Below are 61,981 nucleotides of genomic sequence, written 5' to 3'. Positions count from 1 at the left end.
AATCACCAGAGCAAGGTCTACGCTGCAATTAGGTCCATCAAAAGAAACACGGCAGCTGGAGAAGACAAAGTTAAGAACTCTCGCATCCGCAACCTGGGTAATGAGGCAATCGAGCAGCTCACTACCTACCTAAACAAGCAATGGGAGGCAGGACTGGTGCCCAAGGAATGGAAGCACTCTATGGTTGTAATGATTCCCAAGCCTGGGAGGAAATTACGCATAGAGAACCTGAGGCCCATCTCACTCACATCTTGCCTCGGCAAGCTCTACGAAAGAATTGTGACCAAAAGAATTCAAAACTATCTAGAGGATAACGAGCTGTATCCTCATAGCATGGTTGGGTTCAGGGCAAACCTGTCAACGCAGGACATCCTGCTACAACTCAAACACGAGGTCATTGCCAACGCCCCGCCACAAGGAGAAAATCTAATCATGGCACTCGACATCAAAGGGGCTTTCGACAATGTCAGCCATGCGGCTGTAATGGAAGGCATCAACAACACCAACTGCGGGAAGAGAGTCCACGACTACGTAAGATCTTTCTTGACAGGAAGAACGGCCACAGTGGGCTTGGGAGATATAAGAAGCGAGACCATAGACACTCCAAACAAAGGCACGCCGCAGGGCTCGGTCATATCGCCAATCCTTTTCAACCTAACCATGTTTGGCCTGGCAAAAAAATTGGAAAGCATCCCAGGCATAAGACATGCCATATATGTGGACGACATAACTGTATGGTAGAACCTGGGATCTCTGGGGAAGATAGAACAACAAATGCAAAAAGCAGCGACTTGTGTTGAGCAATATGTCAAGAAGAGGGGTTTAGCCTGCTCAACTGAAAAATTGGAAATCCTTAGGATAGGAAAGAAGCCGACGGATGCAAGAATAGAGATAAAGCTCGAGGGCAAGATCATCCCGGAAAGGCAGATCATTCGAGTTTTAGGCATGTGGCTACAAAGCAATGGCAAATGCAACCACACGATTGGCCTCCTTAAAAAGTCAACGGAACAAGTTTGCCGTATGATAACCAGAGTATCATCCAGAAGATATGGCATGAAGGAAGGCGACACACTAAAGCTGGTGAACAGCCTAGTCATCAGCAAAATAACTTGCTCACTTCCATATCACAGCATGCTGAAAAGTGAAGAAAATCAGGCAGAGGTCCTAATCAAAGGAGCCTACAAGACAGCTTTGGGCTTACCCAGAAACACGTCGAACGACAAGCTGGCAGAACTGGGGCTGCACAACACGTTCGACGAGTTAAGCAGGGCACAAGTCATGTCACAGATACAAAGGCTAAGGAACTCGGGAACAGGGAGGGCCCTCCTAAGAAGGCTGAACTATAAGGGGGTCCTGGACATAGAGGATAGATCGGCAAACATCCCAGACGAAATGCGTCGAACCTACCAGGTTAGCCCTATACCCAGGAATATGGATCCAAATCTAGACGCAGCCAGAAGACAGGCAAGGGCTGAATATGTAGAGGCGAAGATAGCCACACAAGATCAGATAGTCTACACGGACGCCACTCTGTACACGTGGACTCGTAGCCAAAGCATCAAGAAAACGGTATCGGTTGTCACAACGAAGGAGGGTGGCCTCATCAGTGGCGCATCCACGAGAGATGGGACGATAACTGAGGCAGAGGAGATCGCCGTAGCTCTAGCGGCAGCCGAGGGTTATCGCACCAACAAATCTCTGACAATCATAACAGATTCCCAAGAAGCGTGCAGACGCTACATGGTAGGAAGAATCAACAAGAAAGCACTAAGGATTCCCTTGCAAACGCAGCGAACCAACGAAAAGATCCAACATAGGATCTACTGGGTACCGGGACACGCCGGAGTCGAAGGCAATCTGAAGGCGGACAAGCTAGCTCACGAGCTTACTATCTGAGCTGGTGCGTCAAACGCCTCGGACGGCCCGGAGATAACGGTAGAGCTCACGTACGCAGCTATTCTCAACCTCATCAAAGGCAGAAGACGCAAATATCCCCAGCCACATCCTCTGCCAAAACAATATGAAGCGACTTGTTGGAGAACACTCCAAACAGGAGCCTTCCACAACCTTCACATTCTACATAAGATGTATCCGGAGCAGTATAGGGATACATGTCCGTGGTACGGGGCAACCCCCATGCTGTATCATATAACATGGGAATGCATACACACTGTAGCTTTCCGAGGTAACAAAGAGCCAAATGCAGAGCAGTGGGAGGACCGGCTAACCAGCAGCCAGCTCAAGGTCCAAAGAGACCTAGTGAGCGACGCATGCCGGATGGCCAGGGACAGTGGTGCCTTGGACTAGAGGCGCCAACCACGCTCAGCCTGGAAGACGTCGGCAATCTTCGGGCAAGCAGCAAGACTCCTTTATTAGAGCAATAAAGTTTATTCACTCACTTATAAGAGCTATCAGCAGCTTAATCTACTAAACTGTATTCATCACCTCCACCACCACTGCGGTCAAAACTAAATAACTGTGCCCAAGTGATCAAGCACCACTGGCCCAACATGAGAGGCTCATAATTGCGATATATATAAGTTGGAGCAGAAGTGTGTTCTCCGAGTTTACATATTGAGCTAATATATGCTACTAGAGTGTTTCGCATGTGTGACGTATGTGTCTCCTGGCCATGATTTCCATAAAAGTATGCTAATTTCAATTGTGCAGTAAAAATGTTGATTGCCACCAGACGCAGTGTCTCCCTGCAGTCCTCACAAATCAGTTTTCCTTTTGCACATTAATAATATGTGAAAAAATATTTCTTACGCTGCGTATTTTGCAAAACTTAATTGTGAGTCATATTTTGTGAATATTAACTGGGTGCAGTAACTGCCTGGCCTAATGGGTCCAATTGGTCGGGTGGCAAAAAACACACTGGAACCGATTGGAAGATTTAGTTGGAACCAGTTGGAATGTCCTCTTGGTTCCAATAGCCTTTTTTTTTTTGGGTGGGAAGCGCTTGAGTTCTTGCGGCCAGTCCCCGGCTCCCCATACAGAATGCAAAAAAAAAAATTGCACCGGCGCGTTTTCTATGAACGGCGCAAGTACTGGACTACTCCGTGGTTTGCCTGGTGTCGTTCTAACATTTCCATGCTTTTGTATCTTTTAATTGCCCGCGGTGACTAGATTCAATTGTTATAACCGATAATGTGCTATGACAGCATTGCTATAAGCGGCTTATTTTACCATAAAGTGCATGATGAAGCTGACGGTGCTGCGGTTGTTCATTGTTATATCCGATATAGTGTTCCAACTGGTATTGCTATAAGTGGGTTCGACTGTATATGTGACACCAATACAATTCTGTTAACACACAATTGTATAATTGGTTCCCACGATGTGACGACTCTTCTGTGGACCGAAAACCATGATGGCTTCGTCAGAAGCAGTGTCTACATCGTAGTGTGTAATGGGCAAAGTTGGCTCGCAATCCGGAAGGGCGTTTCATATGAATATGCGGGACCTAAGTGTGCTAATCAAGCTGTGTAGTTGTTTTCTGCTAGTGCACACAAAATATTAGAAATTCCAGGGGGCGGGGAGGGAGCCGCCTTTCCTTGCCCCTCCTTCCGGATGTCCATGCTAGTTAAATTGCAGACAGAGTTCGCACAAAACACAATACTGCAGAGAGGCCTGCTGCAAGTGGTGCATCGCCATTTGTAAATATGGTATCAGCAAGGTATCCTGCGTGCAACAGCTGGACACTGGTGCTTTTTTTTTTCCCAGTGATGGAGCCACCAGTTGCGGGGTGAGAAGGAACACGTTTTGCAGCACACACTGTACCGGCTGGCTTAGACCACCGCAGGCTTTACAGCGCTGCAAACGACTCGTGCGAAGGAGTTAATTAAATGGTTTTGTACCGGCAGTTCTCACCTCTGCTGGCGCCAGTGCTGAAGTGCACCTCGACATCACTGCCGACTGGCCAACGTGTACTACCACCTTCTTGACGACGTCAGCGTTGCTGGCAAGCACTGGTTCTCCCTGTGAACAACCAGTGCTTGCTAGTGATGAGCTCGGTGATGTCGCAATCACTGGGGCAAGTGCACCTTGACATGACTCGATGCGAGTGGAAATGCCGAGTGGCTTATCAGAGATCATTCAAAATCAAATTATATTATGTTCCATTCAGAAAGAATAAACCAGCCAAAAGACGCTCATCGGAAAGAACTAACCGTAACGACGCATGCCAGTACTGTAGGAGGGATCTTATGCCTCTTTAGACTAGGGAAAGGCCTTGCTTTTACTTATGAACTACTGGAGAATAATTGTTTGCTGTTTTTAGATATTAAAATGAAGTAATCAGGAGGCCATGCATATTAGACATATTTCCCCAGAGCAAAGGAACAACTGCTGCCTTATGGTTCGACACATTCCAAGACAGCCAAACAGGCCATCGCTTCTCTTTGTTTGGATTCTGCTCCGATTTCCTGTGCTCACATGGTTGAGGACAGTTGTAACAATCAGATCAACAGACTTAAAAAGGCGGGCTTCCCATGCTCTGTTGTGTCTGCAGTAGCAGAGACCCTATTACAAAAAATGAAAGGGAACAAAACTGCCAGAGCCAGGCCGTGACAAGGGAGACCACGATTGGTCCCTTATACGCACCGTGTGGCCCACAGCCTAAACAAGGTGGCTGTCAGGTATGACATGCCTGTTGTGTTCTCAGCCCTGAGAAAGCTGAGCAGTTTGTGCGCACGTACCGGGCAAACAAAAAAGCCCCACTGCATAAAGAGGCATGGCAATTCCTTTGCGGAATGTGCAGTGCAAATACTGAGAGAGAGAGAGAGAAGCTCTTCACTGAAAAAAACAGAATTTAGCCGGCATTGTATTAACGATAGAGCATGGGAGCGGGAGCTCTCTAAATCGCTAGAAAAGGGAAATCGGCCCCATTTGCCTCTTCATTGCAAGGAGAGCAAATGTGAGCTGGTGCTTCATGGTAGCATGATTCTTGGCAGGAGTCGCGATAAGACAGCGCAGGGAAGTTCTAGAGGCCTTTCTGATTACAAAGAAAGGAGAAGCATGCTGTAGTGATTGTTCTGTTGCCCTTCAGAGTAAGGAAATCGCCTTCATAGATTGCTTCATAGCCACCAGGCCATGACAGTGATTGTGCGCATTCTAAGGTTGAAATATTCAGTCCTGCGTGTTTTTTATTGTTGTTTGATACATACGCACTGAAAGCGTTCCATATTTTTTTCTCGTTTTATTGTGTATGACTGTTTTTTGCAATGGTTATTATGATGCTGTTTTTGCAAAGATGTTTTTGTACTTGAAGTAGGCAATGGCAACTGGGAGATCATTTGTGAGATAGAAGGTGTTGTGGTCACTATAAATTTTTTTGCTAAGATGAAAGGTAGATGTAGTAGCGATTGTGAGAGGGTGATATGACTGAGTGCTTTGTATATATTTGAGCTCCAGACTTTCGAATAAACAGTTGGTAGTGAAGCTTCTTTCCTAATTTCTGTTTTTCTATATGCGTATTTAGGCTGGTTTATTTTTTCTGTATACAATGCAACAACTAGCCCAACAACGTGTGTTACTGAATTATGTTCCACTTAACACCTGCAACTGAAACTTGCCAGAAGGCACCTCCATATGCCCATGAAAAAAATCATATTGTTAGGTTACATTAGCAAGGAAGAGAGCAGAGACAGTGAAGGAACAAATGCCAGTTAACGACATTCTAGTCGAAATCAAGAACAAATAATGGGCATGGACATCTAATGCGAAGGCAAGGTAACCACTGGTCGTTAAGGTAATGGACTGAATTCCAAGAGAGGGCAAGTGTAGCAACAGGTCTCAGAGTCCAGTTATAAGCTGCAAAAAGATACAGCAATCATGCTATAGTACGTAGAAGCATTTGAAGAGCAAAGTACCAGCCCGCAAAGTTGCTCTTCCTTCTTCCTGCATACCTGTCAGCTACACGGAATAAAAGTGTGAAGGACTTTGGTGACCACCTCATTATACTAAATATGTAATGTACATCCGTTCAGTGAAAACCCAGCATGCGATTGAAGACCAGTGAATGCAAATTCTCAATTTCTTCTCAATCAAAAAGCAATAGTTCTTGCACGGCCGAGTTTATTTCATTAAATTTCTTCCTGCGGGATGGTTCGTGTGCGTGTTGTTTTGCACGAAGACCAGGACACTTTCGGAACTTCGAGCTGCACATTTCCTTGGCGGTGACAATCTTTCGCTACAACCTTTCATTGAGCTTGGCCTTGACACAACGCGTGCGCCTCACTAAGAGACTGTGCGATGACATCATCTTTTTTGAACCATCTCTCAGCCTCAAGAATGATGGTCACAAATGGAATTTCGTCTAATGGGGCTAGTAATGCTTTTGCATTAATATCCGCTAAAACACGCAAGGCTACTGCTCAAATAAAACGGACGACATTCAATGTATAGGCACCGGCAATTTTTTTAATTCTCTCTCTTCCCAGCAGTCTGGTGGGCGCACCACAAGTGCCTTGATTTGCGCTGTGTCATTGCTGCTTCTCTGAAAACAAAGGAGAGAACTTCTCGGACCAAAATGCTCGCTCCACAGGTCTCTGGTCAATTCCTTCTCGCCTCTCCAATGATGCGCAGGATGTGCAGGAAGAGGTTGATGATGTCGAGGTACAGCTCGATGGTGGCCAGGATGTACTCCTCTGGCGACACGCGGTGCATCAGCATGTGGGTGTCGAAGATGATGAAGAACGAGAAGAGCACTGCTCCTCCAAGCGACAGCACAAACTCCAGGTGACTTGATGTGAGGAAGAACTGCAACAGGCTCCCCATCAATAAGACCATCAGGAAGGCGTACAACCTGCGCACAAAAAAGAATGCAAGGCGCACATTAAGGAAAGAGATCTTCAACTAAGTATTCTAAGACATTTTCAGCAATTCATCAAACAGCTGTGGGCCCAACATATACAGCTGCATTCACCAAATTAATATGCTGCCGATAGCAGTGTTCAAAAACATTTCCTGGTAACAACAGCTGCCTTTACATGACAACAAACCTGCTTACAAGGAGCCCATTCATGAGAGACGATGGACAATGCTGGAACACCACTCATTTTACACAGCTGATTTTAGAGAAAAATCGGTTGTGCTGTCTGTGTGAGTCACTTCGGTCAAGAATGCGTTCCCTATATGTTGTTTTTTTTTTCTGTCAAGCATGCACCAACTTTGCCCAACAAGCCATGCTGCTTCAATTTTGTGGCCACTGCTCGAAGCCATAACTGCTGTACAAACCCTCGCAATGTTACAGCACATTAACTGCTCCTGTAATGCATTCAAATGGATGAGCAATTGTTCCAAAAGTTGCTCGCCTGTGCGATTGCAACTTACTGCAGCCTTGCCTGTTGTGCTGGGGCACAACATAGCAAAAAATAAAACAGCACAACCAAGCCTGCTTCAATGGTGACATGGTCATTATTCACTGAGAGCTGTTCCAGAAATATTTTGAAGCAGCAACAGCTGCATCTGCTGCTCCAGTCAACCCATGCATGCTTTTGGTGGTTATCCCAAATGAAGAACTAAAGTAAAAATACAGGCCCTTCAGTGTTACCGCCTCTGTCTTATCACACCTCTCATTCTACTCCTGCCAACAGCCACTGCCCTCATCTGATATTGGACTTTAGTGCCAGAAAGTCATTGATAAAAGAAAAGAAGTCACTATTTACGCAACTAAGCTCCCTGTACTGTGCTTGACAGATATACAACATTGGTACTGTGTTCTTTTTCCTGCACAATGAACATCAAAGATGGCAATGAGGTAGTTGAATTTAAAGCAATTTTAAGATGTTAGCTTCTTTAGTTTTCTTTTTCTGTGGGAAAGGGCAGCGGATACTGAGAAAACATGAATGAACCATGCTATCGATTGAAAAGGTGTTCAGCAAGAGTCTTAGCTCAAAACGAGAAGCAACGAGAAGCTCAAGACAAGGAGGGTTAATCATAACATCCGAATTTTGCCCACTGCACACAATACACTTTGGCCAGTGGATTTTACAAATTTGTATCAACCAGGATCGTATCATCGAGATTTTACTGCAGTAATATTAGTGATGTGATCACGAAGAGCTAGAGCTGCCACACAAGAGGAGTTCACAAATGAAAAAAAAAAAATTGCACATAAACAAGGTGCCGGATGCAACAGCTGCAGATACAGACTCCCAACAACTGCCCATAGAAGCCGCTGTATTGTTCCAAGGCTGTCTTTATTGCCAACTTGTAGTATTCTTCCATGGACATGAAAAAAGCCCCCCCTCCCACCTATGCAGCCGTGTATGCAATATATACGCTATTCCATAGACCTCCTTCACTCCGCGACGTCACAAAGATGCAGTGGCCCTGATGTCAGCAGCGACATTCGCATGGTAGGCAAAACAGGTTCCGCCTGCCCGTGCCTACCGCAGCTGCCGCAGATACCGGCGGCTGCATCATGCCTGCGCACTGCAGAAGCAGCATGTACTGACCAGCTGCGTCACTGCTGGATGCGCGTAGTAGCATAAAAGTAAATTTGAATGAGCCTCGATAGGTTTCTCGCAGAAAAATACCGCATTATGAACCTGGACAGGGAATGGGCCGCGGTAGTAAAGCACAAAGTCTGGGAGTCGATCGGCACTGCGACTCAATGTACTTAATAGCATGCAAGTTACTGCGTACAATCATCTGAACATCAGAACCGCCGCTCGGCACTGCGACTCAATGTACTTAATAGCATGCAAGTTACTGCGTACATTCATCTGAACATCAGAACAGTCGATCGGCACTGCGACTCAATGTACTTAATAGCATGCAAGTTACTGCGTACATTCATCTGAACATCAGAACAGTCGATCGGCACTGAGACTCAATGTACTTAATAGCATGCAAGTTACAGCATACATTCATCTGAACATCAGAACAGTCGATCGGCACTGTGACTCAATGTACTTAATAGTATGCAAGTTACTGCGTACATTGATCTGAACATCAGAACAGTCGATCGGCACTGCGACTCAATGTACTTAATAGCATGCAAGTTACTGCATACATTGATCTGAACATCAGAACAGTCGATCGGCACTGCGACTCAATGTACTCAATAGCATGCAAGTTACTCCGTACATTGATCTGAACATCAGAACAGTCGATCGGCACTGCGACTCAATGTACTTAATAGCATGCAAGTTACTGCATACATTGATCTGAACATCAGAACAGTCGATCGGCACTGCGACTCAATGTACTTAATAGCATGCAAGTTACTGCATACATTGATCTGAACATCAGAACAGTCGATCGGCACTGTGACTCAATGTACTCAATAGCATGCAAGTTACTGCATACATTGATCTGAACATCAGAACAGTCAATCGGCACTGCAACTCAATGTACTTAATAGCATGCAAGTTACTGCATACATTGATCTGAACATCAGAACAGTCGATCGGCACTGCGACTCAATGTACTTAATAGCATGCAAGTTACTGCATACATTGATCTGAACATCAGAACAGTCGATCGGCACTGCGACTCAATGTACTCAATAGCATGCAAGTTACTCCGTACATTGATCTGAACATCAGAACAGTCGATCGGCAATGCGACTCAATGTACTTAACAGCATGCAAGTTACTGCGTACATTGATCTGAACATCAGAACAGTCGATCGGCACTGCGACTCAATGTACTTAATAGCATGCAAGTTACTGCGTACATTCATTTGAACATCAGAACAGTCGATCGGCACTGCGACTCAATGTACTTAATAGCATGCAAGTTACTGCGTACATTCATCTGAACATCAGAACAGTACGCTTATAACTGCGCAAGGAAAAGAAGCACATATGTAGCAAGCAGCACACATATTTATCACCTTGAGTAGCTATGCATGGGGCGCCGGCAGGTTCACTCGCCCCCAGGAATGCGTTCTTTTGTTGTAACAGCACAGCATGTTTTAATGGCTCATGTTATGGAATTTAATATTTACTTCAAACTGTTCCTTAATACGACCGACGTAACTATTTGATTCGAGTAGAAAGAAGTCTGGTAAGTTGTGTCCATCTTGCGTGGTCACGTTGGCGTGTTTAGAATAGCGTACCTTAAGTGTGCTAAAAGCCACCAGATTTTTCATTGCGACATGCATGTGTCATAAGCTGTTTCATGAGGTAGTACATGATCGCGCAGCTTGTTTGGAAAGAAGCAGCCGCAGCCGGGCTACTAACAGAGACACGTAGTGAGATTGAGAGGGAACGTGGCAAAGAAAAGTGTTTTCGTGCGATATGTAACTAAATTTGGTGCAAATATGAAATTGCTACGCTAGTTTAAGTAATGGGTTACATTTTTAGCTATACCTGGTGCCGTTCTTGGGTAATTATAATTAACACCCTCGTGAAGTCACCCCAAGGCCTTAATTACTATAATAGAAAGGGCGCAAATTTTTTTATGCAAGCATGTTCACAAAGCCCTGTCCCGTATGATGACTCTGTTAGTTCTTTTTTTAGATGATCAGTACTTATGCATCCATAATTATATGAAAACGTCTCGTACAAAAAAAAAAAAAAACTCACATAGTACTGCACGTGTAGGGAAAAAAACGAGAGATTTATTACACTCCTCAACGCCACAGGAATAGATTGCGACAAATAGAACCATTCTATTTTCATGCGTTACGAAATTACGAAGGTGTGCGTGATGCCAACCGCAGAAAATGTGAAAGGTCAGAAAACGAGCCTTAGGTTTATTCCCTCGTTTATCGGCTCGTCGCGTTCGCTTTGGTCAAAGAAATGCAGCACTGAAATCAAAGAAATCCTCAAATAAATCAAAGAAATTACCTCACAATTTTTGAGGATCACACATCTAAAAAGCGTAATTTATAAATTTCTACTGGACATTTTGCTATAATTTTTCGTCACGAAACAAGAGACCCCAGAGCTAGGAAAGAAAATAATTCCAGAAATCAAGTTTTTTCACCAAATTCCCCAGTTTAAGAAAGGCAGAAGTCGGCCCGGCTGGTGCGTAGTCACGCGGCTAAAAACAGCGCTTAAGCGAGACAGAGGAGATCAGGGACACGACGCTGTCGCCACTTGTCGCACAGTGCAACACGTGTGTCAACAGACGGTGAGCGCACGTCTGCTCTGCCGAAACAACGCCAGCACTTCCTCTCACTACTGTTCCGAAGTAAAATGATTCTGGCTAGAACAGAGCGTCAAAAACTTCCTATTTTATTCAATGCCTAGCGTAGAAATCAACGGCAGAAACGCTTTCTGTTTACTACTAACCATATACAATACACAGTGGCGAACTATGTCTCTGAATACGCTCCACGTGGCCAACGCAAGCGCGTGTACTTCGAGAAATTACTAAGTTGAAAGCATCAACCATTGCTGTGATTCACAGAAACTGAAAACGTGCCTACAAGCCTTGAAAACCAGCGCTCTACACCTCTCCGCGACGCCACTCCCTGGCCTTTTGCCTACCGCGAGCGACTGCAGCGCCACCTTGTTTGTTTGCGAACATGCAGGAGGTCTATAGGTGGCCATGTGCATATTCTATGGCTTAGGAAGTGGCCTCTGATGCTATCCAGATGAGCTTGGACCAAGACTAATGTCCGAGAGAGGCCTGATGTGTGGACGCATTTGTGTTTCAGTGAAGTGCAGATGCAAGAGTGGGTGAAAATCAGGTACACATGACAGCAGCGACCTTATGCCAGTTATCAGGGGGTGCTGAAACTTGAGAGGTTCAACATAAGAAAAGCACTAAACAGATAGCGGCGGTACACTGCCAATGAATGCCAACTTTAAGCGAGTCGAACTCACTGATGCTCGGCATCTATCCAGTAACAGCTATCAAAATGAGCTAATGCTTCTTACCGAATGAGAGAAATGAGTTAACTTTAATCTCTGAAACCTACTGGGCACCAGTCACATTGCTTCATTGAGGACTCGAGTTACCAACGACAGCAAACGTTTCTGGCCAGAGTGAAAGCTTTAGCTGAAATCTGCAGACTTGTTAGAGAATTTCAAAAAGTGTAAGAAGCAGGGCAGGAATGCATTCCGAAGTTAAAATTTCACCATAAAAACAGGCGTTGCACTTAATGACCGCAAATTCCAAGAACTGCGGTTTATTATAAAGAGCAAGGAGCAACGAAAAATTTATGTGCAAAAATCAACTGTCATGGCAGCTTCTTAACCTTCTGTAGGACACCAGGACACATGTGTCTGCTTCAAGTGTCAGCAAGCAGACAATGGTGCACCTACATTTCACATTTTTTCATGCTAAATACTACCAAATAATCAAACAAACCAATCAACATGGCTTGCTCTTTTATTAATAGGTGTCCTTGGTGTGCTGTGTGTTTTTACAAGTGTGGGTGTACAGTTTGACATTGCCCATATTTGCGGAAAAAACAAAATTAAAACAAAAACTGTCAAGCTTTTAAGCCTTTTTTGTCGGTCAGATGCCTCATGACGCTTTATGAAACAATTAAAAATTCTACCATGGATCATGTTTGAGGTTTTTTTACAAAGTCGTTGGTACAAACATGTACACCTTTTTTTCTACAAAATCAATGGCCGAAACGGCTTGAAAGTGACGTCAATCCGAGTGCAATTTTTCCATTTGTACGCATGTGAGACAGGCATACAGTTTGTGCCTTATAAAAATGGTTCACATTTAAGTTAACCCGATGTGAACCACTTGAGTTGTGAGCATCAAGCAGCGAGCTACGAGGGGGGGGGGGTCTGCCTTTTTCTTTGTTACTAAGAAACAACATAGCACGTGCCCAGGGATATACAGTCGCCGACCAATTTTTCGGACTTGAAGGGACCTGAAAAATGGTCCGAATAATCAAACGGTCCAAAAAATCTGTGAAGTACAAAAAAATTACTTTACTGAGATGAAATCTGCTTAAAAAAGTCACTGATTTTACGGTGACGATTTGCGCCTGTATTTTCGCCAAAGTTGTGCTTTCTCTGTACATGCTAGACAGCAAGGTCACGGCATTTAGTTGAATGCTTCCCACGCTCCTTTGACGGACCCGGCTGCACTGGCGGGGTCATGTTGTCCACAACCCGAGTGTGCACCACACCGCTCGTCAAACACACGCAAAGGCAAGGCACTTTTCGTTCAAAGCGGTGGAACCGCCGGACGCAATCACAAAACGGCGAACGGATGTAACTTCGTGAAGCCGGAGCGCCACGTAGGTTAAAACACGACTGAGGTTTCCAGAGTCCCAGAGGGCCAGTTATGCGAGACAGAGAGAGAAAAGAGAGAAACAGCTTTATTAAGGCGAAAGCCTTTAATGGCTCATCCTTGACCGTCCATTCGTCTGTCTGTGAAATCTGTCACACTATGACTCGCTATGATGCCTTCAATGGCATAACTGCTATAACCCATATACTCTTACCGCTGCGGTGGCTCAGTGGTTAGGGCGCTCAGCTACTGATCCGGAGTACCCGGGTTCGAACCAGACCGTGGCAGCCGCGTTTCGATGGAGGCGAAACGCAAATGCGCCCATGGGCTGTGCGATGTCAGTGCACGTAAAGATCTCCTGGTGCTCGAAATTATTCCAGAGCCCTCCACTACGGCACCTCTTTCTAACTTTCTCTCAGTCCCGCCTTTATCCCTTTCCTTAATGCACGGTTCAGGTGTTCGCCGAGCCCCAACAACCAATTTTCAACGTGTGAGAGAAGCGATAACTGCCCGCGATAACAGTGGCAACAAAAGCGAGTTGACGGCGATGACAATACGACTGCCGCCTCGAAGTGTCAGAGATCGCAGGGACCTCTACTGGCAAAAATGAGGTACCAAAAATATGTCAAGCCAATCGAACTGCAGAGTAAATCCACCTCAATCCAAGATGGCGTCTTTTGTGCTGGCGAAAAGACGATAAGATGGCCGATTTTGGCCCGCAGGCGACTGAATTTAGTCCGAAAAATCGAGCTTTGGAACTTTTAAAGTCCGAAATATCCGTCGCGAATATGTATGCGCTTCTATAGGGTGACTGACGGTGCCTCATCGAAGTCTGAAATATCCTACAAGTCCGAGTTATTGGAGCCCGAATTACCTGTCGTCTACTGTACCACTGCGGCCCAACTGTAGTGGAAAGGGTGTCTTGCATGCAGTCAATTTTTGCAGAAATGAAGTTTCAGAGTATCTTTCATGCATACAAGTGAGATTACACATCAGCACACTGGTCACAAACCAAGAATAGCATACCTTATAAACGTGTGTAAGGGCCACATCCATGTATGGGCCGCATACTGTTTTTCTGAAGGAAATATTTTAAAAAATAACCGCGTAAGGGCTGCACCCAAACTTTCCCTGACCTACGCAGAAATGGCCTTCGAAATGCCTGCGCCATGGCTTCCGTGATCAGCTCCGGCTGCGAGCATCGGTACACTTGATCACAGAGCACACACAGGCGATCACAGGAGATCACAGGTGACGCATGTGCACAGGAGCTTCCAGGTGCCGCCCACGGATGGCGCCCGAGGCCACGGCTCATCATCATCATCGTCAACTTTCTCCTCCGCCGCGAGCTCCCGCTATCCATACTGGCATCATTATCTCCACCTCAAGCCTTATGTGGCTGTCAAAGGCACAGGAGTTGTGGTAGCGTGTTAGACCAGCATAGTTGTGCCTTTTGCATGCTGCCACTAAGCATTGCAGTTTTGGCATGATGGGCAAGCACCTTAATAGCTGCACGGCTGGGAGTTTGCTGTCGAACACGGCAAGCATGCGGTGGGCAGGAAATTCGACGTGGCCGAGAAGTGCGTACGACAATGGTGCAACCAAAAGGATGCACTGAGGAACACAAGCTGCAAAAAGCACGCTTTCCGAGGCAAGCTGTTCCAAGTTTCCCGAAATGGAAGAAGAGCTGCTCTGCCAAGTGATGGAAGTGCGGAACAACTGCCACGCATTGGCAGCGGACATGCTGTGCTACATCTTGTGGGATGAGCGTGCAGCAGAGCACAGTGAAATACTCCGCGAGTGATGACTGAACGCTGAATAAATGCCACTCATTCCCTGATTGCTGTGTTTCTAGTTAAAAAAAAAATTTCGCACATCGCGTGGGTGGGCCGCACACCGAAAATTGGCCCTCAAATTTGAGAAAAAAATTGCGGCCCTTATACGCGTTTATACAGTAATTGCGGAATGTTTAGAGGCTGTAGCATATACCTTGTACACAAATAATGTGACAGTGACAAGCGTGCCCAGCTGATAGGGCTGGATAAAATATGTCCACCCTGTCTATAAGAATCATCCTTATAGTCTGATGGAAGTAGAGGAGAAGCCATAAGTGTAAGCAACTATTCGAGGCTATTCGAGCAGGAACTCTACCGCACTTGGTGCTTTCCACTGACTGCTCAGTTTTCGGCCAATTACAGAAATAAAGCAATATACCTCCAACAACCACGATGATTGCTTTTCATGCCTAACAATGGTCTGTTGCAAAAGCAAATTTTGTGTAGAAAATGTACCTGCAGGCATGACTACATTCTCCATTGCCTAGATGCAAGTGCCACTTGAGCGCCAAAAATTGCGAAAAGCATATAATATGACTGTGACATTCATAACCAAGAGAATAATGACTGAAATTAGCGGTACAGGCTGGTTAAAAGCAGCCAGGCCTTGACGTCAATGGGGTGAAAAGATTTGTAACAAGCAAAATGAAACCAGTCACAAAAACGAGAACACAAGAGGAGAAAGTATACAGGACAGCGCTGGCTTTCGTAATGTTTGATGCACACCACTAAGCCCACATGGTTGCCCTCTTGTAGCAAGACAGACTTGTGAACCATGAATGAAGAATGTGAGTTTTTTTTTTTTACATCCGACAAGACATTTCGTGGGGTATGCTGCATGCATACACCAGAAGCCTTCATTACAAGCAGAAAAACGAGAAAAATACTCACTCAGACAAACACCATCATTTGTATATGCCCTTTCGTGTCCACTGTCAGCAATAAGCGATAAATAAACACTAGCTGTTGAGCACAAGACAATGTGCAGTGACAGAATGCATCACTACATCATTTGCCATGCCAGCATAAAAGGCCCATAAATAAACTCCTTAGCCTAAGCATAGCCAGCGGGCCTTTGTATATGTGTGCGCTGCAGTCCGCATTGTGTATATGCTCAGTACAGCGAAAAATGCACAGGTGTCACACACTTATCTGCAGCTCATGGTTCCCAGCAACACTTTACTTGACAGCCTTCCAGCATGCAGCCCAATAGTTAGAAGACGATAACAGCTAAGATTTGACAATGTGTCATCTGGCCAGTCATTTATTAAATTCATGTCGAAAGAAAGGGAGATGCGAATACCTAACAAAGGTAAGGGTTAAAATACAAAACACGCTTTCAATCTTAAATAGGAGCCTTATTCACTAAAAGAGAAAATCCACCAAATAAAGCTGACATACACAATTCCAGGCGCTGTGTTAACACAGGCAGTGAAAAGTGCACGGAACGTAATACCGGCAAGACAGTTTAATTTCCACCTCATCTTTGCACTCAGGATAATGAAACATTGGCTGCATCAAAATCTCACTAAATGTTTTTAACAAACATATGCATTTGTTGCTTTAAATATCGAACACGGCAGGCCACAGAACGGATACATCGAACTACCTAGCACATAGTGGTGTCCGCTTGGATCACAGACGGCAGGCTCCACCGCACTACTAAGTGGCCGGTGGTGGTGCGGCAAGCGCTCATGCTTTTATCTCGCATTAGTGTTCTCATCTTGCACCTACACGCTTCTTGCACTCATTGACAGCACTCTAGAAACAGTGTTCTGGACAGTTGTAGCCTCGTAGTAGCCATCTTTTGCTCATGTCTGCTGTCAAAGAGGTGGTGAAAATGGCAATAGCTTTCGCTCTGATGTACCATTTTCCACGTGACATGGCTGTAATGCGGGCAAGCCACCTTAGCTTGTGTACCCTGCCACTGTTGCATGCTAGCAATGATGTGGGAAGCCAACGTAACTGGCGCTCGTTTCTTTACGGCCTCCAGAATTGCCGTGAGCACCTTCAAAAACGGCGCTAAATCTTCGGAAAAGGTCTCCCAATTTCTCTGGTGAGGGCGCTCGAGTTGTCCCTTCACCAATTAAAAAACTGTGCTGTTCTTGCGCACCTTTCGGTCAAAATTTTACACAACTGAATTTGGCTACATTAAACTAGTTTAGGAATTTTTACCTGCAGTCTATAATGAGGTTCAGTTGTATTAGCAGCCTAATTATAATTGTGCGCATTGTGCACTGCACCACTCAATCTCAGGCAATGTGGCCTGGAGACACAAAAAAAATTATTTCACGCATCGCAGCTGTGTTGCATAAACTTCTGACGACGTGTGTACAAGGTGGTCCACTATTGCGGTGAACACATGAGTGTACGGCCGTGCAATTTGAAGCACCCATGTGTTTGACAGGCCGCACATCGAAGCAAAGCAGCGCAGGAGCAGAGGGACCTGGAGGCGATGTTTTGCATTATCTGACACTGTGCATTGAAGCGCGGCTGTGGCGGTCGCACTGGTGCTCCGCGGCCACACGTTTGTGTGTTCACCACAAAAGTGGACCAGCCTGTACATTTCCAGGAGATTACCATCCCTGTAATCTAGATTTCAGTGTTTCACAGTCAGCAGACATGCAGCAAAAGCTGAAGAAAGAAAGGTTTCAGGTAGCCATCGGTAGCATTTGGCGGGGAGATTGTGATTATATTCTTATACGAGGTGATTAGTTTAACCTTTACAGAGTTTTATTTTAAGAAACTGGGAGGCCTTCTTGATCACATTAATAAAGAAAAAATATGATATGATGGCCTAAAATCAAAAATCAAAATAAAAATGAGTTTATTTGTTAATTTAGATAATTGTATAATTATTGATCCATATGAGGTACATAATGTTTGTCTTGCTGTGCAATCCAGCTCAACAGATGGCACTGATGTATCTCTCACAGTTGTAAAATAAAAACCTGTAAAGGTTAAAAAAAATCACCCTGCGAGTGAGAGCAGTGATTTCAGAATAGAACTGAAGCAATATAGGAACACTGCAAAAATGAAGCATGTCCCAAAGCACTTGTGAAGTACTGCATGGAATCCATGAAGCCCAAGTTAACATCCGTAAGTGTTAGAGAGTAGAATTCGCTGTCACGCCAATATCTCAAGCCCGGAAATGCAAACATGAAAAACACTAAACCATAGTGACAGCAATTGTCTGCCGACATACGCAAATGCCTAGGATGACTGCCAAGACAGTTCAGCTTTGTTTTTTTGAGCTTTCTCTTCAGTGAACAAGGTTTCTGTTTCAAAGCTCGAACATCAACTTTAGGTCAGCTTTCCAATTTTCCTTTCTGTTGACATGAAACAATGATGTTGACGATGATTATATCCATGATGCCATGTGACAATGGCTGCAGTCAATACTTGACGCAGTGTGTCATACACACACATGTGCCTCGCAGCACTCTGACGCCCTATGTGGAACCCAAGCCTATGACCTCATGAATGAGTCTCGGGGCTTTCCCCGATGAGCTAGACCCTCACAGATGACAAGCCCCAAAGGCTACCACACAAACCCCAGCTTATCAAGGGAGAGGGACAGCAGCACAACTCACCCTGCACCCCAAGTGGAAAAATCCCGCTTGCTCTGGAATGTGTAGAGCGTGAGGCCGCCAGTCACGCCCATCGTCAACAGGAAGGCCTGCAGCACGGCCATCTGGTCGTAGAAGGACACTGCACACAACACAATAGACACTTTCAGTTGGACGTACGCAGTGAGCTTGCGTACGCAACGACACTGCGGGCAACAAATGCGCATGCACAGAACGCAACGTATCTAGCCGCGCGTTGCGGACGCCCGCCCGCTATAAAGCATAGCGTAGCGTACGCAACGTGGGACGCTACGTGCTGCGTTGACAAGATGGCGGCGCCCAGCTCGCCCGCTTCGGAATAAATACATGTCGCCGCTGGATTCTCTTATGCAATAGCTCACTCAAATGGTAACGATTCGCTTTTATTTCGCCTACTCTTGCCCACACGCACCGGTATAACCTATAACTGGCCCCAGTTTTTCAGATAATTTGGCTATTTTCAAGCTCCTAGGCCTAACTAAATGCAGCGTGTTTTCCTCGTAGCAACGACACCTGGCGAAGCAGTTTTCTAGCTTTTAGTCAGTTCTTACATTTTCTTCGGTTTACATAGTTTTTCTTCTTGGAACAAAAAAAAAAAAGGCCCGCAGTGCACTCACCCTAGTTACCAGTAATCACGGATGAAAATTTCTTCAACCGAGCGTTGATGTGCTTTGACGTCTTGTGACTAGATGACGCTACTGTTTACGCGTGCGCAAGAGGGACGCTGCGGCATGGCCAACTAAAAGTGTCGTGTTTACACTGTTAACAGCGTCAAAAAGCTGTTTTTGGTACCCTGGCAAAAAATGTTGCCGTGCAATCAAATTGTACCACATTACACCGGATGTCAAACCGTCAATATAGCTCCTGTGGCTGCATTCCTCCACAGTGCTATTATATAAGGCATTCAGTGTCAAACACTGCAAGTCACCAGTTCAACGAGATAAGTTGGAATTGTCCTTGAAAGAAAGCATTAGAGAATGAAGAATGAAAAAATAAATAAGTAAAGACATTATAATTTGAGTCTTGCTGTGAAGTCCTCCTGCACTCCTCCAGGATTCGTCCCAAAGGAAGACCACTAGACTAACAACCCATTTACATTTCGTATAAGTCAAGTGCTGTTAATATTTGTCCAGCACAACATGTATTGATTCAATGACGCACAAGGGCACCTCCTGTACTGGCCAGTTTCATTTGTACTGGGCGTGTTTAAATTGTAACTGGGGTGTCTGAAAACAGCAACAAAGGCGGCAGTGATTGGTCCACTACTTGCAGGTCCTGTGACAGTCATGCTGTGTGCAAGATTAGAATGAACTGGTACTATTGGCTGCTTAAGCGGCAACTCAATGGATACTTAGTAGGCATATACTTATACATTTCATGCTTGCACCATTTAAGCTGCAGTTCAATGCCTTGCAGGTGTCATACCCTTTTCAGCACGTGGGCCCATTTGCATGTTCTTTTATAATGGTCTTGTGAACTGAACTGTTGTGTCAGAAGCCTTGAGCAGTTCAAAGAATTGCTAATAAATGCTGCCACAAAAAATTTTTTTACAATTTTTGTGCACTTGCTGATGTATTTATTTTCTTTCTAGGTCCTAGACTGCATATATGTTGCTGTTGCCCTTTTCTCTGACAGCAAGTAATAAGTGAATCAGATACTTTGTTTTTTACCTCAGCATTCTCAAGTGTTCATTTATGCTTTGTATTGTTCCTTGGTTCCGTCATTGATTTTCCCCTTCCTTATACACTAGAAAGTGCGTTGATGGATTTTTCATGCTCACCCCCCTTGTAATGACTCTTCCATGGTCCTTTAGGTATCCAAAATAAATATATGGTAAATAAATATATGTATAAATATGAGAATTCTTTTATGTTCCACTCTTATTACCTGCCACGAGCCAACTGGTAAAAGCAATGGTGAAAAATCACTTTACTCAATGAGAAATGCCAAAAAGAGTAAAAGATGAAACAAAACTGGACACCGGGATAATATAATTGTTGCCCAGCTTTTCATAAACCTGTAGGAGAATAAAAAGTGCTGCTTTTTTGGAAGTCACCACAGATGCACCAGAGATCATCACTGCAAATTTTACGACAAACAAGAATGGCATTCATGACATGCACATTTCTTGTTGTATGCAGGAGCAAATATCTATATGGCAATGAAAACTCAGTCTTTTATCACTAATTGAACAGCGAAAAGTTTGTGAGCTATATGGAAACTCTTTTGTATGACAATGCTCAACTGCAGCGCTGCAGCCTTTGTTGCTGTTTCAGACACCCCAGTTACTTTGGAAAAGGTGAAAAATCAAAATTTCCCGCAGCGGAATGAACTAGAAGCCAAGGTTAAAACACTGCTTCTGTGACGACACACATGAATGCTTTATGCAAGGTGTCCGAACTAACCGGTTCACATGAAAAATAAAAGCAATGTTGTACAAACAGACACATCCTTGCAGAAAAAGAATGGCAAAAGACAGCCGCTTCACGTCTCAAACATGCTAATTTAGAACGTCGGCAATGTCACAGATCTCTTGCAATAGCTTCATTGCTTTCACATCACTTAAAGGGAAGGTGAAATGGTTTTTTGAGAATTTGGGGTTATTCAAGAATTCGAATCTACCATGCTTCCACAGCACTCAAAGTAGTTTTGCACTAGCATTTAAATTGGTGATGTAATCACCGATTAAAACAGCATTGATGTTCAAGCTTCTCCTCACGGCGCTGGAGGAGTGCAGGGAAACTCGTCGTGATGTCACTGTTGCTGAAATTTCGGATGTCCGCTGCCTTCGTCTACGTGTTGCTGTCGCATCTGATGCCGCCAAAAAATGCTTCGTGAGCTCCACCTTTGACGGCATTCGTTTTCTTCTGTGATACAACCACTTCTTCGCTGGAAACTTAGTGATGCCGTACGTGACATCATTGCAACCTCTGCCCGTCGCTGTGCACGGCAGAGAAGCCTGAACACCGACGTGGCTTTGGTCGGCGATTACGTCACCATTTCAAATGGTAGTGCAAAAAGATTTCGCATGCTTTCCCTGCACATTTCACACATTCAGGGCGTTTAAACTCATCGAATTCTAAACCCTCTTCAGTTGCCCTTTAAGTACACTGGACTCAAGCTCGTGGAAAATGCAGCAAATTCTCTTTCCAAGCTCAATCCAGCATTTACCTACTAGCAGTGAGCACACATGCTTAGTAAAACCAAGATCGCTCGAGCTAAAAACACAGCACATTATAATTTTTCCCACTATACTAATGTCATCAATGTGCAAATACTCACCAACAACTGCCACAGTGAAGGCTTGCACAAAGGTCTGAAAAAGAGAAGGAAAAGAGAAGCCATTTACACACTGCAAGCAGCAGCTCTGAGGTCTAAAACACATCACAGTGTGGCAGCCTTTTCAGGGCTACGAATTACTGCACGAGCTCGTCTTTGTTGCCAGCGACAATGGACACAGGCCCTCCGAATCGAAGCAAGCCCTGGAAGTGGTTCTTGTTCGGCCTTGGAGAATGAATCAAGCATAGAAGACTCCACTTGAACAACCCTCTTTTGTGTGACTATCCAAGGAAATTCAAGCATGATGAAGAATTAATCTCCCCTCAAGATCAAATCTTCCCATTACTATTCCCCCTATTTATCCTATTCTTGGGAGAGCTGGGCTGCTCCTCCTGTAGCCCAATACAGTGGCAACTGCTTGCTGCCCATGTCACCCATGTGTCGGGCGATATGAGCTCCGACTTGAGATGACGATCGGGACCAGGGCTGGGAAATAAACAATTTCTCTCTCTCTCAAGTTTCACATCACAGAAGGTTGTGCTTCAAAGAGCCAACAGTACAGTTATGGCCAGGCTTATACAGAGCACCTGAGTGCTGTTTGCAAAGGAAACAAAGTTTTAAAACAGTTTATGGGTTGCACAGACAACACCTGCACAGCAGTGCTCTGCACAAGCATGCGTAAGTCAGAGTTGCATCAGCCTGCAACTAAAAACTTGCCAACTTGCAGCTGGCGAGAGCCCACTGCTGTCCCACTTCTCCTAACATGTTGGCCTCGTTCGACAACCTTGGCGCTTTGCAAGCTGCTCACTCGCCTTTCAGCCAACCATTGTGCGCACGATGCAGCACATGACTTCACAGTTCCATTTTCACGGACACTACATTTTTACCAAGCTGCAGTGCCAGCCAGCAGTCCTTGTACATACAGACGGGAGAAGGCTAGCACATTTTCAGCATCGGATTTGGCTGCTGCGGTTTCAAGTGTGTTTAGGCATAGCAACAACGCCACTCCAGTGTGGGTGGGCACTCATCTACCCAGTGTAGTAGATTAAGGACTAAAAGAGGTTACCCCAGGAGCTGAAGCAGGCAAAGAAGCACCGGAATGCCAGCACAGGAGGCCAGTTAGCAGACACAACCGTCTACGTTGTCACTTTCATCAGGGTGACTTGCGACTGTCAAGCCACTGGCTAAAAGTGGCCTTGATCATTACGCAAATTATGTGTATACCATGCTGTGAGATGCAAGACAATCCTTCCAGGTTCTCGACAAGAGCTCTGCCAGTTTACAAACTCTCAGAAAATGCCTGGCCATGGCTCTGCACAAGCAACATTTTCACTACTTTCAAGTTCTGAACATGAAGCATTAAACTGAGAAAGGTCACAAAAGAAATATGTCTATGCTATTGGCACCTTTCTCAAGAAGTTGCAGCTGACGTTTCTGCTCCCACAGAAGCAGCGCATACTTTGAGAGCATTTTGTCTTGTTGCTGGTTCGTCAATGTCTGTCTTTTTAATACTGAAAAAACAGCGCACACATTACAGGGACGAAGAAAGGATACGAAAACACGAGCGCTCGTGTTGTCGTTTCCTTTCTTCGTTCCTGTATTGTGTGCGCTGTTTTTTCAGTATGAGTACATACCAACTCGCCCAGTCTTCTACTTTGTGTTTTTAACATTTTCGCGGGGCCTGTAAGGAAATCAGCTCATCAGCTCAGGAAATCAGCTCAAGACTTCTAATCACGTGGAATCTCAAGGGGCTCTTTTCAATGACTTTCTGCGTCACACTGGCTTGGACTCCATCTTGAATTGGAATACACCTTTTGCATGTGCTTTGCACTCCTTCACAATCTGTTCAACTGTCTGACAAATTCCCACCTTCTTGAGTGATGAAGGATTCTCCTCTACATGAACTTTCAATAGTCCAGTAATTCATGCAGCTGAAGACTGGGCCGGAAACACAATAAATTTTGTCATTAATTTTCTGATAATAGTTTCCAAGCCTCTTGTCAGGTAAACAAACAGGTATGGACGTCCGGTAGTTCATTACGAAAGGCCTCAGTGTGGCAGACGTATTCACAGCAAAGTTCAGCTTTGACGCTACTAATGTGTGGCCGCTGAATTCGGCAGTTTTCCACAGACATTTCAGAAGGCTCGCTTGTCTGTTCCTACAAAACTGTGCACACTGATCAAAAGCCGCACAAATGTTTTTAAACCCAGCCGCGTTCTCAACCAGTGATTGCTTAGCAACTGCTGAGAAACTATGCCTCCTTGCCTGGCACATCGTCAAACAGTGCTCTCAGGCTAGACAAAAGAATGACGAGTCTCCATTTGGCAGCTGTGATGGCTGTCACTACGCTTGTGCAGTATGGAGGCCACAAGTACAATGGACAAGACAGCAGACCTGATAGTTTTCCTCAAATGAGCTTGCTTCATTTTTAAGAACTTCGGGTTAACATTAGGTGCATCTATGTTAGAATCTTCATATTAGAATCTTCACCAGTGGCAACAATTCTAGTGCATGTAACTGTTTTTCTTGAGTATCCTCGGCAGCTAAGTGTCACACGAAAAGAGATGCACTATGTCTATTGGCCACCTTATGTGACAAGTCCCCAAGTGTAATGCGCACATCCACTTGCTTCTTTTGAAGGCAGTTGTTAGAAAACTCGTCGAGAAGCCCTACATCTTGCTGCAGTGATGCCAACCAAAAGTTTCTTTGCACCACAAAGAATGTTTTTGACAATCAATAGATTGAAAAACATGCATCGAAACAACTTGCCTGCTTCTGACAACAATCTGTAGGAGCAGCAGGATGCGATGATCTTGAGTTCCCATAGAACTTTTATGTCTGACACCAACTTGCATTCCTTGCATGCAGTGTCGATGTCATATGACCACGATGAAGGAGTATCGAAAGGTCACTGGCTTGTGCCAACAATGAAATAGCCATGCACCGAAACCTGCCACTGCTCTCTTCACAAGCGCCCTGTAGCGTGAGTTCTCGGCTCTTAATGCAGACAGGCCCGTGGCAAGCAAATCGAAGCATTCATCACATGGTTTCTGTTTTGCTCAATGCAGATTCGTAAACCCACATGGTTTGAAATGTACGTTTTCTTGGCATTTTTTCACTTGATGACTATTGTAGCCATACACAACTACGTGAAAGCTCAGCTGCGCAGATATTTCTGTGCATCAAAAGCTCCAAATGTAAATGAGTGTATGATGCAAGACCAGCAAGGCCACAACATGCTAGCAGCTGAAACTAACGTCACCGGAACTAGAACATACATAACAGTGATGACCTCAATGTGGCCAGCCACCAAATGCTCATCTGCTAAACCTAATGAGCTTTCAAGAAATAGTTTTGAACACTAAATAATAATATGATCAAGGAAATGAATGACGAACAAGATTTCCATTTCTTCATCAAGAGGGATTTTCAAGCGTAAAAAAAAATCAGGTACATTCAGAACTTTTCAAATGACATTTTCTACATTAAGGCATTTTACAGAACTTTCAGGAGAAACTAGAATCTCAGACTATAAAGAAAAGACAACTATGTCAATGCTCCAAAAATAAAGTGCAGCCCAATAACAACGATTCCAAATGCTGATAGAGTGAGAATTAAATGGTCTATACAAGGTAAATGGTAACATACCAGCTGATACAACTTTGTAATTCTATGCATCAGTGAGAACATGGGAGATTCCCATGCTTACTTCATAAAAGCGAAGCATTTCTTATCCTGAAATCAGTTTCTACTGTGACAGCACAGGATACTGCATTGTCTTACAAGCGAAACTTTTTTTTTTTTTGGGGGGGGGGAGGGGGTGTTGGGGGTGGGGAGGGGGAGGATTTGTGCTTAAAGGGAAGCTGAAACGTTTTTCAAATTGCATGAAACGCTGTGGTTGGGAAGAAGGGACTTTGAAAATCGTGTGTAAATTTTTTCTCGATTCTGCTCGCAAAATAAGCCGCAATCGCTTGTTAAAAACCCGCCGCCGACACGCCCTCTTCGCTTCCGCAAGCGCCGAATGGGGGGACGGAACTGGTGGAAGTGACGCCATTCACGGGGAGTCTGCCGGCCGTCCTGCTTTGCTTGCTGCTTTTCGTCCTGTGCTGTGGTGAACGACGGATCCATGATTTGCAAAATGCAGTTCTCAAGCCAGCTGAAGCAACGCACTACGCAGCAACACAGTCGGTGCTGGCCGGAGATCCCCGTAGATGACGTCACGACGATCCCGGCCATAAGCGGCGTTCGCTCGGCGCCCTGAGACGCTGGTGCCCGTTTTATTCCAAAAAACGGCTTTTTGCGTTTATTTCCACCCTTTTCGAATGCGATATTCTTTTTCAGCGGAGTAAAAGCTATAAAATGCCGCATGGAACTCAATTTTTTCGAAAAGTGCTTCAGCTTCCCTTTAATAGGGGAGTGGTTTACATGCAGTTTTTACCAGCATCATCACAAGAAGTGCACAACAATATTAGTGGAAACAATAGAGCCAGGACAGATGACAAGCTACCTGGGTTTGTTTGCACAAAGCAAAAATAGTTCTTCAGACTAATCTTATTGGTGGTCTAAACCTCTCTTGGTTTTGAGGAAAGGAAAGCCATGCTGGTCTGCAAGGTGGACACCTTGAGCGAAACACACTAAAAGCTTCAGATGCCAGGCAGTGTTCTTTCTCTCCCAGTGAGGTGTCTCCCAGCAAAGTGAGCCAGTTATGCACCCTTCCTTTCCTGAAACCTCAAGACTGTTTTGTTAGCTTTGTACAAGCATATCCTGGTTTCATGTATATGCATCTGTAAGCAATACTACTGAAATAAGCATCAGCAGTATGAGGATGACAATGAAAATGTGCATGTGACACTGATACCTGGCTTACTGAAGTGCTCTTGACATGCCTTGTAACCTTAAAACTCATGCGACTCTGAACTGTGACTCTAAAAACATAACTCTGGAACTTTGTAATGCCAGATAAGTGTATCAAAGAAACACAGGCTCCCTTTTACAGCTGCAACAGAGCCCATCCAACTTTTCGAATCAACAGAAAAGCAGAAACTTGGCCATCTGAGTCAGCAGTACTAGCTGGCACCATCACATCATGGACAACGCCCTTAACTGGCACCCCAGAAACACAGGTGTTACACACTCTTTCCATATCGCTGGCTGCGTGCAATTACTTGAACCACAGAAGAAGGGACACTTACAAAGGCTGTGAGGAGGAAGTAGTTTGTGGGCGTCTCCCGCCTCTTGACCATCAGGGCCAGGAGGAGGACCATGGACATGATGAACGCTCCCATCACCATCCATTGGCTACAAAAGGAACAGACACATCAGACAAGATGATACAGGTGGTAAATTGTCAGTACACTTTAAACATGAATTAAGCCTATATGAGAGTAAAAAAAGAAGTAAGCTATCACTCCCTTTTAGGGGCAGAGTTTGGTGCCAAAGTCCCAGAGTGGAAATATATGAAATGCTCACTCTTGGCAGTGGAGGCATATTACCACTGCAAAGAACAATAACCTGATAAACTCTGCAGCGGGACGAGGCTTTTAAACATGGCACCAGAGGTCTTGAGACTATTAAGTAGAAGGGACTGCAACCTTGGTTAAAATCTTTGAAAGTGCTAGAAGTTTTCCCTAAAGAGGGAATTTGTTTCCGTTGACAACCACAGGTATTCCATATGTTTAGTGACAGAAATCGACCCCAGGGCTTGGACAGCATGACCTTTCCGTAAAAGGAAGTGATGTGGAGGACAGCTTGCTTCCTTTATACTCCTACATAGGCTAATTTGCATTTAGTGTACGGCAATGCGGAGCTACAAAAATGCATGGGCTCCTTTACTTTCTGGTTTTAGTTTTTTTCAGAACTAAGGTGATCAGAAATGGGCATTATTTTTCGAGCTCGCTCTCAATGCAAGCACAAATCACGTTATTGAATAAAAAATTGCTTCATTCAGGTTTCTTCAAGTCAATTTTTGCAGCAGAAGTGTTTCACTGTTAGTGCTCGTGTTTGTGCACTACCTATAATTGTCTACTTTTGCTTAGATCTTTCAGAAACACACAAGAAGCGAGAGAGGATCTTGCAGCCAAGAAACTGGTTGCAAGATCACCCATTTTTTTTTTGTTCCTCATTCAACGCAATTATTCCATCGCATTCATTACAATCCCTATGTGCTTGCACAAACATTTCTGTAACACTGCAGCACAGTGACCATTCCAAATGCACAACAGCACTAGGAGTATGCTCCTGTGGGTAGCATTTTATAAATTGATACCATAAAGGTGTCTGACTGTGGCATGTGTTGCAGCCTCTCCCATCCGAAGCATACATTTCAAACTTATCTTTGGGACTTAACCGCACCACTGATAAAAAGCATTAAGAAAGCTCCAAATCACCAATTACATGAAAGCACAGCTCTAACGTATGCACAAGACAACCGCTATTGTCTGTGCTGTCCTTTAAGTGTTGTGCACTGGCAAACTACATTTTCAGGTATAAATAAGGTTAAATCCAACTGTGCAGTAATCTGCTCGGAATGCAAGAATCAGGTGAATAAACCAAGTTTTACTTGAAAATGAGAGATCCGAAATCCGGAGCGCCGTATAGACAGTGCACATTGCCAAGTACATAGCTGTCCTCCGGGCTGTGCCCTTCAAGAAGCTCACAAAGTAGACATATCATACCTTGGCTTCCTGTCTACTGCCCTTATGTAGGTAATAAAGCAGCTTTGAGTCCTTTCATGTTCCAAATAGCATGGCAATGCCCGCAGGTGTGAGGTGTTCAATGATAAACAGCTAAGCGGTGAAATGTTTCAACCATGTTTTGCAAAAAAAAAGGCCTGATTGCAGAACTCGTACACTTCCATTAATTTATAGGCTCTGTCGCAAAGGCTCAGCTAACAGCAGACTTAAGGCAAGGCTCAGGGACAAACTGATGAAAAGGTCAAGCCAGAACTTGATTCTACTGCGACGTGCGTTCACTGGTTATCACTGTTTCTTATAAATCTGCAGTACAATATTGCTTCCAACGCCCAAACTTTTTGTCCTTTATGTCTTGCTTGTATGCACATTTGGTTTCTCTGCCACTCAAGTATGTGCTTGCATTCCGATATACTGCCAATGTGCTGTGCAGACTCTCAGCCAAGATGAATCATCCTTGTATAAAACAAAACATAACACAGCCCCAGTTCTGATGTTAGAAGTGGCTGTTTTAGGAGTGCCTTAACATCAGACATTAAGGAATCCAAGCAGTCAGTGAAAATTCAGGGCTATGTAGCACATGTCCACAGGGCAAACAAACCAACCATGGAATAGAATTTCAGGGTTGAAAAGCATCACTGTGCTTAGCACACATCCATGAAAAAGCACAAAACTGGGATGCACGAAAACCTGTGTGATGTTTTTTTATACTTCAATGCTGAAGACACGTTAATAATGACCAGCTCTTGGTTTCATACTAAAGGAGGCATCCCAAATAGCTTCCACTTAGGGAACTCGGATCTACTATATCAACTGCCTGTACTTCCTTCTTACAATAAAAACATCAAATAAGGATTTAATGAAGTGCGATGCTATAAACAGAACCCACATGTTTGCTTACATGCCACATGATTACACATGCCATTTTTGGGTTAAACTTTAATTACATTACTACCCGCGACTGAACGATCTCTGACTGCAATGGGAACAAGAAGCTGTTACGTGTTGTTATCATTCAGGGTAAATTTCACGGCATCCGCAACAGCCAACTCATTCCCACAAGATTAAAGCGTCACTATTATGACACTGAAGCCGAAATATGAGAACGAAGCACATCGAAAAAATACCATCTCCACTGTCTTTTGATTCTTCGATCTCAAGTCTATGCACTAGCCACTAAACTTTATGCACTCATCAAGCACTTTGGCATGCATGATAAATGCTGTGGGAAAACACTAGCACTCAAATAGGCTCCAATAAAAGTAGAGTGCAGCCCTGTGAATAACTTGTTAGTTGCCTGCATAACAAGGACTACAGGAAGACTAATCTCTCAAAACTGAACATGTGATTAGGTCACACATCATTCCAAAGAGCCAAGGTTTCATATGATATGCAAGAGGTTAAATGACAAAGGCAACAAATGGGTCTTTTCTGAGGCTCAATAATTTTCACAAAATTTGTGCTGCAGTGTTAAGTTTTCTGATTTTTCAAGCCTAACTGCCCAGCCAAGCGCAATTTTGTTTCTGCGATAATGGATTTTGAGCCTCTCACTTTTGTGACCAACTGGGATAATTTCTGAATTTCTGCAGGGACGTGCATGTTTGACGTCACAAACTATGCAACACTTAGATAATTGCCCACTGCTTACTGAATGAGAAAATGTCGACATTGCTTTCTGCCCTTTCAGACACTCCATGAACGATGCTATCGCTATCAGTCTGCATTTATCCACGCACCCAGGATAGTTTAGCTGATACTGCTTGTGACACCTGCTGGGTCGTGCAAGGCTCCACCTTCAACTGTGCATTCCAGTTTTCGTACTGGTTTCTAGTTTTGTTACTGCTTGACTTGTTTTTTTATTATATTGAAAAACAATTTACTGAAATAAGAGATCTAGGCCTAAGAATTAATATGCAGTTAGCTCAAAATGCCCAAACGTCCTCATAGTTGCAGCTGAAATGCCCATTATCACTTAGGTTGCACACTTCTTGCCTCATGTTTTCTAGAATAAATGAAACAACACGAAAATGTCAACAATTAACACAGTGCAAGATATAAGTAGACGGTGAGAGTAGTGCGTTTGCATCAATGAGAGATAAAACTTTCCTCCTGTTTTCGCTGCAAAACCAAGCCTATGACTGTAGCCATGCTGCCTTCCTGAGGACATTACTGCATGGACTATCTAGGGCATGCTCTCCAATGATGCACATGCTTTGTATCTTTTAGTGATGTTGCACCGAAAGCTGGCTAAGTGCCAAGAGGTGAGCGAAGTATCAAGTTTCCAGGACAATCATCTACATAACCTCTGTCGTCAAAGCTTCACATGACTGGCAGATGGTGTTGCAATTTTGGCCTCATCATCATTAGTATAGAGGTGTACCAGTGAAAATGTGGTAGCTCATGGCAGCGTGCTTCTAGGACTGTGTCCGCACCTATGGTACATATCTGAACAGTGACCTTAAAGAATGGTCCTCAGCTCATTTCTCCTCAGCACAATATGGAAGAAGTCAACTAGCGATATTTCTGTATTTTGTTCATCGTCAAACAGCAGGACACTTGGAAGGAACGACACAGACAAGGGCACTCTATCTCGGTTTTTTCTTTTCTTAGCTGTTTGAATGATAAGGGTTTATCATGTTTTGTCTGGTTTTATGTTTATGATACGTGGGGAAATGATGCCCGCATTCTCACCGAGGGATTGTTTTTCCGTTTATTTCAGTTGGTAGTAAAACTTGCGCTCTTGCCCCTGTCGTTCCTTCCAAGTGTACTGGCGTTTTTTGTGCACTGTTTGACGATGGACAAACAACGTAAAGTGCAATATGCTGCATAAAAGTGGAGAAAAAAATTTCCCACAGCTCAAGTCTCCTTGACATGACAGCCTAGCAGCCATTTCCGGTGGCTTGTTACAAATGTGTGCAAGAGGTTCTCATTCCGCGACACAAAAGAACCTTGGCCCACTCAGGCTACAGCTTTGACTACGCAAGTAATGACACATGAAACTTCCTGCCCACATTCCCAGAAAACATTACAGCTTGTTTTCCCAAATAACCAACGCTTACTGCATTCATGGCATGTTTTAGAAATACTTAAATGAGTGACAACGCCACTGTGTTTATGACGTCCTTTTCAATTCTCTTGTGAGTGTGTGTGAGCTACGTGTCGTTTGTGACGTACCACGTACGTGAGTTGATTCCTTACTAATCATTCTATTTCATATGAGGGATTTCACAAGCATTCATCTGTTAAGACAGCACCAGTTGAAAAAAATGAAGAAAAAAACAAACACGGATTGCTCCGAGGTCAAGTGCACCCGGGTCGAGACGGAAAAACATCGCGCATGGCGCATACTTTTGGCTGATGTAGAGCTTGACAGCTGGCGTGAACATCCCGAAGGCCGCAATCACCGTAGTCGCCAGCAGCTGCACACTCAGGATCCCGTACACTTTACGCAGGAAACCTGCGCACGCAACGCGAAGAGCAGCCGAGGCAAGGGCGGCGTCAGTTCGCGTAACGATTCGAAACTGCGAGAACCATATAGGCACACTGCACGGGAACGTTCGATGCACCCAACAACCTACTTTCGAAACCCTGCCGCGCATGCAACGGCACTCACCGAGGCGGACATAGACGTTGGCTTTGGAGACGTTGTTGTTGTAGCAAAAGTCATCCAGAATCGAGGACTGGCCCGCTCTGTCGTCCATGCTGATCTTGACATCGCCCATGGTCGCGAAACAAGCAGTCCGTTGGTCACTTTCTGAAGCGTCGAGAGCTCTCGGTGTGACTCACAGCTTACATATAAGCCTATCGCAATGGCCACCTCAACGACAGCACGGCAGCGATAAAAGTGTCGAAGATCGCGGAATCTGTAGCAGGAAAGCCACAACTGCTGCAGAGAGCGCGAGCACTGCAAATGCTGCAAGGCAGCAAGAGCAAGTTCCGCAAATGAGCGCAAAGCGCAGCGCGCAACCAGCGCTGTCTGTCTGCTTGAAAGCCACAACAAGCCGATGCCGCAGCCGCCAAAAGCCCCTCAACGAACAATGATTATACTTACGTATATCTATAATTAAAATATAGAAGGATAGAAAAAAAGAAAGTTAGAAGGGTGGATGAGATTAGGAAGCTCGCGGAGGTATGTAGCTTGAAGAGATATGGGCGAAGCCATGGAGAAGCCTTTGGCCCCTTTGGCTTTTGCCCCGCAGTGTAGCAGTGGGCGTGAACGGCGTGTAATAACAGTAGTGTAATATCTGTCGTAAGGGCAGTGGATGAACGAAGCAGAGTTTCGTAATATTTAGAAACTCTATGGCGCAAAGGACGCGGCTGTTATGGTGGCACGACTACAGTGCCTAGGCACGACCAAGCCATAGGTCTTCATATTAGAGAGAGAATACTTCATATTAGAGACCACACAATCGTTTTCTGGTAGATGTGGAGATCTTGCTCGACAACAAAAACTGTGGACAAAATCGAAACAATCGAAACCTCTTCTGCTCACTGCCTGCTCCTGCAGGTGCTGCAAAATGCATCTGATAGATAACATGAAGCTTGCGTGATATTTCATGATTTGATGAACAGCCCGTACTTTGCTTAGATATGACATAATAGCGCAATGAAAGCCGGTCACAACTTGTGAGCTTTCCCTTAGTTACCTTGGCTTACGAAGAGCAATGAGAGGAAACGGTTTACCGGGCACGCAGATGTTTGTTCGTGTAAAGCATTATATAAAACTCTATTTTCAAATTCAACACGTTTATAAAATAAAATGTAGACTGAAATAAAATCAAGTAGAACTCATTAGAATCATAGGGAAAAAGTTGTCATGTTTAAATTACACCACATAACTCCACTACTTTCCCGTTGCCTCTAACGTGTAAAACTCTTCATCTATCCAGGTAGGACGTTCTTTCATGTGCGTATCTTCATAGTGCGCAGGCGCACGATAGCACTTCAGCGCCAGTAGCGCATCACAAGCACGCAAAGCAAACATGGCGAGCGGATTCGCGCTTCGTGCCTTCCTCGTCGCCTTCTTCTTCGCTATCTGCGGCGTGTCCACGGCTCAGGCGTCCGGTTTGGACACCGGAGACGCGCTGGCGCTCATCTTGGGCATCGTGATCACCATCTTCGGCACCTGCGCCTGCCTCGGAGTCTATGCCAGGAAGCGAAACGGCCTGTGAGATGTCCCGCACCGCCCACCGATCAGACGGCAAGTTGAGCTCAGCGGTCGCGGCTTTCACTCAAGTCCGGCGCTGCGACGGCTCACACCGCACAGATGGCACTCCACTCACGGATCGCTTGTGACGCACGCAACGATTTTTCTCTTGTTTTGCACGGAGGGCAAGTAACGGCGGCACGTCTTATCGGAGCACCAAATCTACGCACCAACGCAAGATCACTGAATGCCGAGGGGTGCCTACAGCGCAAGTGCATTGTTTACCCGTTGTCTATAGTGTGTATTGCCGGCGAAGTTTTGCTCGCTAGCGCCTCTTTTCGAAGCATGGTCAGATCTCTTCTGCGAAGAATGTCGAACTAGTCCTTGTTCTCCGACGAAGCAATAAATGTCGCCGGGGTTTACTCGTTTACGTTGTCTTGGTTTCCGTCTTATTTTGGCGGTGCAGCCGAGCCCAACCGAGAAGATTCGCGTTGGCTTAGCGATGCGCCATCACTCGTCCTGAACGTGCAAAGTGAAGTGTTATCTGCTTGAGTACCTTCTAAAAATGAGTTTTGTGAAATTGTCCATCATGACTTGTGGGGTGTCCAGTTTAACGTGGTGGTCGTGTTTTTCTATGGAACCGGGGAAGGATTACATTACTGCAAGGCAACCAAAACAGTTTTTGACGCTGCAGTACAAGTGTGAGCGCTGGCAGTAACTGCCTCATGTGCTGAAGAAATCGTAAAGTTGGAAGCAGGAACTGTGACAATACATGCTCGTTGCCCCCTCGCAGCACTCATTGCTTTAGCAGTGGCAAATTGGAATGGAGGTGTTGCAACATCTCATTTGGGGTTTTCCACTCTGGTTGTCGCTTTAAGGCCCACCAAGCAGTCAAATCAAGCTTTGTAGTATGTCTGGCCTTTGAAAATAATGCTGTGATTGAATGCACTGCCAGGCAAAAATTCTGCTTGAGAGATCTGCCTCATTGTTATGCACCCCAGACATGCATATTGATGATGGGGTCCTGAAGGCAGCTGTAGACGAAAGCATCGAAATGTGCGGAGAGCTTGCCGTGCACTTCTAGGTTTCCGATAAAACTTTTAGACATCACCTGCACTGCATTGGAAAGGCGTTCAAACGGAGCAAGTGGGTAGATCCTACATTGTCGGATGCACACAAGCAATGGCAAGTGACAACAGCCTGTTTGTTGTAGCTCTTCCGACACCGCAATGCATTCAGTATCTATCGAGTGCTAACCAGTGACGAAGAGTATCCTGTATGAAAGTCCCAAGTGTGCCTAACATTGGCTTTCACCACAGGGCAGCCCTGTGCCCCTCACTGGAGGACCTCGTCTGCATTCACTCTAAAGCTCCATTTCTTTTCACTCCTGCTGGAGCCATGAGTGTTGTGAGGGTGCAGCACATGTTGTGGCTAGAGTTCCTATGCACACTCGAAGCAGTTTTTCAGCACATGAGGTATCGGTGTTCCGTATCAGTGTTCATTTCTTCTTGGCGTAAAAATGACACAAACTTTTTTGGTTACCTAGTCATTGAAGCAACTCTCTCTTTCAATGCATGATCAAGTAATTGCCTCATCATTTTTTGTTATTTCAGCAAATCTCTCTTAGGTTGCTTTGTGATGGCACACTGTGATTGTAAAGCACTACTAATGGTAGCTTGAACGTGTTATGCATAGGCATTGTGGCATGTAGGCCTTGACTATTAGTCATGTGGTGCAATACTTGGTGTACTGTGTAAGAAGTTTCTCTGTTGCACAAAATTTAGGATTTTCACTTCCGAAGCTGTGTTTTCATAGCTCTTGAGGCTGCCTGTCTTGGGTTTTGTGGTGTGACCTCACCGTGCCAAGAGTGTCAAATCTACTGAATCTATATCCTGCTGAGTGTATACCATTGGGTAGGCAATGCGGTATGAAGTGCAATATCTGTTTGTTTGAATGTGAGGACTGCCCACCACCCGGATTGTGTGCTTCTCTATGAAAGCATCTCGTCTGTACACTTATAAGCTTCTAATGGTGATTTCATGCTTCGGGAGCGACTAGATATTGCACCTTCTCCCGTGCACATTTTTGGTCAGATACCCAATAGCTCCTCCACTTGCGAAACTAAAGCCATCATAACGATTTATTTCGAGCATGGAGCACTAGCCATGGGCCCAAGGAAGTGGCACAAAGTGATGACTGTGCACAGGTCACAAATGTGGAGTATGCTTGCACAGCACACAATATCAGTTCAGGCATGTACTAATGAGTTTTCAGCAATGCACCTACATTCCACATTGCAAGGGAAGTGCTGTCAGGTTTTATACACATTCTACAGATTAGTAGTGTGGGAGCTGCGGAACAGTGCCCGTCCTGTGTACTTCTTTCTTTCTGTGTCCTCATTTTTGTAGCGCTGGAAAAACTTAAACTTCACCAACAAATGCTTTACCAACTAGCCCCGCAACATGTTTTGTTAGTAGTGCAGGGGAAGATGTATGGATGATTCTTAGAAGTGGGCACAGTCCCATCAGAGCCATGTATTTCTTTTCGACTTTATGGGCCGGGAAAATGGGGTTCGGCATGGTTTTTCGCTTCAAGGAGAGGGGTGATGGGCCGACTGTCCCCACCGTCATCCATAAATCTGCCCAGCAGTACTGTGGCATGCGGGTTGTGAAGAAAAGTCATCTGTGTTTGGCACGGTAGTATATTTGCTGTAGTGCTGTGTGACGGAGCACGCCTGTACCTGCAGGAACTACTTGGTTGCATTTGCAAGATTTGAAAGTAGGTTGCTGAAGGGCCGGTTTATGGGTCACTCTTGGAGGGGGCGGTCCCATTTGAGCCATGTATTTCTTCAACTTTTTCTTTTTTTGGCCAAAAACCTGGGTTTGGCATTATTTTCCTATGTAAAATGTCTCGCTTGCCCCTCTCCTCACATAAATCAACCCCTGGATGTGGAAGTGTGCCAGCAGCAGCAGAAGATGATCGGATCACGTTGAAATGTTAGATGTAACAGGAGCTACATGGCTTGAAAACGTGCTGCGCAGCGTACCAGTTATGAACTGAACACTACCGTAGCGCTAGGTAACAAACCACAGCAGGCAGGCATTTCTCGCATGAAGATTGCGTCATGCCATTCGGCGCACTAGTAGTCTAGCAGTAACATCTGCCACCTCTGTCACGCTCCTCATGCTTATCTCTCCCGGTCAGCGCTCTCCACAATGAGTCATTCAGGTTCCATGTTGTATACGCTTATCTTATCAGCGAACACACTGGCAGCATTTGAAACAGCAGAATCTTCTTGGTTTGGTCCAAAAAGGCGTAAGTGTGCTTTTTGAGGAGGCATTTTACGTGTATGCGCTACATTTCCCAGTCCTTGCTGGAGCCCCTTTACATACCGGCACTTTGCGCTTAAGTACTCTGGCAGCACGGCAGGATAGTCATGGAGGAAGGAAAAAACAATTTTTCCTCCAGCACGTAGGTAATACATTCTCAAAGGCTTGGAAGGAAAAAACAATTTTTCCTCCAGCGCGTAGGTAATACAATCTCAAATGTCGGTGCCTTCCATCACTACCACTGCATGGCGGCATATGCATAAGAAGTACAAAAAGAGGTAAATTTGAATCCGCTAAAACTACCAATGGATATGCAATTTTGTTAAAAGAGAAGACAAAAAAAAATATCGTACGAAATCATTGCTCTGAGTGTCATTAAATTTCGATAGCGTTTATTGACTCATCGTGGGGCCTTCGTCACTAACGCGAAATGTTCTTTTTATGCGGCGACAAAGGCATTAATAGTGTTGTAGTTGGTTGCAGACGTGTAGTAAACCGAGAAGATGTACCGGTATGGTCTCATATCGCTGGCTATACGGCCCTGCCATCGTTACCATCTGCGCCGCTGAGGCGAGCAGGCATCCAGGCACCCTATACCGTTCTGCTGACCACAGACAGTTACGCCAACCAACCGATGGACCTCCTTCGTGGCGTGAGAAGGAGGATGCAGGAGAGAGAAAAGGCATTGGGAACTGGTCTCAATTGGTCCCAGTTAGTCCAGGTAGGTGCAGAGGAAGGAGCTGGCGAAGAATTGGAGTTGGTGTCGCGAGACGCCAACCTCTCTACATTGCTGTCTTCGGGACGTCCTCAGGAGCCACGGTGGGTTACAGACGGTCCGTACGACGTCGATTTCGGAGAAAATCGTATTGCCATGTACGCTGGCTGCGACATCATGAATATAAGCTATGGGATAACTGTTTGGCACAGTTACTCGCTTAAAGGTCCTGTTGACTCCAGAGAGACGTCGTTATCTTGGTGTCTTGAGGCGTGAGACCAAGGACTCCGGAGCAGGGGTAGCAATGGGGGCGGTCTTAGTTTGAGTAACTTAAACCAACCATTTCCCAACAGAAGTTTATTGGCTGACCCCTGCTTATGAGCCCGATTTGCAGAATTGAAACATACTGTGCACCAACTTTTTTGATGCAGTCAGTCAATTCTCGCGTATACGTATGCATGTTTATAAAGCTGCACGCCAATGCAACTCTAAGTTTTATATGTATTAAATAAATACACATAATGAAAAAGTGGAAAAATCTATTAATATTAAAATGTATGGCAATGAAAATATAAAAAATCAAAACAAACTTGGTCCCCCCCCCCCCCGCGCAAAAAAATTTCCGGGGTCCTTGTATGGGTCCAGCGGAGGTGACGTTGAGGCAGAGTTTGAGCATGTGGGGATGTACTACTTGAAGCTTTTCGGGTGATAGGCGACATGAGCGGACGCTAAATGGTGTTTAGGAAGGCTTGTTACAGGGAGCGCACCCCCCGTCAAAAGTATACGGCCCAAAGGGTTTGCTTGTGAGGCCTGCTGTATGCCTCGTTATGCAACCTCAGCGACGGCAGCCTCTCGAAAGAGGAGAGACTTTACGTCCTGAATCCTCCCAAGGTATGGACTGCTAGATTTTCTAGGAAGCTCCGCTTAACAGTTTAGAAGCAAATCCCTTGGGCTGTATACTTTTGACGAGGCCTGTACATTATTAGCGCTCTGTTGTCACGAGGTAAACTGGTGGGCTGACGCGTCCTTCGGCAGCCGTGGCATATCTCGGGAAACACGGACGACGGCCCTGAAGCGGGCAGCGGCCGCTTGTGTGAGGAGCGTGGGGCTGAAGGGTGGATGTTTGGACTGCTTGCAGTGCATGCATGCTTGCAAGAGGGTACCTTGTAGTCGCCGTTTTGCGGATGTCGACAATGAGTCCGAAATCGGGCAGAAATTCAGCTCCCAGAATAACAAATTTGACGTCCGCCACGACAAACACCCACAGAAATATCCTGCTGAGGCCAAAGTACAACGAGATTAAACGGTGCCAGTACGACGCTGTTGTAGCGTTGAAGGCTTGTAGCGATGATGCACGTGGTTGTTTGCAATCTGCCGGCGACGGCGGCACTACACTGTCTTCCGTTTCTTTGACAATCAGGAAACGGATACCCCGCTCGCTATTGGTCGCGGAGAAAACCGATGGGGCTCTTTACAGAGAGGCCGGAGAACTGGTGCTGGCTCGACCTGTTTCCAGACTTTTCACAACGTGGTAGGCAGCTCTGTGCAGGACTGCCGTACTTTGGGCTCTGCTTTTGCTGTGGTGCGACACTCTGTCGTGACTTCTGGCTGTCAGTTGCTTGCAGAGCCGCGACGGTTTCAACGAGATATTTCGTGGGGGCAAAGAATTAGCGGGAAGCACTTCGGCGTGCTAAGCCAGAACTTACGGCGTGGCGACCGCTATACGCCTGTCGGCAAGCTCGGCCTTCTTGGTGAAGTCCGTCTCACCAGACAAGGTGATCCCAGTTCGCACCCGATCGTGAGGTCAGCGTCTGCGGAATCAGTTCTCGCAGAAGAAGGTACTAGCCGTTGTGCCGGCCAGCTGCACGTGAGCCTGCGCTGTCGACTAGGTCGGGTTCGCGTAGTAGCTAGTGGAGAAGGCCCTAGTCTGAAAGGGCGACGTGACGAATCAGCGTCTCTTTCTTCGTCCTGTATGCATTTGCCGCTGGTGGGGCAAGAAGCAGGTCTCGCACTTCATTGGCCGTTGCGAAGGCTGCCCACTGGTCGGTGGTGATGCGGGGTGCAGCCAACCGTGATTATACTTGCGGAGACGGTTTGGGATCACCAGTCCGAAAAAGAGACAGCCTAACGCCAAGCATGGCTACTGCAGAGCTGGCGTCGTTGATTGGCTGATTCGTGGCGCTTCGTTATCACGCCCGGTTCGCCATTTGTTGGCAGGCACTGAGCGAGGAGACAGGGATGTTGACAGGTGCGAGCCTCGATGTCAGTTACTGATATATTTCTTTGTTCACTGGCTCCTTCCTCTGTATCTGTTCCCTTATCTCTATAACTCCTCCCCTGCGCCTTCTCTCTCAGGAGCTGAGGAGAGAGAGAGATAGGTCGGTCTGCAAGTTGACTGCGGGGGGGTTGGGGGGGGGGGGGGGGTTCCGGTCTGCTCGCAAGCGGCAATAGCGGCGAAGAGAATGATAAAGAACAGGTAAGAAGAACCGCATTCACCCACTATCGTACACGTTGGGCATGCCCAAGTGTCCTGCATTTATTGCACCGTGAAGTTTTGCGAGAGCAGTGGACAAGAGATGTTCAGGGGCGACTAGCATGAGGGCAGCGCCACCAAAACGCATATTGCATCAGCATAAAGTATCGTTCTGCAGCACGAACATGCTGAGGGAAGATCGGGAGTGGTGGCTGCGGAGGCGGTTGATAAGGGAGTGCAGATAGAGACCACGATGCTGTTCGTCGCTGATAAGTCCGATACGGACAACACTCTGTCATCCGCATCTTGGCCGTGCGATGCGGGAGGACCGACGGGGTTGCGAGGCAAGCAGTGATCGCCTTGATGCAGTAGGGCCGACTTTTAGGCCTAAAAGCGCAAGGCCAAACGACCCAGAAGGCCTTAGTGTCCTTGGGTGAAGACAGCAAACATAAGGCATGATGGTCCCTAAGCACACAGAAGGACCTCCCAAACAAATAGCGGGGGAATATTAGCGCCTAAACAACTACGAATCACTCCCGCTCTCTATATGAGGGATATAGGATGCGGCTGGCGTAGTCATTCACGCGATGGTGGTGGTGATGCCGCTGGGCTAGGATGGCACCAATACCATGTCCACTTGTGTCGGGCAGAGTTCCGTAGGTGCAGAGGGTTGAAATGGATGCTAAGCGGTGAGGGCAGCAACAACTGCTATGAAGGCGCGAGATTGGTCGAGGCCTCAAGGGAAAGAGAAGTCTTTCTTCAGAAAGGTGGTAGCCTTTGCTTTCCTTGTAACCAATTTTTTATTATACAACTTCCATTATGAAAGTTTGCGCAGTCCAACCTAACATTCGTTTTCACAAAGTATTATAGCCTATTGAAGCCACAACATGAGGAGCAATCCCTAGGATATAAACGCACGCTAGGAGCATAGATTTTTGTAGGGTGAGCATGGGGAATAACATACCACGATTCACGGTAGTATCTGCAACTAAGAGGATGCGCAATTTCCGCGAAGTTCTAGATGAAGAGGCGGAAACACGAGCGAAAATTCTCCGTTTGTCAACAGAATTTTACCAGTGTCGAGAAGCAGCTGACTGAAATAGGAAGAGGCATTTCCCACCATATTGCTGTTATTACCTGCCCATCGACATTTATGACTGCTGTCAACACCTGCAGTTTGTAAATCCCCCCCCACCCGAATCCCACATCAGCAGCGATGGCGTAGAGGTAGAATGCCCGCCTCGTGTGCAAGAGGACCGGGGCTCGAATCCCGGTGCCACGAAATTCTCCATCGGGTTTGAAAACAAGAGAGAAAAACTACGCGTGTCGATGGAATTGCATAACCAGGCCTGGGGTGCGGCCCGGTTTCGGGGTCCAGAACCGACAACGCACTCCCTCAGCAGAACAGGATTTGGCCACTCTGATGTAGTACTTGGCCACAACCTTCCATGAACAAACCAATTAACCCTCGGCCACCGGTCCCCAGCGGCTGCGGAGCAAGAGACCACGGCGGCGGTCAGACCTGTGACGCAGCGGAGGGTGCTAAGAATCTCTGGCTTCGGACTTGCCGCCACCAGAGGCGGGCATTTGACCTCAAAAATGTGGACCTCACCTCAGTCTCAAAAAGAATTTGCCGACCTCACTCAACCTCAACCTCATCAGTTGAGGATGAGGTCTCCTTAGACGCCCTCACCTCACTTTTCCTGAGGCCATTGCTGACCTCACTCAACCTCACCTCAACCTCAAATTGTGAGGTTGAGGTCGGCTGCTCGACCTCAGAAAAGAAACCAAAAACAAAACAAAAAGCGATTAAGTTTTTCAGTTAAAAACAATTCTCAGAATCCTGTGAGACAGGAAAGCCAAAATGATGGTGGTATTATCTGATAAGGTGTGTACAGACACTGTTGATGTGCACGCAATAGGAGAAGCTTATAATCTGGGATGAACCCTGAGAGAGCATATGGCCTGCGGGCAGCGGTGTCCTATACGCGCTTAGCACCAGTACGTCGGTGAGCACTTTATATGTGTCAATATTTGGCAACCTGCTTCATGTATACTTGTTCGTATTGGAAGCCTCTCGCTCATTCACACACGAACCGGCATTTGACAAACACAGCCCTTCTTCACCATCTACCAGAAATTGGGAGGAGGGGGGAGGTATTCACGATACTTTTTTCAGGCTTGAGAATAGTTACCGAATATAAAGAAACTGGTCGTCAATGTTCTTTCCAATGCGACGGTTATGAAGACGCATATCAGTATATTTCAATTTTCTTGCTCTATACGGCACAGCAAGAATGCTCTTTTCAGTCCTGTGCATGTTGTCTTCGAAAACACTAAACAAGCTGAGACTGTAGTACAGCGACAGAGGTACGTTGTGTTTATGTCTGTGTAGAAGCGAGCGGCTTCTTTTATTAATGCAGAAGCATTAAATGGCTCACTTTCAAGGTCATATACGCAAAAAAGTGGCCGCAAGAAACGGCGCCATGAGACGTCACGAGCCGACGAGTCACGCGACGAATATGATGACGTAACATAATTAATGCTAATTAATATATTAGGCAACGCTAAGACTGATTAGTATAATAGTGATCACATCATGTGGGTGTGACGTCATACCAGGTCACGTGACAGCGATTTATTGTGCCATCAAACCTAGTCACGTGACGATGCTGTAATAAGACATCACACCTACTCACATGACAACGATTTAATTTCTCGTCATGCGAGGCCACGTATACGTATGAATCCCACATTACTACATATGCGCGCATGACGCATTACAAAAAGTGCCCACAACCCAGTCCACAATAATGATATTCGGATTGCCCAGCAGGTTAACGCGCCAGTCCTCATGTATGACATACTGCAAAGGTCATGCAACGACACATTCCATTGACTCTCGAGATGATGACGATGATGATGTTGCTAACAGTGTATCCTTATGAGCCTGGGGAAGTCGGATATACCGCTACCAAATTAAATGTTGCCAGAATATTGATTAAATATTGTACATTACCCAGCAACCGAAGACAATTATTGTGCGGGAAAATAGGAATGCCTGCAGCTAATAATTAAGGATGATGATGTTGATGTTCCTGGGAGGTCAAAACCCTCCCCCGTTTCCGCCACTTCCCTCCAGGTGGCGATGGTAACGGTTTCGAAATCCTGGGAATTCTCCGATGACTCGGTGAACCCGCGGCATTTTGAAGGAAAGGGCTAGATTACGTCTTCGAACATTGTGCCAACTATTAAAATCACACGGGTCAAAACAAGTGGCCTAGAGTGGGCAGCGTGAGCCGCTCTCTCTGTAAAGAGCACCATGGCTCTCCGCTCAAATTTCCCCGCAGCGAAACATTTTTCCGAGCCCCCCACCCCGGGGGAAAAAAAACCGTTGATGTACTGCCTCAACAGAACTCTGAGCGCCATTTGGTCAACCAATCTGAGACAAGCTGCTTTAAGTCAATCACTTGTTTTCCTTCAAAACTGAACTAATCAATGGTACGCCAGCATCCTCGACATTTTTTACCCTCACTAACCTATCGAGGCTAAATCCAGGATTCAGCGCTAGACTACTGATCCGGAGTTCCCAGTTTCGAACCCGACCGCGGCGGCTGCGTTTTTTTGGAGGAAAAACGCTAAGGCGCCCGTGTGCTGTGCGATGTCAGTGCACGCTAAAGATCTCCAGGTGGTCAAAATTATTCCGGAGCCCTCCACTACGGCACCTCTTCTTCCTTTCTTCTTTCACTCCCTCCTTTATCCCTTCCCTTACGGCGCGGTTCAGGTGTCCAACGATATATGAGACAGATACTGCGCCATTTCCTTTCCCCAAAAAACCAATTATAATTATATACAATTACATAAGATCGTTTCTGGACCAAAGGGCGGCAGAGATATCGCTCGGTGGGGTGATCTCGGATCCTATACGCATGGGCTGTCGGGGGACCCCGCAGGGCTCGGTACTCTCGCCGTTCTTATTTAACCTGACCCTCGTAGAACTACCGAAACACCTCGAGGCCATCCCTAATCTCAGACATACTTCCTATGCCGACGATGTTACCCTCTGGATTACGAAGAGAAATGATGGGGAGATAGAAGAGACCATACAAAGGGCCGTCGATACCATAGAAGCCTACGTTAAAACGGTAGGACTAGAATGTTCTCATCCCAAATCGGAGCTCTTAATTAAAAGAGCCACTCCGAGAGGACAGAAATCCAGCCTCCCGCCAGCCAACATAAGCATACAAGTGCAAGGAAAAGTAATTAGACAAGTGAGTTCCATCCGAATCCAAGAGAACCGCCAAAATACCGAAATAATCGAAAAATTAAACGCCTCAGTTCACCAAACCATTAGACTGATCCGACGCATTGCGAACAGGAGAACAGGAGTTAAGAAAAAGATCTATGTTGGTTGGTGCAAGCCTTCGTCATCAGCAGGATGAATTACGTCCTGCCTTATCTACAGTTATACAACGCTGAGAAACTCAAAATTGAAGGACTCATCAGGCAGGCCTACAAGGCAGCCCTAGGCCTGCCAGTCAACACCTCCACTGAGAAGTTACTGCAACTCGGCCTGCACAACACGCTAGACGAATTGGCAGGCCCATCGTAGAATGCAAGAGCTCATGCTCACTAGAACCAATGCGGGTAAAGCAATCCTAGAAATGCTCGAAATAAACGCGGAACCACTCAACGCGGATACTCGAAAAATCCCGTCCAACCTCCGAAGGACAATCACGGTAAAACCATTACCGAAAAATATGCACCCCGTCCATTACGAAGGAAGACGCAAGGCAAGAGCAAAAGCCCTAGCTAAGAAACTTGAGGGCCGACAGGACGTAGTCTACGTGGACGCGGCAGCTTACCCAACACCCGAGAAAGCATTCACCATAGCCGCGGTGACCGAGGAAGTCCAACTCATAGCAAACGCGACAGTACGCACCAACTCTTCAGAAATAGCCGAAAAAGCGGCAATCGCCTTGGCGTTGACAAACCCGCGAGCAGAACTGATTGTCAGCGATTCAAAAGCAGCCATTGGCGATTTCGCCAAGGGCAGAATATCTCCCATCTCCTTGGGAATTCTTAGGAATTACCCGAAAGACAGGACAGACGTGGAATTGGTTTGGGTACCGTCTCACTCGTCAAACACGGGGAACGAGGCAGCCCACGATAAAGCTCGAGGATCTATCGGCCGAGCTGTGGACGCTAACTCGGACGTCGAAATGTCGAGACACGGCCTTAATACCTACCATGAGATTACTCAGCATTACAGGCTAGAAAGGCTAACTTTCCCTGCTCCGCATAAAAGCCTAAACAAAGAACAGGAGGTGCCGTGGAGACAACTTCAAACAAAAACTCTCCCTAATCCAGCTGTCCTAAGCCATGTGTACCCGGATAGATTTAAGCCAGAGTGCAGCAAATGCGGTGGCACAGCCACCGTAGACCACATCTTCTGGGGCTGTCCGAGAGATCCCCCGCCAATATCGCTCAAGAGGCTCGCGCTCCCGGGCCCGTGGGAGACCTTGTTGCTCAGCTCCGACCTGGAAACCCAAGTACAGGTGGTGACGAGAGCCGAAGAGGTCGCCGCCAGTCTCCACTGACGGCCACCTAACAAGGTCAACAAACCCATTTTTAACTCAAGCCGATAATAAACGTTTTCCAATCCAAAAACCCACGAGCACCGCGCGAGTATTCTGCGAATCCGTTTGAGGTGAACGATGGGTCTCTGCAAAATATTTAAAGGAAAGATAACGTGTATTGCCTGGTCGTCTGCAAGGCAGGCCGCCAACATAACTGATCCCATACGAGAAAAGAAAAACAAACAAAAAGAATATGATTAGAAACATACAAACAAAAATCGCACACTAAAAACAGAAGTGAACAACAGTGTGCCCCATTAAACATCATATTATAAGGTTTGAAACAGCGACTCAGCAGCACAGCGCGAGCATGTAATCAGTTCCATTCACACATCTTCATTAAAAAAAGGAAAAGGAGTTAGCTGCCACATCACCATACATTCATTATAGTTTTGAAATTTTTCGCCGCTGCAACACCGCTATGCTGGTGCGTTCGCCTCGTGTTGCGGTGCTTCGGCATAATAAGCGAATTTCCGAGAAGGAACAAGGAACCGGAGACCAAAAGAGAGGCTATTCGGGAGGATAAAGAAGTGAAGTTATATTTGCATCAGCTTGCATTACGAAACGGGAATATACAGAATTAGTGTAAGATTCGAAAGGGGAAGTCACCGATCAATAGCTTAGACGGCGTTATACAGGTTTTTCTGGCTTCGTGCTTTTTAAATCAAATCAGCAGGTGTCCTTGTTAGGAACAACCTGAATCGCATTCTCTCGCCTGTGCCGGCTACTCGAGTTTCTGTTAAGTCAGCTTGCAATGTACAGCAGAATCCCCTTTATTCGACTGCAGGGCAATAGCCATGACGTCAGCGCCGGCAATGAGCATGAACACGACGCAGTCTTGCTTGGGGCCATTCGCGCTGCGACGAATTTATTGCCTGCTTGTTGGACTGAACTTATTTGCGGCATAAAACAAAGCTACCGCGGTTCAACGCGAGTTACGTGCTTTGCGCGCTCCCGGGAGTTTGAGCCGTCCGGCAGGCAGCTACGACTGCTACGCCAATGGGGCAAGCGGGAGGGAGAGTGGCGTGCTGTGACAGTAACACTGCTTCCGGGAAGACCAGAGGGTGCGTCTTCCTGTAGGCTCGGACTGAACCGACATTACGGTGCAACACCGGAAGCTAAGAGGGAACTGTGGCATCCGGTTGTCCAAGCAGGGGAAACCGAACACGAGGCGCATTGCATGAGCTCTGCGGTGATGCGCTGCAACTCCGTTTCGGAAGCGGCACTCGTCGGAGTAAGACGTGGCAACTCCAAAAAGTCTCGACCTCAAAGTTTCGACCTCACTGAATGACGACCTCACTCAACCTCAAGCTCACGCGTGAGGTTGAGGTCTGATTTGCTGACCTCACTCACAAAATTTCGAGCTGTCGCCGCCCTCACCTCAACCTCACCTCACGACATGAGCTTGAGGTCATTTTGAGGTTGAGGTCGACCTCATGAGGTTGGCCACCTCTGTCCGCCACTGGAATCTGAACCTGGCAACGTTTAACGCTAGAACCTTTTCAGTGAGGGTAGCCTAGGAATGCTGTTCGAGGAACTAGCGGGCATTAAATGGGATGCCATAGGGCTTAGTGAAGTTAGGAAGACAGGTGAAGCGTATACAGTACTAAAGGACGGACACATACTGTGCTATCGCGGATTAGGTGATAGACGAGAACTAGGCGTGGGATTCCTCATTAATCAGGATATAGCTGAAAGCGTAGAGGAGTTCTGTAGTATTAAAGGGGCTCTGAAACGCCTTCCGAGGAAAGCACATTAGGTCACTTAATCACTGCACTGTGTTGCCCTGAAAACCAGAGCCAAATAATACTCTTCTACACGCAGCAGACGACCCGCAATCACGCGCGAAAGGTGGCGAGCCCTTCCCGGCGACTTTTTCATGCTCGCACCCTCCTCCGTCGCTCGCATCTGCGTATACAAGGTTAGAGGTGGCCATTGGTTAGATTCTTTCAGACGTCAGACAGCTACCATGGCCGAGGCCAATAAGCCGCTTAGCTCCGGTGGGCCCCGCTTCCAGAGGGGGTGTCGGCGGAGGAGCGCCTACCTTCCAGCGTGCAAAAAATGAGAGGAGAGGGAAAGGCGCAAAGATGCTGAAATTCAAATTTTGACAACAGATGACTCAGCTTCTACAAAACGAATTTAAAAATTCTTGCTAGACACTATTCTTGAAGCGGTGTGCTTTAACCTCCCAGGCATGCCGCAACTTTATTAGAGCCCCTTTCACAGCTTCTTTAACGAGAGGCTGTCAGCTATCGTTATTAGGATCAACAGGAGGTAGAAGCTGAAGGTGGTGCAGGTCTGCGCACCTACATCCAGCCATGATGACCACAGCGTTGAAAGCTTCTATGAGGACGTGGGATCGGCAATGAATAAAGTAAAATCACACTACACTGTACTGATGGGGGACTTCAATGCGAAGGTGGGCAAGAAGCAGGCTGGCGACCAGGCGTTAGACGACTACGGGATAGGTTCTAGGAAAACCAGGGGAGAGCTATTAGTACAGTTTACAGATAGAAATAATTTACGGATCATGAATACCTTCTTCCGCAAATGAGAGAACAGGAAGTGGACCTGGAAGAGCCTCAATGTTGAGACTAAAAATGAAATCGACTTCATACTATGCGCTCAACCTGGCATTGTACAGGATGTGGACGTCCTCGGAAAGGTGCGTTGTAGTGACCACAGAATGGCAAGGTCTCGAATTAGGTTAAACTTGAAGAGGGAACGGAAGAAGCTAGTGAAGAGCAAGTCAATTAACGAGTTAGCGGTAAGGGGGAAAATAGAGGAATTCAGGTATCACTGCAGAACAGATATTCAGCTTTAACTGAGGAAGACGGTCTCAATGTTCATACAATCAACGACAACAATCTGATAGCTATATTACGGAGAGTGTAGCAGAAGTAGGTGGTAGGAAGCTTTGACAGGATACCGGCAGGCTATCTCAGGAGACGAAAGATCTGACTAAGTAACGCCAAAGCACGAGGGCGTCTAATCCTACAGAGAGAACAGAACTTGCAGAGGTATAGAAGTTAATAAATAAGCGCAAGGTAGCCGACATAAAGAAGTTTAATATGGAGAGAATAGAGCCTGCTCTAAAGAACGGAGGTAGGCTAGAAGCGGTAAAGAGGAAACATAGGTATAGGTAAGAACCAGATGTATGCGTTAAGAGACAAGGAGGGCACTGTCATTAGCAATATGGATAAGATGGTTAATGTAGCCGAAGAGTTCTACACAAATATGTACAGTAGCCAATGTAATTAGAAAATTAATGAGGGAGACAGTAATGAACAGCAAATCGTGTTCCCGCCAGTAACGAAAGAGGAAGTAAAGAAAAGCTTAGGAGCAATGCAAAGGGGAAAATCAACTGGCGTGGATCACGTAACAGCAGATCTATACCGAAGGACGGAGGGGAGGTTGTGCTAGAGAAACTAGCCACCCTGCATACGCTATGCCTTATGACCTCGACCGTACCAGAAGTTTGGAAGAACACTAACATTATCTTAATTCACAAGAAAGGAGACTCTAAGGACTTGAAAAATTACAGACCGATCAGCTTACTGTCCGTTGCCTACAAGGTATTTACTAAGGTAATCGTAATAGAGTCAGGGCAACCTTAGACATTAATCAACCAAATGATCAGGCAGGCTTTCGTAAAAAATATTCCAGAATAGATCATATTCACACTATCAACCAGGTGATATAGAAATGAGCATAATATAAACAACCCTTATATATAGTCTTCATTGATTAAGAGCAAGCATTCGACTCAGTGGAAATCTCAGGAGACATACAGGCATCGCGGAACCAGAGTTTAGAAGAGACTTATGTCAAAATACTTGAAGATATATATAGCATCTGCACAGCTACCATAGTCCTCGATAAATCCAGCAATAAAATTCCAATAAGGAAGGGCGTCATGTAAGGAGACACTATCTCGCCTATGCTATTCACCGCTAGTTTACAGGAGGTATTCCGAGGCCTGAACTGGGAACAGTTGGGGATAAGAGTTAAAGGAGAATACCTAAATAATCTGGGATTCGCTGATGGCATTGCCTTGTTGAGTCACGCAAGAGGTGAACGGCAAATCATGATCAATGAATTAGACAGGCAGAGCAGAACGGTGGGTGTCAAAATGAACATGCAGAAAACCAAACTAATGTTCAACAGCCTAGCAAGAGAACTGCTGTCCACAATTGGCAGCGAGGTGCTGGAAGTTGTGAACGAATACGTCTACTTAGAGCAGTTAGTGACAGCTGATCCAGGTCATGATCCCGCAAGGAATTCGAATTGAGTGGGTCCCACGGGACCTGCCGAATTCACAAAGCTCTGCTGATTCTGCAACCCACTTGTCGACCCTACCCACATCAATGCCTGAATTCCTCAGTGCAGATGACGCTACGCTCCTTCTCACAAGAAAGGAACAATTCCGGCGCGGCACACGTGCTCTGGTCCCTCAGTGTGCGGTAACCCTCCCCCGCCGTCTTACGCGTGCAGAGGACGTTTTGCTCGGGAGCATCCGGGTCGGGGTGGCCCTCACTCCTGCCGTAACTCGTACGTGGCCTCAATTTCGCCACTTATATCCCCGCCCAGGTTGCCTGTCTGCAACTCGCAAGATACTGAGGCTGACCTTCACTACTTGTCGTGGGTTTGCCCGGCGCTGAAACCAACCAGAATTCGCTACCTGGCTTCAGCGGGTCTCTAGCCGGACAACCAGTCTTCATATATTTCTTGGACGGAGGGGCCACGTCACCGCTCACTCCTCGCTTTCATTACATTGGCCCACTTTTTCTCGTTCATTTTAACACCCACCTACTCACACTTCTCTTTCTTTTTCTACCATTCCCAACTCCCCTTATGACCTGAGGCAATAAATAACGCTATATAAAAAAAAGAATGGGGGGAGCGCGTACGGCAGGTTCTCTCAAATCGTGAATGGCAGTTTACCAACATCCTTCAAGAGAAAAGTGTACAACAGGTGTATCTTACCGGTACTGACCTACGAAGCAGAAACATGGAGGCTAGCGAAAAGGATTCAGCTTAAGATAAGGACAACGCAGCGAGCCATGGAAATGAAAATGATAGGTGTAACCACTCTGCCGTAACGTTAGGAGAGCGGAAGCGGGCTGAGTGGGTAAAAGAACAAACGCGCGTTATTGACATACTAGTCAAAATCAAGAGGAAGAAATGGGCTTGGGCAGGGCATGTAATGCGAAGGCGAGATAACTGCTGGTCCTTAAGGGTAACGGAGTGGATTACAAGAGAAAGTAAGCGCAGCAGGGGCAGCAGAGAGTTAAGTGGGTGAATGAGATGTAAAAAGTTTGCGGGCATACGGTGGGTGCAGCTGGCAAAGGACAGGGTTAATTAGAGAGACATGGGAGAGGCATTTGCCCTGCAGTGGGTGTACCCAAGCTGATGATGGTGATGATGTAACAACCCGCAGGGGGCCTTTAAGGAAAATAAGGTGATGTGATGTCCTGAACAAGGTGGGTAGAGGAGAAATAACTGGCACTTTGGAGACAGCAGAGAGCATCGCCAATTGCCGGAAGAAGTAGAAGTTGTGGGGACTCATCCTGCTCTGTCCCTTTGGTTTGTTTCCCCGTGATCCATTCTTCCTAGAGACACTAATTAACTAACAAGTCAGAGTGCCTGCGACGCAACGACACCAGCGCCAGGGACGGCGTTATTGTTGCAAGCGCGGTGGAGATATCGCCCGGCCTCCGATCTTCTCCCATGCCCAAGCGTGGGCAAACCCTCTTTCAAAACCCTACTGGTGAGTCGGACGACCTGGATTCTTTAGCGTATTCTGTTGCTAGGCGGCATTATTGTAGCAGCGCAGCAATAAAGGTCGTTTTGGTGTCAGCCCGTGTCGTGTTTCTTCGTTCCAAAATAGAGCGTGGCCCGCCGTGGTTGGCATGCGCTCGGTAGCGCTCGCGTTCGCGGGGTGGGGTCGGCGGTTTGGATAACCAGTCGCGGTTAAGAGGAGGGAAACGTATTTATCACCTTTTCCAACCTCTTATTTCTTTACAGTATGGTGGCTAACCTACACATAACCTCCAACTATGGCCGCTCGTTTTGACTAGCAAGGTAGGATACATCCATGGGCTAATGGAAGGATCGGTAATGTGGTTCGCCAGGATTTTCTCCATGCCCTTCTGGAGAACGTGGCGCTCAGGAAGGGACTTGGGTGTATGGCGCTTGAATCAGTCGTATTAATGCGATGGGTCGCAGCAGGGGTTTGGCCGAGAGGACGGTGCTCGAAATCTAAGATGGCGCGGTATGAAACCGAAAGTGCGAAGAAGGCGCAAGCGTGGCCATGTAGCATATCCACAACTTGCATTTCAGATGTTAGGTCCGTATGTAAAGTGAGGAATAAGGGGTGTTCATAATACCATGTACAGGTGTGAGAGCAAAAACTACTTTCGGCAGTGATAAAGAGTTCAGAGAATGGGATGACATATCGGGTACGACTTAGGTTGAGAGGCTGAATTTAAGGATGTCAAAGTAGGTGCGGCTGGTGGCGACACGTTCACGATGGAGTGTGGAAGTATAACGTTATGCTGGAGAAGAACCTCTGTGATTGGACAGCTCATCTAGGCACCATCAGGAATGAGGGGGGAGGGAAGGGTCATTGGAACATAGATAGCGACTCCGGGTGGCAGGTGAACAAACTCATTGCAGCATATGCGGGGTGCGCTGTCGGAGAAGGGGTGAGGAAGCGCTCGATGGCGGTGAACTGAACAGGTGTGGTACGAGAGACAATGATAAAGCGCACGTAAGTTCACATTCCGACTTCGGCAGCGTCTATAGGGACATAAAAGACGGAGAATATGGCAGGTGTCACGACCTTCTTGAGATGTCTCCGAAATGAGCAGCTAAGGACAGACACTTCAGCACCAGTGTGGCAATCAGAGCGGTAACAGGGAGACCATCCACGCAGAGACCGAGGAGACTGCGGCGGTAAGCGAGGGTGCAACGGAGGATTTTCGGGCTGGGTCGTCAATGCAGGAACACCTCCGGTGGCTGCATTGGCCAGTTTGCCGAGAGAAAGCCAGAATAGGGTGGAGAGAACAGGCGGCGAGGTTGCGGCGTACGGGAACGGCTGGCCTGAAGTAAAGGCGAGCGGCTAGACCAGAGTGGTGGCCGCGTGTGGGGGCTTATCACGTGGCTAAATTAGACAGGGTTCACAGCTAGAATCAGGTGGCGAGAACGAACTGCTACAGCAGTGGAGAGAAATGCGGATAGTTTAAAAATAACACCGCGTACTTCTGACAAGGAAGAAATACGCCGTACCGTCGGGCCACCCCGTTCTCAACAGGCTGATCTACTGTAGTTGCTGCTGCTTATCCTATTCAGACCTCCTCGGCCCACTGCCGCTCCCGAAGTTCTAAAGAGTGGCGCACTTCGGATGACCGGCCCGTTTGTTTCACCTGCTCGTGTACTGTCCAGATTTAGAAATGACAATTGTTGATTCCTTGTTATTATCGCAGCGTGAGGTCTTGCTTGCGTCCTTCTTCTAATGCAGTGGGCGTGCTTTCAGTCCAGGCAGCCACTTGCATCTGCTGTCCGCATGGCACGTTGGTCCAGGCTTTGCTGCTCCTCCTTGCTGATCACCATCTGCTCCCTCTACGCTGCACTCGGGTTTTCAATGATTGGGTTGACCGGTGTTTGGTCGCACTCCCATGTGATGTGATATAATGTGGGGCTGCCCCTCACCAGGGGCAGACGCTTTCGTAGTCTGTTGGGTGCATTATGCTCAATCTATTGAGGTTGGGGTATGAGTTTCCAGTTGCCGTCATATGATACACTACTTTTTGTTTAGCCTTTTGCGTGAACAAGGATACATTCCCCTGCTACCCCTGTAGTAATCTAGTATGTCCGTATACGTCGTTGGGATTGGATTTAGGTTTGCTTCGAAATTCACCATTCAAGCTGTGGGCTTTTGATCCGAAGGAATTTGGCACGCAGAGCACTAGGAATTAATTGCTAAGTGGAAATGATCAACACACCTATCATGATCATCTGCCTGACTACACCCACTGCAGGGCAAAGGCCTCTCCGCTGTCTCTCCAATTAACCCTGTCCTTTGCCAGCTACGCCCACACGATGCCTGCAAACTAATATCATCCGCCTACCTAACCTTCTGCCGCCACCTACTACGCTTGCCTTCTCTTGGAATCCACTCCGTTACCCTTAAGGACCAGCGGTTATCTAGCGTTCTCAGTACATGCCCTGCCCAAGCCCATTTTTTTTACTTTTGATTTCGACTAGGATGTCATTAACACGCTTTTGTTCCCTCACCCACTGTGCCCGCTTCCGGTCTCTTAACGTTGCACCTATCATTTTACTTTCCATGGCTCGCTGCGTTGCCCTTAACCTAAGCTGCACGCTTTTCGTTAGCCTCCACGTTTCTGAGCCGTAGGTGAGTACCGGTAAGATGAAGCTGTTGTGCACTTTTTCCTTGAGGGATATTGGTAACATGCTATTCATGACCTGAGAGAACCTGCCATATGCGCTCCACCCCATCCTTATCCTTTTAGTTCTTTCCCTCTCATGATCCGGATCAGCGGTCACTACCTGCCCTAAGTAGACGTAATCCTTTACCACTTCCAGCATATCGTTGCCAATTGTGAACTTCTGTTCCCTTGCTAGACTGTTAAACATTACCTTGGTTTTCGGCATGTTAATTTTTAGACCCAGCGTTCTGCTCTGTCTAACTCATTGATAATGATTTGCAGTTCATCTCCTGCGTGACGCGGCAAGGCAATGTCATAAGCGAATCGCAGATTATTTAGGTACTCTCCATTAACCTTATCCCCAATTGTTCCCAATTCAGGCTTCGGGATACATCCTGTAAACAGGCGCTGAATAGCATTGGCGAGATCGTGTCTCCTTGCCTGACGCCCTTCCTATTTGGAATTTTTTTGCTGACTTTATAGAGGACTATGGGGCAGCTGTACAGTTCTGATATGTATCTTCCAGTATATTGACATAAGGCTCATCTACACCCTGATTCCGCAATGCCTGAATGACTGCTGAGGTTTCCACTGAGCCAAAAATGCTTCCTCATAATCAATTGCGGCTATATATAGGGGTTGGTTATATTCTGCGGATTTCTCTATCAACTGATTGATAGTGTGAATATGATCTATTGTGGAATATCCTTTACGAAAGCCCTCCTGATCATTTGGTTGATTAAAGTCTATGGTTGCCCTGACTTTATTAGCGATCACTTTAGTAAATATCTAATTTTTAAAGTCCTTCGGGTCTCTTTTGTATGAATTAAGATTATATTTGCGTTCTTCCTAGCTTCTGGTACGGTCGAGGTCATAAGGCATTGCGTATACAGGGTGTTTAGTTTTTCTAGCATAATCTCTACCCCGTCCTTCAACAGATCTGCTGTTACCTGATCCTCACCAGCTGCTTTTCCCCTTTGCATTGCTCCTAAGGCTTTCTTTATTTCCTCTTTCGTTACTGTACCCCTATACCTTCTAGTATATATAAATACTTTCTCCCCCGGTTAATCGCGGCTGAAACAGTTCAAGGCCGCCGACCCCACCCCTTGATCGTGAACGCTACCGAACGCAGGAACAATGCGACGACACTCTGGCTGATACAAACAAGACATTTTTTGCTACAGCAATAACGCCAGCAAGCAACAAAATACGCTATAAGGACTCGAGATCGGCCGACTCACCAGCACGGTTACGAGCGAACGTTCGCCCACGCTAAGGCGAGGGAGAAACTCGGAGGCCGGACGGGACGAGCTGCCAGGAGAATGTTCCCACCGCGAGGCTTCGCCCCGCTTGCGGAGAGCGAACTCCTATAGGAGCTCAGCGCCGCAATGAATGAATGAATAAAACTTTATTTTCGTTTCTTTGGGTTTAGCGGATTCCGGACGTCTTCATCTTCCGTGTTCCAATGGTCGGTGCCCTCATTCCAGGGCCCCGCTGAGCTTTGCCACCTCGCTTGCGTGCCGCACGAGTCCTCTCTGGACCGCCAGCTCGCTGCTGGTGAGCAGGCCCTCCCACTGTTCCGCACTGGGCTTTTCTAGTTTATGGAATGCATAGTTGTGTCTACATTCCCATGTAATATGATATAGCGTGGGGGTTGCCCCGCACCACGCGCATTTGTCACTGTATTGTCCTGGATACATCTTATGTAGTGTGTGTAGTTTTGTAAAGGTACCTGTTTGTAATCTTCGCCATCCCACTGCCTCGTGCTGTGTCAGCAACGGGTGTGGTGGAGGATACGTCAGTCTCCTTCCTCTGGGGTAATTTAGTATTTCTGCATATGTGGGTTCTACCGTTGTGGTATGTTCCTGTGACTCCGTTGTGTCTGCTTGGTGGGTCATCTCGCGAGCTAGACTGTCTGCCCTCAGGTTCCCTTCCACTCCGGCGTGTCCCGGTATCCAGAAAATTTTGTGTTGTAATGATGTATTGGGAGGCCCTGCCTGGAGGATGATTTGCAGTGCTCCCTTGTATATTCTTACCGCCGTGTAGCTTCTACACGCGGCTTTCGAGTCCGTCAGAATCGTGGGTGATTTATTTAGTCAGAGCTACGGCAACTTCTTCCCCCTCGGTTACCGAACACTTTTTGGTTGTTACACACGTGACCGCCTATAGGCTCTGGTTGACGACCACTGATGTAACTCTATGTTCTTTGGTGTCCCTGTTCCACGGATACAGGCCTGCATCCGTGTAAACCGTTTTTTCTTTGGTAGCTAGGTGTTTTTCTACGTACTCTGCCCTAGCGGCTCGTCTAGCCGCGTGCAGGTTTGGGTCCATGTTTCTTGGTAAGGGGCAGGCTCTGATGATTTGTCTGACTTCGTCTGGTATGTTCGCTACTCTGCCTTCTGTTTCTTTACCGCTATACCCTAACCTGCGGAGGAGCGCACGGCCGGTGGTCGACTGCTGGAGTCTGGTTAGTTGCGATCCAGCTTGCGCCTCTCGTAGCTCTTCGAAGGTATTGTGGATGCCCAGCATCAAGAGTTTTTCATTTGATGTATTTCTTGGTAGGTTCAGCGCTGTTTTGAAGGCTTTCCTTATAATCGTGTCCGCTTGTTCCTTCTCATTCTTTGTCATGTGGTGATACGGCAGGGTATAGGTGATCCGGCTGATTACGAGGCTCTTAATCAGCTTTACTGTATCTCCCTCCTTCATCCCGTGCCTTTTCTGTGAGACTCGGGTGATCATTCTGCTGACTTGCTGTGTTGATTGTTTTAGGAGACTGAGTGTGTGGCTGCATCTATTGCATCCTTGGATCCACATACCCAGTATTCTTACCATGTTTCGTTCTGGAATGGTCTGTCCTTCCAAACCCACTCTCAATTCTTCCGGCGTTGGCTTCTTTCTGACCCGCAGAATTTCCGATTTCTCGGCTGAGCACGCGAGTCCTCTAGCTCTGACGTATTCCTCCACGCATGTCGCTGCTTTCTGCAATAGTTCTTCTTTTCGGCCAAGTGACCCTTGGTTGACCCAGACAGTGATGTCATCCGCATACATGGCATGCTGGATACCTTCGATCTTGCTCAGCTTGCGTGCGAGGCCGATCATTGCCATGTTGAACAGGACCGGTGAGATCACCGAGCCTTGTGGAGTTCCTTTGTTTGGTGTGTTAAATGTTTCGCTTCTTAGGTCTCCCAGTCCCACCGTGGCCGTGCGGTTTGACAGGAAGGCCCTTACATAGTTGTGGATTCTTCTCCCACACCTGGTATTGTTGATTCCTTCCATGATTGCTTCATGACTGACGTTGTCAAAAGCACCCTTGATGTCCAGGGCCATTACGCCGGAACGTCCGCGCGCGTCGAGTTCCCGAGCCGGCAAGCGTGTGCTCTCCCCCCCTCCCCCCCCCAGCCAGCGCAGCAATCTCGCCGTCCGTGGCGCTCGTGTCGCTGTGACGCCGGCGCCTTCTCTTGTTAAAGTAACGAGGGAGGGTGCACCGCGAAAAAGCAAACCAAAGGAGACGAGTCCCCACACAAGACGTCGACCGTGCATTAGACCATGAGGGAGCTTCGATAATTTTAAACATGAAGCCATAATAAAGAAATTAAGAAAACTGTAATTGACGCAGATGAGTATATGAATACGTTAGACAATTTCTCAGCAACACAAGTGGAAATTTAACCATTCCGGAGATCAAGTTAGAACAACTTCAAATAGGCAGCAGGGGCATACCGCAAAGGCTGCTGCTGTCACCCATCGTAATGAACATAGAAATTGGAGGCTTACTAGAAAAATGAGAAGGAACAGAGTCGGATAAACACGCGCTATACGCCGATCGACATTACAATCAGGACGAGTACCAGGTCAGACGAAGACATCCAGGAAACATTGCAACAAGCAGCTTACGTGGCACATCAGTACGCAGATACATGCCGACTTCAATGCTCCACACGTCTGTCATGAGGTTCTGTCATGAAGACAGCATGACCATGAACTCATTACTTGTGCCAGCTGCAGAGCGCAATTGATCGCTGCATATCTGACTGCCAGCATTTGGCGCTTGCATGGACTGTTGCAAATTTTAGCCGTTCCGTGTTCAGTGCGCATTTCACAGTACCGACTAACCACCATGATTTTTGGTGACTTCCTTCGATAACAAGGTACCACGTGCCGACTGCCGCATAATATAGCTGCAAAAGTATTCGTTTTTCACGTATGAGTCCCGACTTCTGCACTTATACATGGGCTGCTTGTTTCTTCACCCTGTGCAATCGCCTGTCCGGAGTGCGATCCACGTTTTTCGCAGCCTCTTCACCACCTAAGTCTCCCTTAAGATTGGCCAGGAACAGCGCCGCGACCCTACATTACGACCGCTGATGGAAGGCCTTGACCCAGGAAACCAGAATTCCTCACTACGAGTATTTGTTGTGGCGTGAGAGCAGCTAAAATATCGACGCTGACGGGCCTGAGGTGGCGCTCGTGATGTTCTAGCAAGTCCGTTCGGGCGTCTTGAAGTAAATCTGTGACATGCACACCGCCAGTAATCTTGGCATGTCGCGTGCTTATACAACCGCGTTTTCAGCCTTTTCTTTAAGCCAAGTTTGTGCCGCCCTGTATGAGGCTCACTTTATGGAAGACCGGTACCTGCACAGTTCCTATAGACATCTTCCAGTATTTTCACATAAGGGTCTTCACACCAGAGGTGGGCATTTTACCTCAAAAATCTGGACCTCACCTCGACCTCAAAAAGAATTTGGCGACCTTACTCAACCTCAGTCTCATCAGTTGAGGTTGAGGTCTCCTTAGACGCCCTCACCTCACTTTTCCTGAGGCCACTGCTGACCTCACTCAAACTAACTTTAACCTCAAATTGTAAGGTTGAGGTCGGCCGCTCGACCTCAGAAAACAAACGAAAAACAAAACAAAAAGCGATTAAGAAGTTTTTCAGTTAAGAAAAATTTTGAGAATCCTGTGAGACAGGAAAGCCAAAATGATATGGTATTATTTAATAAGGTGTGTACAGACACTATTGATGTGCACGAAATAGGAGAAGCTTATAATCTGGGATGAACCATCAGATAGTATATGGCCTGCGGGCAGGGGTGTCCCATACGCGGTTACCACCAGTACGTCGGTGAGTACTTTATATGTGTCATTTCTCAGCAACCTGCTTCGTGTATACTTGTTCGTATTGGAAGCCTCTAGCTCATTCACGCACGAACTAGCAATTGACAAACACAGCCGTTCTACACAATCTACCAGAAATTGGGAGGAGGAGGACGTATTCACGATACTCTTTGCAGGCTTGAGAATAGTTACCGAATCTAAAGAAACTGGTCGTCGATGTAATTCCCAATGCGACTGTTATGCAGGCGCATATCAGTATGCTTCGATTTTCTAGCTCTATCCGGCATAGCGAGAATTCTCTTTTGTCTTTTGTAAGTTGCCTTCAAAAACACCTAACAAGCTGCGATGTAGCACACCAACAGAGCCACGTGGTATTTGTGTCTGTGTAGAAGCGAGCGGCTTCTTTTATTAATGCGAAAACATTAGATAGCTCACTCAAGGTCATATCCGCAAAAAAGTAAAACCGGCACCACGTAACGTCACGAGCCGACGAGTCACGCGACGAAAATGATGACGTCGCGTAATTAATTAATTCTAATTAATAAAATTAGGTAACTCTAAGACTAATCTATATAATTAGTGATGATAACATATAGGTGTGACGTCATACCAGGTCACGTGACAACGCTGTAATATGATAACACACCTACACACGTGACAACGATGTAATTTTTCTTCATACCAGCCCCCCCCCCCCCTTTCCACCCCATTTCAAGATCCAGGCGTATCCCACAATACTACACATGCGGGCATGACGCATTACAAAGAGTGCCCACAACCCGGTCCACATTAATGACATTCGGATTGTCCAGCTGGTAAACGCGTCTGCTCTCATGTATGACATACTGCAAAGATCATGCAACGACGCATGCCGCTGAGCCTCGAGATGATGGCGATGATGATGATAATGCTAATAGTGCATCTTTATGAGCCCGGGAAAGTCTGATATACGACTACCAAATGAAAAGTTGCCAGTGTATTGATTAAATATTGTACATTATCCAGCGACCGAAGCCAATTGCTGTGCGGGAAAACAGGAATACCTGCAGCTAATAATTAAGGATGATGATGATGATGTTGATGTTCTTAAGAGGTCAAGTCCCTCCCACGTTTCCGCCACTTTCCTCCAGCTGGCGGTGGTAATGGTTTCGAAATCCTGGGATTCCCTGGTGACTCGGTGATCCCGCGGCATTTCGAAAGAAAGGGCTAGATTACGTCTTCGAACATTGTGCTAACTATTAAAATCACACGGGTCAAAACAACTGGCCTAGAGTGGGCAGCGTGAACCGCTCTCTCTGTCAAGAGCACCATGGCTCTCCGCTCAAAGTTCCCCACAGCGAAATCTTTTTCCGAGCCCCCCACCACCGAGGGAAAAAAAAGCGCCTAAGTACTCATATGCCTCAACAGAATTTTGGGTATCACTTCGTCAACAAGTATGAGACAAGCTGCTTTAAGTCAATCACTTGTTTTCCTTCAAAACTGAACTAATAAATGGTACGCCAGCATCCTCGACGGTTTTTACCGAAGAGCACCCCGCGAGCATTCTGTGAAGCCGTTTCAGGTGAACGATGGGTCTCTGCAAAATAGTTAAAGGAAAGATAACGTGTAGTGCCCGGCCATCTGCAAGGCAGGCCGCCAACCTAACTGATCCCATAAGAGAAAAAAAAGAATGATTAGAACCATACAAACAAAAATCGCACACTAAAAACAGAAGCCAACTACAGTGTGCCCCATTAAACGTTATATTAGAAGGCTTCAAACAGCGACTCAGCAGCACAGTGCGACAATGTAATGAGTTATATTCGCACATCTTCATTAAAAAAAAGAAAAAGTAATCAGCTACCACGCCACCATACATCCATTACAGTTATGCCTTTTTCGCCTCTCTAACACCGCTATGCTGGTGCGTTCGCCTCGTGTTTCGGTGTTTCGGCATAATATGCGAATTTCCGAGAAGGCACAAGGAACTGGAAACCAAAGCAAAAGGTTATTCGGAAGGATAAAAAGTGAAATTATATTTGCATGTGCTTGCATTACGGAACGGGAATATACAGAAGTAGTGTTGGATTCGAAAGGGGAAGTCACCGATCAAAAGCTTCGACGGTGTTATACAGCTTTTTTTGGCTTCGTGCTTTTTTAATCAAATTAGCAGGTGTCCTTTTTAGGAACCGACTGAATCACATTCTCTCGCCTCTGCCGACTACTCCAGTTTCTGTTAAGTCAGCTTGTAATGTACAGCAGGATACCCTTTATTCGAGTACAAGGAAAGAGTCGTGACGTCAGCGCCGGCAACGAGCATGAACACGAAGCAGTCTTAGTCTAACGTTCGACGGAATACCGTCTGGTCAGGATGAAGCATAATAACAGGGTGAAGTTTGGGTCACTGACCAAGTCAAAAACAAACAAAAATGACGTTTCGGGTCCTGTACGGGACCCTTGTTCACAATAAGACTGTCAAAGAAGAAGGCGGGATTATATAGTCTTCTGGATTGTTCCTAATCTTTTTGCGTAGATATGATGAAGGGAGCCTTGATT

General features: G+C 46.4%; 1 protein-coding gene across 1 annotated transcript; it reads right to left on the bottom strand.

The window, feature by feature from the left end:
- Window positions 1-6,403: 6,403 nt before the first annotated feature.
- LOC144107630 (protein lifeguard 4-like) lies at window positions 6,404-32,571 on the bottom strand. The gene is made up of 6 exons (XM_077640731.1): window positions 32,190-32,571; window positions 31,925-32,033; window positions 27,080-27,185; window positions 21,890-21,923; window positions 18,593-18,710; window positions 6,404-6,808 (listed from the first exon to the last, which is right to left on the bottom strand). Exons 1-6 carry the CDS (start codon window positions 32,296-32,298, stop codon window positions 6,556-6,558), a joined length of 729 nt encoding a protein of 242 aa, XP_077496857.1. The 5' UTR covers window positions 32,299-32,571; the 3' UTR covers window positions 6,404-6,555.
- Between the last annotated feature and the right edge of the window lie 29,410 nt (window positions 32,572-61,981).

The sequence above is a fragment of the Amblyomma americanum genome, chromosome 10 (genome assembly GCF_052857255.1).
Source record: "Amblyomma americanum isolate KBUSLIRL-KWMA chromosome 10, ASM5285725v1, whole genome shotgun sequence".
Lineage (NCBI taxonomy): Eukaryota > Metazoa > Arthropoda > Arachnida > Ixodida > Ixodidae > Amblyomma > Amblyomma americanum.
The sequence above is the reverse complement of the archived record's forward strand: the minus strand, read 5'-3'. Positions and strand labels throughout refer to the sequence as shown.

What these genes read in the sequence shown, in the direction of transcription:
- LOC144107630 (XM_077640731.1), bottom strand. Translation starts at nt 32,298, where the DNA reads ATGGGCGATGTCAAGATCAGCATGGACGACAGAGCGGGCCAGTCCTCG. An exon ending in AAGCTCTACATCAGCCAAAA is followed by an intron (nt 27,186 to 31,924) that starts GTATGCGCCATG and finishes TTCCTTTTGTAG; the next exon opens with CCAATGGATGGTGATGGGAG. An exon ending in CTTCACTGTGGCAGTTGTTG is followed by an intron (nt 18,711 to 21,889) that starts GTGAGTATTTGC and finishes TGTTGTGTGCAG; the next exon opens with TGTCCTTCTACGACCAGATG.